Below are 72089 nucleotides of genomic sequence, written 5' to 3' on the forward strand. Positions count from 1 at the left end.
CAAAACCAGTTCTGATTATGAGGCACGCCGTAGTGGAGGGCTCCGGATTAATTTTGATCACCTGGGGTTCTTTAACATGCACTACAACGCAAGCATGCACACAGGCGTTTTCGAATTTCGCCTCCATCGAAATGCGGTCCCCGCGGCCGGGATTCGATCCCGCGAGCTCGTACTTAGCAGCGTAAACGCCTTAGCTGACTGAGCCACTTGCGCTCGCAGTCCGGCTTTGTCCCACTCGAAGATTACCCGGTTGCAGGTGCCTAGCAAAACCATCGTCGGCTGTTCAGCCGTTGGCTGCTCAAATTCAAGTGTTAAAGGTGAACACATTTAACTACTGCCTTGCAGCAACCCTTGCTGAGTCAGCTGTGCACAAGCATCAGAGGAATGGCTGCCACTTTCAAAACTTTAACAAGGCAGAGACCATCCGTGAGCAAAAAGAAAATGAACGTACAGTGTCACTTATCAGGCGATGATTAGCTTTGTAAGGGCCGACACGGAATGATTCCCCAAGTTATTTCTTTCTCTAACATTGACTCAGGCAACCAGAACTATTTCAGTACTCGCATGCACATATGGAGGTGTTATGAAACGAGGTTCTACAGGGCGTATTTAAGCGGGATACAGCGAGATACATACCTAATACTCGTAACCAACTAACCCTCCTCAGCTTCTTCAGCACAGATAGAGACAATGCGCAGCCGTAATTTGACGGCGATACGGCCATTGTCGACAAAAAAGCGAGAACGTCTAACTACGTACCACTTCAGATGAACCTAGAGTTTCGACCGAGAATTGCCGTTGACAGTGCGCAAAGTTATGATTTTCAGCGCTAGCTGCGCCGTTATACCGACGATATCGGGTTTTAGCTACGATCACAGAACAGCATGCACCGCTGTAGCCATCGCCTCAGCACCCGATTTCCTATGTAATGCTTCTATCACAGTTGTCCCCGATTCGTCGTCGGCGCGAAGTCGGTCGACGAGGTAGACAAGCTGGTTGGTCGTTCCGTACGCAAGCGAGCACAGTGAAAAGAGTCAGAGTCGGGAGTAAACAAAAACAAAAAAAAGAAAAGAAAAAAGAAAAAAAGGAAACAAGATATTTATCGGCTGATAAATATACACAAATTAATAAAATAGAATAAAAAAAGACACAAGACAGACTAACACACCTGACTGACCCGCAGGCAGATCAGTCAGTGAGGGTGCGTCCAAGCAACGGCAAATGTCGTAGAGCTGAACCTGGCAGAAACAAAAAAGGCTGCCGTAACGAAAATCAGAGTTCGTTTATGAATAAAAGCGCATCCTTGCCTTTCTTGGCTCGTCTTTGTCGCACCCAGAGTGATCTGAAACCTAGAAATCAGCTGCATGAATGGTACGACATTGGTGGTCGACAAAGCGGACGGAAAGTTTCGCTCGACTGACAGTTGAAACCGCGTAGAAAAACACGTGTGCCGGGCCTGCCGCCGCGTGGTCCGTCGAAGCAGAAGCTGCTAGCAGACGGCGCGCCCCACAATCCCCTGCGATTGCTCGTTTTACGGGTCACCTATTGTGCTCATCCTTGACCTCAAGCCAAAACGTTAACGCAGCGCAGCATGACAATATTGATTGCAGCACATCGATGTTCGAGCGCTGTCATTAAGAGCTGCATCAAGCGAGTAGCGCACGAGCTCGCGCTGCAGCGCGCGATTCGCACGTACGTTACTGCGAGCTCATATGCATTGCATCAGTTATTTATCAGTTGCTAAAGGGTCAGATGGCCGCCACTACACCGCAGGCATAACTACTTGTCTAGCGACATGCAGTCAACAAAGTTTGTAGGGAGGCCCGCCGTTTCGCGGCTTGCTGAAAGACCGCTGCCGTCGCGGCGCGTACCGTCTTGCGCTCGAAGAGTTCCGTACACATGATGTCTGCTTATCGCTGCGGTGAATTCATTTATAGCAAGCATTTCCTCGCGTTTGTGCGCCTGTATCTAGCAGCGTGCAAACCTTACCTGAAGTTCAACTTCGCACGCGACTCGCCTCACTTGAGATTGACACCGCGCTAAAATTCGCCGCTTATTTGTTTAACGGCGTACACGTATTCGACGTTGCATAATGTCCAGCTTTTACGCAGCGTGCCACCACTGAAAAAATCTTCAGCGCCCGATATTCGCTGCAGGCCGTGGTACAATACAACCGAAAGTGGCGAGTCTAGAGATGGGTCGCTCAGGAGCGAGCCGGATCTTGTGAGCGGCTCTTTTTTAAAGAGCGAGTGAGTCGTGGTTCAGTAAAAGTGAACGGCGGTTCTTTTGGAGAAAGGGAGCCGGTTCTCTCGCGTTCAGTGAGCCGTGCCGATGCGTTCCGTCAGAGTAACTTTAACTGAGATACATAGCGCTACAACGACACAAGGAAGAGGAAGAACACGGGACGAGCGCTACTTTCAACAATTGATTTATTGCAGCTGGTAAGCATATATATACCCACAGGGAAGGCACTGCAAAAGACGCACTGAAGGAAAGAAGAAAAGGAAAAACAGTCCTGTGGCTACTATGCCAAAAAGTTCAAGCTCTTTCTTGGATAAAAGAATTCCGTCATAGCCGGGTCTTCTGCTGCATGGGGTAAAGTCACTGGAACCTGGAAAGTACCGCAACCACCGGAGAGCGCGCAGGCAACACTGCGCTGTTGTTGCCAGATTTGGTCCAACGCATCTCTCGGGCGGCAGCAGCTCAGCTATGTAGTTTTGCTTTGAGCGGTTTATATTATCGCAAATCGACAGATTTCATCGCCCTTAACATTAAAAAATGAGATGGTGCATCTTCTATGCGTGCGAAGCAGTACAGATAAGTACGATCGGAAGGTTTTTTACGGGCGCCAAATTGCATGCAGCGAGACCAGCGAAAAGACGGGCGCTCGAGCGACCGGCCTTTCGTTTGTTCTCCTTCCCGATAAGTTTTGTGCTCGTTGGGAAGCTATCCAAGGCATATATTAAATTGCTTAATTGCATAATTAAGCAACATTACTGGGGTTTTAAGCATTTTATACGTCGCAGGCATACGTGACTGTCGGGTTTGTTTACATTGACTGTTTCATCCTCGTAGCTACCTCGAAACTATTTGACGCGCTGGAAAAAAAAAAAAAAGGAAAAACGCGAGCAGCTTTTCCTCGGGTTTTTTAGGCTTGCTATAGTGAAGACCGGCACGATAGTTGTCGCAGTGGGCTCTGCGAAATCCACAAGCAAAACCGTATTTTGCTTAGCTAGACGCGATATAAATTACATGTACTCGGAAATTGAAGCGTTCAACTGCACGCCCCCCGTTGTAAATGCAAAACGAACCCGATGCTCGTGTATCAAGAGGATATTTCAGGCTGACTAAAGGTATCAAGCGTTGCCACGCATCGCTTATAAGCGTGGATGTAATAGCTTTCGAACGTGGCTACACATTTACCGCGCTCGAAACGATTGATACAGATCCACTTCGACGAAGATAAACGGTGCCTGACTGCAGTACAAGGTAATATATGCTAAAACATGGTTGTTTAGTTCGCGTTACCGTTATTTTAAGCAGTAATAAACAGCAACACACGAGAAAATGTATATTTTAATATTCGACATTGAGAGGTCGATAGATATTTATTGCAGTGATTTTCTCACTACATTATGTTATTTTTTTACACAGCCGCTTGCATTCCGACGCTCTTCGAGTGGCATTTTGCTCGCTTCTGCATATTTCTGAGCATCTTCTCGCTTTTATTGCGCAAGGCAAACCGATGTCTACAAAGCGAGCGCGTCACGTCAAGAAGCGATAACATTATGGCATTTACGCAGTTCGATGATACCGCAATGTCTCTCAGCTTTGCGATATCATCAAGTTCACCTAGTGGGAGTGAAATGTGAAATCGTCGCGCATTATTCGGTGCAGCCAGATAGCGCGGCGCTTGCTCTCACTCTTTCCGCTTAATTGGTATCTTTCCGCTTAACTGGTAATTGGTACCTAGTGTGCATTGTTTCCAGTACAGTGGAGTAGCCGCCAGTAATCTCTTCGTTACTGAGATTTAATTAGGTAATTGTAATTAATTATCTAACTCGAGAAGTACTGTCCTAATTATCAAAGTGTCAATGAGAAAGTTGTAGAGCAACATGAAAAACTCCCGATACAGCTCTCTGTTGCTCAATACGGGCTACATAAATGTGTTTTTCCGAATGTGAAAGAAGCCCGCGAATACACGCAGAATTGCCGCGCGACTGGCCGCTCGAGGCACTTTGCGTGCATTTGCGGGCTTCTTTCACATTCGGAAAAACTCTCTTATTTAGCACAACAGAAAGCTGTATCGGTAGTTTTTCATGTTGCTCTACAACTTTCTCATTGACACTTTGGTAATTAGGACAGTACTTCTCGAGTTAGATAATTAATTACAATTACCTAATTAAATCTCAGTAACGAAGAAATTACTGGCGGCAACTCCACTGTACTGGAAACAATACACACTAGGTTTGCTTCGCGTAACACCGTTCCTCTTCTTTAAAATCGTGCTGCGTGACACCCTGGGACACCCTGTCTGTGTATTCGCGTGTGGCGCGCCGTGCATTTTTTGTGTAGATTAATATGAAAAAAAAAACGCGCCGGGCACAGGCAAAAAATAAATAAATACTGGTATGGAGAGGAGGTGCCGCGCGGCTGCTGTTCCTGTTGCCATGACGACGTACACAACCATGTGCGCTGTCATTTTGATAAAGTATCGCGGACCGTACTGAAGGGCGCCTTGGGGCCTCGGCACTAGACTAGGTCTAGTAACGTTGGCCCTGGGGCCTCGGCACTAGCGTCGAAAAGAGCGGCGGCATTTACTCGACCAATGAGAGCCGTGCGGTGATTAAACGGCGGTCTAGAACACGAGACAGGGTCTGGACCAATCAGGAACCCAGGCGCAAGATAGGACCATAAATGGGCACAACCGTCGCATGCGCGCACCTGCTAGCACCCGGCGCCAACTTGTCGCGTCGGCAGACGGGGAGAAGGGGTGAGCGTCCGTTTGAAAAGTAGGCGCCGCTGGTACACACACGCACGCACACACACAGCTCGCGTGACTTCCGACGGTCATGTCTCGCCGACTCGTCGGCGCCTCCCTAAAGCGGAGAGGCCTTACGTCTCCCGGCTCTTTGGCGCCGTCTGCATTCCTGATTTTGAATGACTCAGCGCTTTGCGCTTGCGCTAACGGTTGCCATACAGGCGAAGCTTACCATAAATAGAGTGTACCCATTCTAGTACACTCTACCATAAACCATGGTGAAAATGAGTGTACATGCTGAGCAGTTTCAGTGAACCATTTTTTTTTTAAAACCTGTGTCGGAATTTTGTTTCAATAATCTGATCGCATCATAGCACATTCTGTCGTATGTTTCGTGATTTCTATTTTTTACTCATACTAAGCTTATTGCTACTAATAATTTAATGTATTCTGCTTGTGTTTTGGTGTTTTTTAAAAAAAACGCAGTTATTCTGCTGAAATGCACTAAAATCACTTTCTTTCTGGCAGGTTAACAGCGCTCTCTAATTGTTTCTAAAAGTATTACACAATATAAAATACGGTGAAAACGCATGCGAAAACAGCAGAACGTATTATTTAATGTCTCAACTCGTGTAACTCTATGGGAGCGGCTCCAAGCTTCCCGAGCAAGCGCCGAAACTGGGTGATAGGGCTGGTAATATCGATTAATGATTAATCGATGAAATGTATCCAGCACAATGATTAATCTTCATCGATTTCCACCTTTCATTTAATCGGCCTAATCGATTAGACCTGTTCGATTAATCGTTTTCGATAGTTTGACAGGAATGGCGCGAAAATTTTGAAATCGTACTGGAATGGCGGCGCACGCGAGCAGTGACTGCGCGTCTGTGGTTCCGAGTCCCGAGTAATGCCGAGTGTCAAGTGACGAGACGGAAGCGGGGCCGCAAAGAGTTTAGGATGACAAGATATGTGTCTATGCTTAGTTTTTTCAGCCCTCAAGAAACTAGTGACTTGGAACATTTTGCAGATTTTATTTCAGTTTGCTACCAAAGCAGTTTTTGGGGAAATATCATAAACATGTTGAACAGCCCATAATTCCTGTAATCCTAGAATTTACACCAGTAGACACGTTCAACTGAGCATATTAAAATCCGCTGGCTATTGGCTTTTGTGTTTGTGATATCTTTTGATACTATTCTTGTGGTTCTGCGTTCGCCATTACATTTGAAAAGTAGCACTGCTAGGCTCGAGGGCACGGGTTTGATGGGGGCCGAATGCCAGAACCCCAGGTGCTCAAAGTTAATGTTCAAAGTGTCTACGTGCCTCTTGATCATATCATGCTTCATGGTTATGGTAAAACGCCGGAAATTATTATATTTGACACGTTTGCTGACTCATGTGTAATTCATGCACCATAAAGGCCAAAATTTAAGAATACTTCTGTAAGCGCGATTTTTTTAAAAATCACTCTGCTTAATTAAAGTAAGTACGTGGTCTCCAATTCTCCTGAAAAAACATTTCAGTATTTTATGACCTGAGCGTTCTGATTTCTTGAGCAGTGCAGAACCTAATTTACAGAGAAACACATATTAAAAATATCACCACACCACCAAGCACGGGCGTAACCAGAAATGTTTTTCTGGGGGGGGGGGGGGGGGGGGGTTCACCGGTAGTTTAAGCAGACTCTATACATGTATATCAAAGACATGGGACCGCCCATGGGGCGCCCCCCCCCCCCCCCCCCCCTCGCGTGTGCGTTTGCTTCTGAAGAAATTAAGTGAAACGTAAAGTAAGCTCAGTAAATACAGTAAGTACAACAGGTACAGTGGGCGTTTGGAGCAACGGTCTCTCATCGCGCCACTGAATGGACCAGTCTTCGAAAACGCATCATTGAGACGACCCATGTGATCGGAGAAGACATCATTAATTGTTAATTTCCGTAGATGGCGTCGTCCTCGTCGGGGCGAAGTGCGTTTCACAAGTCAAGGACGGCTATACGCATGAAAATGCACGTGTGACCAGGCTATACCTACTCCCATAGCAATAGCTTGTTCGCTGCGTCTTTGCGCTAGAAAACTTAAATACGCGCAAGAACGCGTAAGGCTTTTTTTTTTTTTTTTTTTCGAAGCTTTCGTCGCCCTGCTCCCTCATACGAGAGGGTTGCATTTCCTGCGGCAAGTGCATGGGCCGCTGTGTCTTCCGCTGTGTGCGAGCGTGCAGCCGTCATTTGCCTTTACGTCAACAGATTCATAATTGTACAGAATATTTCACCGCACAGCATAGATGTGGCATGTGTACGCATTTTAAGTAGTGCGTGCAACTCATTTCTGCTTCACTTACGCCGGTGAAAACAGGAAGCGGCCTTGTACTTCGCAGCATCTCGACTGATTGGTGTACTAGTGATGCAGGAATGAACTCCGGTCTTGTTCAGTACATAGTGCACATAATCAATTTCTCAGGACGCGTGAACTCCGACGAGAACTGTCAGCGCCTGCAACAAGAGTTTACTTACGCTGTACTGCGCACAGCAGTAATTCATGCTTGTTGGCTGTCTGTTTCGTGCATTCTGTTGCGAGTCGGTGGAATTTCACTGCTGTCATCAACCCCTTCGTGTGTACATTGCTGGTTTGGGATTCCACAACAAAACAGCAACTACCAGCCTTCCGTAATTGCTGGTTTGGGATTCAACACAACAGTAATTACCAGCCTTCCGTATGGGCGCAATCGCAAACAAGAGACGTTATCCTGCGCGAGCGCGGCCTAACCGGCACCTGAAGGGAAGCGGCGGAAATGTGTACGTACCGGAGATTTCGACCACCTGGGGTGTTTAACGTGCACCTAAACCTAAGTAAACGGGCCTCGAGCGTTTTCGCCATCATCTAAAATGCGGCTGCCGCATTTGTTGCGTCATTTGTTGCGCATTTGTTGCTTCAGAATGCGGCCGCCACATTCCCGCCCAAAACTTCACAGAGTGTCAAAGCTTTGACAAACACTGTGCCAGTTTTTTCCATATGCAGACATGATTCGCTGTAAATTACCAACCCAAACGGAAGCACCCAGGAATGAAATTGTGATAGTAGCACCGGTTTCATGAAGTATGTCAGCGCGAAGCGACGAGAACAAAAAGTGGGTAAGTGGGGGGGGGGGGGGGTGTTTGAACCCCCCCCCCCCCTGGCTACGCCCCTGGCACCAAGCGATGCTGCCCGGTGTCGGCTACGAGGCCCTTTTTTTTATAGCGCAATTGGGCATGTTTCACAAAAATGCCGAGGAAGAAGGCTGACGGTACTGTTGCCACGGGGTTGCTGCCGACGAAGCTGGTCATCCGAAGCATGCCTGTTCCCGACAAGCACAACTACAGTTATCAGTTTTGGGGTCCGCTTGCACTGCAACTGAACTCACGACTTAATGCCAGCCATTCCTTAAACAAAAAGCTGTTCTTTTACCTTCACTTCCGGAAAGATTCAATAACATCGTTTGGGTCAGAAGAGAATGCTATGTTGCGTCACAACAGCTTTGCAGTACCCGTCGAAGCTATATCATTGTGTTTGAGTCCTGCGCGCCATGACGCCGCTTTCCTACGCCCCGTGGGGCGGGGACCATCGTTTTTGTCGCTAAACGGGCGGTGAACAGAGAAAGAACCGCTGTTCCGGGTTTCCAGCGAATGTTTCCTATAGACACCAGAAGTGTTTGCCTGTCATCGCGCCTCTTGCATTGCAACTGCGATTCGCTGTGTTCCGACAATTCGAAATCTCGCCGCATCTGCCATCGAATCTGCTTTCGAAATGCTGCACTCCTAAACTGCCCTCGGGTAATGTTGGGGGTGTGTCGGAATGTGGTCTATATGAAGGGTATACTAGCTTCTTCATTTTAAAAAGTGACTCTGCCTCAGGCCCCTCTATAAATGCAGCCGGTTCCCCCCCTCGTCGGCTGGGCTGTTAGAGGTACAATATCCGTCGCTTCGGTGACGCTGTCTCAGCTCAATAACGTTACCTGGCCACAGCTACCCAGAAGCATGTCCTCGGGGTGAGAACATAGCCACGGGCAGTTGGAATGTAAGAGGCATGGTTATATGCGAACACCTATCGCTTCTAGTAAAACGCAGTTTCGCGCGAAAGGCGGAGCGCCGATTGGGATAGCAAAGTATTAAGCAACTGTACGAACTAAGGATAGTAGTTTTATCGGCCGTATAAACTTGTAACCATTCGCTCACTTACTAAATTAACAAGCACGGTGCATAGCCGTGCACAGGTAAACATAAACACATCTCGCTCGATGACCGCGGAAACTTGCTGTCAAAACGCTGGAATGAGGAGGCGCGGGCGCAGCAGCGAGCGAATTTGACCTTCGTGCAGTCTCTTGCTTCAACGCGAACTAAATCTCGAAAGCACAGGGCATACGATCGAAGCTGCCGGCACCAGTTGCACTTTCTCCACTTCGCAGATCGCTTTGAAGATGAGACCCGCGCGGGCGCGCACTCTTATAGCGATAGCTCTAATTCTCCAGGTACAAACCCAGAAAACGTCTGGTTCCGTAAATCTGACCGTCAAGCTAAGCCAAGGTCAAACTGGGACTACTCTGCCATTACCGGCGGCTGCTGCGTACGCCGCGTGGGCGCCCGTTTCTTGAAAACGATCTGCGATGTGTACAAAGTACGCCGACTGCTGCTAGCTTCGTTTGCCCTCTGCTTTCGACGCTTAGTTCCCGTTGAAGCGAGACGCAGCATGAAATTCGCTCGGTGCTGCTGCCGCGCCGAGGAGCGTCTGTGTGTTGTCTTGTGGTGCAATTGTAGATGCGGTAGTTGCTGACGGCACCGAGCAGCGTCTGTGTCCTTTCCCAAAGCAAGCAACACCATGCGATCGCTCGACAAAACTTGGTTTAACCGCCTTCAACGATACCCGCCGTGGTGGCTCAGTCAGCTTAACTGTTGCCCTGCTGAGCACGAGATCGCGAGATCGAATCCTGGCCGCGGCGGCCGCATTTCGATGGAGGCGAAATGCAAAAATGCCCGTGTGCTTGCGTTGTAGTGCACCTTAAAGAACTCCAAGTGGCCAAAATTAATCCGGAGCCCTCCACTACGGCGTGCCTCATAATCAGAACTGGGGCGCTATAACGTAAAATGATTCCAAATTGTTTTGATTCCAATTTCTGCAATCAGCCTCCAGGATTAGTCAAAACATTTGCGGGCCACTCCCAACTTCGCCTGTCTGTCACGCGACGTCACGAAAACCGCGATAGCTCCCCATCTTATAAAACGTGTACACACTGATTATGCATGATTAAACCGCTCAAAAGAAAAATAATCATTCCTGATTCAATGCTTTTCACCATTAGCCTTCTGCTATTGGTCCAATGTTTTCTGGCTACGCCCACTTCGCCTTTCTGTCACACGACCTCACAAACCCGCGAGAACTCACCACGTCATAGTGACGTGAACGCGAAAAAAATGCATTGATGTGCCGAACAAAACTGTAAAGTTTTCTGAATAGCCACAGACTTCCCCGTTCCGAAAGGAATAGAAGTTGGCTGCCCGCCGATCGCTCAGGCCCTCGCTACTCGCACTTGCCGGTGAGCATGTATTTATTTGCGCATGATAAACTTTTTTGCGTGCCAGTAAAACGTTATCGCGCCCTTTCGGCATGCATACGTCATCGCTCTGCCAACTCTTTCTTGCTGAGAATCCGTTTTAGCGGCATTATTATCCTTCCGTTGCACGCCGCCGCGATTTTCGACCAGCCACCGCAAGCTAAGTAAGGCGAAGCGGACCAATCGGAGAAGCCTGCACCACCCTCTTGATGCGGTTATCTATTTTCACTGTGCTGGCTCGGCCCCATCGAAACCCTCTCCTCTAGAGCGTGCTCCTCGCCTCTTGTCAGCCAATTAGACAAGAAAAACCGCTGAGTGTAGACAATGTTATTGGTTTTGGAAGCGAACAAAGGTGACCTCCTATAAACGAGGAGAGTGTTTGATTGGGTTGCTCAGGCAACGCTGCAGGTCACCGCCCGATGCTTGCGTCGGTGGTTATGTAAATTTGACATCAGGAGTTTGGAATCATTTTACGTTATAGCGCCCCTGGTTTTGGCACGTAAAACCCCAGAAAGACCTATGTTGATCTTTCCCTTTCATCCATGTCGCTCTTTCTGAGCCCGCCTCCTGAAAATTTCTTTTACGTGGGAAAGGGAAGAAGGGGTGGGGGGTCGTAAAAACATTCCGGGCAGGGGGGGTCGACCCCCCTCCCGTAGCTACGCCAATGAAGTAACCCAAGTCTGCTCAGGGCGGCAGTAGCCAGCGCATACTTATAGTGCCTCAGGCTATTAAACAACCAGAGTCATTGGCGTGTGAAAGAGGTTAGATGCATACCGTAAACTGCGTGAAGTTCCCAAAAAATGCGAATTCCATTAAAAGGGTTGCTACGCATTACGCTCCAAAATACATAAACAATGGGTCTGTTTAACAGGGTATCTGTAAGTATCTCGGTGTCATTTTTGTGCATAACATGTCATGTTCAAAACACGTTGAATACATATGTAAAAAAGCACTAAGAAAACTAGGTTATCTGCGTCGTACACTATCCAACTCTCCAAAAGATACTAAGGTAGTGTCCATCATCATCAGCCTATGTTTATGTCCACTGCAGGACGAAGCCCTCTCACTGTGATCTCCAATTACCCCCATCTTGCGCTAGCTGATTCCAACTTGCGCCTGCAAATTACCGAACTTCATCACCCCACCTAGTTTTCTGCCGTCCGCGACTGCGCTTCCCTTATCTTGCTGTCCTTTTTGTAACTCTAATAGTCCACCGGTTATCCATCCTATGCATTACATGGCCTGCCCAGCTCCATTTCTTCCGCTTAATGCCAACTAGAATATCGGCTATTCCCGTTTGTTCTCTAATCCACACCTCTCTCTTCCTGTCTCTTAACGTTAGGCCTAACATTTTTCGTTCCATCGCTCTTTTGCGGTCCTTAATTAACCTCCAAGTTTCTGCCTCATATGTTAGCACCGGTAGAATGCAATGATTGTACACTTTTCTTTTCAACGACAGTGGTAAGCGCCCAGTCAGAATTCGGCAATGACTGCCGTGTGCACACATGTGTAAATCGCTAATCCGTCCTGTTGGCTATGCATCTGTCGTTTGGAACCCTTATAAGCAGTGTGAGATTAACTGACTGGAAGCAATTCAGAAAAAAAAGCTGTAATATTTATATGTCACCGTTATGATCGCGACTCTTTACCCTCTTCTGCACTTCGTTCCTTCAATTTAACTTCGTTCTATTGGGACGACATTTTGCCATATGTCACATTCGGCTATAGCACTGCTGTACAGGAGACCACACAGTTTACACCGTTCAGGGGCGTAGCCAGAAATTTTTTTCGGGGGGGGGGGGGGTTCACCAGCCCAACCGGGGGGGGGGGGGGGGCAAGCTTCTGCTTTCCTCTAGGTCACGTGATCGATAATAAATAGCGGTAGTGTAAGCAGACTCTATGCAAGTATATCAAAGACATAGGACCGCCCCCCCCCCCCCCCCCCCCCCCCCCGCGTGTGCGTGTGCTTGTGAAGAAATTAAGCAAAAAGTAAAGTAAGCTCAGTAAATACAGTAAGTACGACAGGTACAGTGGGCGTTTGGAGCAACGGCCTCTCATCGCGCCACTGAATGGACCAGTCTTCGAAAACGCATCATTGGGACGACCCGTGCGATCGGAGAAGGCATCATTAATTGTTAATTTCCGTTAAACGTAGATGGCGTCGTCTTCGTCGGGGCGAAGTGCGTTTCACAAGTCAAGGACGGCTATACGCGTGAAAATGCACTCCCATAGCAATAGTTTGTTCGCTGCGTCTTCGGGCTAGAAAACTTAAATACGCGCAAAAACGCGTAAGGCGTTTTTTTTTCTTTTCTTTTTTTTCGAAGCTTTCGTCGCACTGCTCCCTCATACGAGAGGGTTGCATTTCCTGCGGCAAGTGCATGGGCCGCTGTGTCTTCCGCTGTGTGCGAGCGTGCAGCCGTCATTTGCCTTTACGTCAACAGATTCATAATTGTACAGAATATTTCACCGCACAGCATAGATATGGCATGTGTACGCATTTTAAGTAGTGCGTGCAACTCATTTCTGCTTCACTTACGCTGGTGCAAACAGGAAGCGGCCTTGTACCTCACAGAATCTCGACTGATTGGTGTACTAGTGATGCAGGAATGAACTCCGGTATTGTTCAGTGCATAGTGCACATAATCAATTTCTCAGGACGCGTGAACTACGACGAGAACTGTCAGCGCCTGCAACAAGAGTTTACTTACGCTGTACTGCGCACAGCAGTAATTCATGCTTGTTGGCTGTCTGTTTCGTGCATTCTATTGCGAGTCGGTGGAATTTCACTGCTGTCATCAACCCCTTCGTGTGTACATTGCTGATTTGGGATTCCACAACAAAACAGCAACTACCAGCCTTCCGTAATTGCTGGTTTGGGATTCAACAACACAACGGTAATTACCAGCCTTCCGTAGGGGCGCAATCGCAAACAAGAGACGTTTCTCGCGCAGACTAAAATCCTGCGCGAGCGCGGCCTAACCGGCAGCTGAAGGGAAGCGGCGGAAATGTATACCGCAGATTTCGACCACCTGGGGTCTTTAACGTGCAACCTAAATCTAAGTAAACGGGCGTCGAGCGTTTTCGCTATCATCTAAAATGCGGCTGCCGCATTTGTTGCTTCATTTGTTGCGCATTTGCTGCTTCAGAATGCGGCCGCCACATTCTCGCCCAAAACTTCACAGAGCGTGAAAGCCTTGACAAACACCGTGACAGTTTTTTCCATATGCAGACATGATTTGCTATAAATTACCAACCCAAACGGAAGCGCCCAGGAATTAAATTGTGATAGTAGCACCGGTTTCGTGATTTCTGTCAGCGCGAAGCGACGAAAACAAAGGGTGGGTAAGTAGGGGGGGGGGGGGGTTGCGGAAAAAATTTCGGGGGGGGGGGGGTTTGAACCCCCCCCCCCCCCCCTGGCTACGCCACTGACACCGTTTGAACTTGTATACGGCCGCCGCGCCACGTCAACACTTGACGCTATGCTACCTGTGGCTGATAATAGCCCGACCAACGAACACGTGGAAGAGTTGATCCAAAAAGCCGAAGCAGCACGCCAGCTTGCTCGGCATCGAATCCAGAGCCAACATCGTACCGACGCCCTTCGTTACAACCAGGGTCGACGCGACGTCCATTACAATACCGGCGACTGCGTGTGGGTCTGGACGCCCATCCGTCACCGTGGACTTTCGGAAACGTTGCTCCGCCGGTATTTTAGTAACCCTACAAGGTTACACGCCGCCTCAGTGACGTAACCTACGAAGTTGTCCCCTGCAGTTCTGACCCCGGTTCACTCCGTCGTCGTCCCCGCGCTGAAGTTGTTCATGTAGTGCGCATGAAACCATACTATGCGCGTACGTGAACGGCCAGATGCACCTCAGAAGCTCCATTTCTTGCCGTCGACTTCGCTGACAGGACTTTTTGACGCGGCCGAGACGGTCGCTTTTCGCATGGGGGGCAGTTGACACAGTGGTGGGGCTGCTGCACCGCGGGACAGCGCGCACTAAGGTCGGCGCCATTAAAGACGATGAAGCGCGTAACCTGGTCGTTCTTCTTCTGGCCCGCCATTAAAGTGACGCGTCTATTTTTCAAGCCTCCGTCTTCAGCCTACGTTACACTGTTCACGTCGCCGCAGCGCATCATTGGATTTCTTGCACAGCATCGTCACTCTCCGTTTAGACTTTCAAAAAACAACTTTACTAACCTTTGCCATAGTCATCGACGAGACATCACAACCTAAACTTGCTGCCGCACGTTGCACGCACTAACATGTTTAAATTCAGTTTTTTTTTTCTTCGTTCCATAGAAGAGTGTAATTTCTTACCTCGGTCTATTCGCTCATGCCTATCCCAAAGCTTTGTATCCGCCATCCAAGATGTATGGTCTTAGCACATCATCCTTATCGCTGCACGGTATTTTGTTGTGTATATTTCCCTCTGTTAACCCACTACTGCTATAGCGCTTATTGCGCTGCAGTATGTACAAATACGGTATACAGTATGTACAAATGCAGTATGTGCATACGGCAAGCATTACCAAATCCTGACCGGGAGATTACCACTGTCGTTGAAAAGAAAAGTGTACATTCATTGCATTCTACCGGTGCTAACATATGGGGCAGAAACATGAAGGTTAACAAAGAAGCTCGAGAACAAGTTAAGGACCGCGCAAAGAGCGATGGAATGAAAAAAATTATGGCCTAACGTTAAGAGACAGGAAGAGAGCAGTGTGGGCCACATAACAAATTGGGATATCCGATATTCTTATGTACATTAAGAGAAAAAATGGGAGCTGGACAGGCCCTGTAATGCGTAGGATAGATAACCGGTGGAACATCAGAGTTACAGAATGGATACCAAGATAAGGTAAGCGCAGTCGCGGACGGCAAAAAACTAGGTGGGGTGATGAAGTTAGGAAATTCGAAGATGCAAGTTGGATCAGCTATAGCGCAAGACAGGGGTAATTGGAGATCACAGGGAGAGGCCTTCGTCCTGCAGTAGACATAAATATAGGCTGCTGCTCCTGCTGATGATGATGTGTAAATAAATAAATAAATAAATAAATAAATAAATAAATAAATAAATAAATAAATAAATAAATAAATAAATAAAGCTTCAGTGTTAAATATATTCAAATGTATCTCACTAGAATTTCGCATGCATTTTATTTGCGCCATAAATGGAGTACTGAAGTGCTGTGGATAAAAGCGACTTATAAGAAAACGTAGCTTTGCATGTAAGCCGGCACTGAGCAACGGGAGGTACTGCCTTTTAATTCGAACTATGGTGGCCAAATTTCCAAATATAACTTTCCAACACTTCTTATTTATGCAGTTTATGGGGTGTTGATTTGCGTAACCACGCTTGCCGAGATTAAGTGCTGTGTAGTGCATAGTATGTATCTTGTGTATCAGGTTTTCCATTTTGTTTGGGTGTTATGTTTCCTTACTACGCAGCTGGTTTTTGCTTAGGATATATGTAGCATTTTCTAATTTACCCATTACTCAGCCCCATCGCAAATTTTTGTTCTACACTGGAAGGTGCCAGCTGCCGTTTGTGGAGTGTTCAGCGCAAGAATTCTTTTCAAAATATTTTTATATTACAGGAGATAAGAGAAATTAAAATGTCACGTTGCTCATTTAGGGTTGGAAGTGCTGCGTAAATTGCGGCACGTCGACAAACGACGTGCTTGCTTTCGTTAAACTTCTTAACCAGAAATATCGAATGGAAACCGTAATCGTCACTGAAATTTGGACTCCGGATACTCCGTTTCCTGCACGACGCAAAACGCAAGCTGAGGATGCAAAGTTCCGGTTTTAGTCCACGCCAGCAGCCAAATGGCAGTCGCAAAAGTTCGGAGAATGCGCAAACGACAGACATTGCGTTCGCGGCAACCACGTTAACGGGGCCAACTGTGCAAATTGAGTCCGAAAATTGTAATAAACCTTCATTCGGCGAATATTGATCGCCGTTCTACAGTGGCTTCATGGCCCCTGCCGCGGACTCGCGAATAAGCCCGAATAACCGAGCTCGTGCAAAATATTGGTCGACTACGTCGATCGGAAAGCCAGTATACAACCACATTTTTCTATTTTTATTTAGAGAAAACTTATTCCATTTTTTTTTTCGACAAGCAATGACCAGGGAAGTGACCACATTTACGTGTTCAGCCTAGCCCCGGGCACCAACAGCCATAACCGTTGGACAAATAAAGTTTATTCCTATCCTACCCTACCTATTCCGCGGTATTCTAATGTCCCGACTGAGAAAAGGAGGAATAAACTTTGGGTATTAAAATGAGCTGTCGGTGAAATCGTCCGTGGTGGGCGGCGTCCCTAGTCAAGGATGCCGTGGCTCTATAGTCTTGTCGACATTCAATCGAGCAGTGGGAGGCCTATCTGATTGTCTACAAGACATGAAAAATAGCAGACGGCATTACGCGAATGGTGTTCGCTGTATATTGGTGGTCGTTGTTCATGGCGGTCACTGAGTATTTCTTGTTCATTGTGCGCCTGCACGTTTAATTTTCGAGCATTATAACTTCCTTAACCAATGAGTTGTTAATCAAAAACTCGTGGACGTGGAGGACGTCGACAGACGGCCGATGAGGACATTTAAAGCGAACTGTAAGATTCGTGCAGAACTTTTTCTAGCGAAATAGATATCCATCAAATCAAAAAAAATCGTCTGTCCTTCTACTCCGTGAAGATCGTGAACCAGCGAAGCTGAAACGTGCGGCCCCAGTGTTTATCACTGGCTTAATTCCGAGGGTTCATTAAGTATTTCTCAATTATGATGTTACACAGTCACACACGTTCGGCTGCGGACGAGAGAACTACGTCACTGACCGGTATGCCCGCAGTTCCGCCGTTGTCTCTTGCGTTCGATGTCTCGAGTTTGATCGGCGGCGTGGGTTGCAGCATTCGTCCGCCATTGCCGCTCGCGATTCTTCGAAATTAAATTGCTTCAAAATTAAATCTCTCCGTTACGTAAGACAATGAATGGCTCATAGCCCCGTAAACTGGGCCTCCCCATTACGACGACAGAACAGAAGTGAAATTCTACGCTGGAATGATGAGCGGCAACGCAGCCAGCTGTGGTAATTTAACAGACGACGACGACGACGACGACGAACGCGGGAGCAGTGGCACGAGCGCGTGCCGAGCATGAGCGCAACCTGAGGTAAGCCGACGACCCAATTAACTGCGGAAGAAGACGACGCTCGAGCCTATGCTGATGATAATAGTTTTCTGTAGACAGGCGATTTTGCCCAGCCATACAGAATTTCTCCTAGACATAAAGCTTCGCTTTAAAAACGCTGTGCCCGTGACAACGTTTCCGCTTGCGATAGATATCATCAATCTTAACGCAAATGTCGTCATATATACTGGCACTGGGAACCAGAGGCCACGCACTGTTCACGAGAGAATCACGACGCGTCAGACACTTTTGACGCGCATCTTCGGTGATTATCAAACGCGAAGTAGCGCGATCTTGTAACGGTAAGCTAAGCTAACCGTTACCATACCTCGCCCCCGGTTTGCATGTGCTTAATATACACAATGTACTAGATGAAAATGCTTCCGTATGACAACGCTGATGTCACTGGTGCGGTGACGCAATGTCACGAGGACTCTTTTTTTTTTAAATTTCGTTGGCTTTTCTTCTCATTTTCAAACTTTTCCGGAAAAAATAAGTGTACACAGGACCTAGGTTGCTTTAAGGGCTGTTAATAGTCATCTCTCGACGTCCTGCACCAACGTTGCATTGAAACCTTATCCATTAAGTTAATAAATGTTAGCTAATTAAACTTAAATATTAGTTGCTTGTGCACACACACACACACACACACAAATAACACTTGGCGAGCATTAACAGAGGCCTATCAACATACAGTGGGTGCTGTTCGCGTGAGACCCTCAGTTATTTTTATTATTGACCACATTTAGTTGAGCGCTTCCGGTATGCAACTTCATTAATTGTGGATTCTGAGAAACCCATATAAGTTTCCTTTGTCGGGTTGATGACACTTGTTCCCTTTCATGAACTTTCCTCCAACTTGCGGGCTTCCGCAACTTGATAATGTTCGGCAAAAGTCAAATAAAGACCATCTTTTCTTGGTCTGCCTTTATTTCACTCATGTTCTGCTTTAATAAGCTGCTTCTAAACGCATATCTTCTCCATTACGGACCATATTTCCCTGATCCAAACCTGCTACAAAATGCCAAATTCGCTGCTCCTAGAGCTCCTCTAAGGCTCCCTTGGCCGCTTCCATCCCTGCCATGGGGCCAGGAGGCGATCTTCGCTACTATATCTAGGCACTCTCCCCTTTCCCTCCACTAGCGTCATCAAGCTACATTGCTTCTTTGCCTTCTCCGATAACATATCTGAGAGTCCTCGTCACGTTCACTACCACAAACTGCGCGTCCTGTGTTTTTTTTTTATTTATTTTTATTTTTTTTATTTTTATTTATTTATTTTTTTATTATTTTTTTTTTTTGCGGCACGCCGCACTTCCAGTGGCGGTACTGGCCACTCGCAGGAGACCCTGATCATGAGAAGGAAATCTACAGAAGAATAAAAAAGGGTTAGAATACGGCAGGCATTCCAAAACCCTGACCGAGAGCTTACAGTCTTAAAGGACCGCACAAAGATCGATGGAACGAAAAATGTTAGGTCTAACGTTAAGAGACAGGACGAGAGTGATGTGGATCAGAGAGCGAACGGGGACAGTCGATATTCTAGTTGACATTAAGAGGGAAAAAATGTAGCTGGACAGGCCATGTAATGCGCAGGATGGATAACCGGTAGAAGATTAGAGTTACAGAATGGATACCAAGAGAAGGGAAGCGCAGTCGAGGACGGCAGAAAACTAGGTGGGGTGATAAAATTAAGAAATTTGCAGGCGCAAGTCGGAATCAGCTAGCGCAAGACAGGAGTAATTGCAGACCGCAGCGAGAGGCCTTTGTTCTGCAGTGAACATAAAAAATAGGCTGCTGCTGTTGCTGCTTCCGCCGCCTGCACTGCTGCTGCTGCTGCTGCTGCTGCTGATGATGATGATGATGTACTCGCCGCGCTTGTTTGCGATGTCCAAACCTGGCGAGGTGCCCTTTAAGGATCCAGACCCGCCGTCACATCAAGATGTGAACTTAGGCTTAGGGCCATTCAAGCTGCCTCCGTGACATTTCTCCTCAGCCTTTGCCTGGCTTCATTGAAAGCATAGATAAAAAAGACGAAAATAAAATTTGGAAATACGCGCACCGATGTCCAAATGCCCACCGTTGTATATTAGCGAGTTTTTCATGACAGACATTCTGCCTTCTGAGTTCCGATGCAGACTTCCGGCTCTGATTAATTCGTTTTCTCTCTGGTATCTTTTCCAGAATACTGCTCGAGATGTAACACGTACACCAAGAGATGCATTCGCTGCTCTCCGCCTGCCCGCAAAGCCTCCCAGGAAGTTTCCACGCAGACAGAAAGTAACTGGGTAAGCCGTGCAGTTTTTCTAACGCTGCTTGAAAGCTGCATACTAATGGCAAGCGTTTAATCTAGCTCTAGAAACTCGTCACTTTAGGCTGTAGAAAGTTTTGGTAAGACAGGAAACTGCATAAACGTAGGGCACGATTGTCACCGCTAGCATAAAAATGCGGTACAGGAGATCATATGATGTAAAAGCCATATATGTCTCATCGTTCAGTTGACCTTCAATGTCCTTGAGCGAAAACCGTGTCGTCGACGCGAAGTCGTGCAGGAGAGTTAAAGGCAGTTAGAGCGCACCAAAGCGTGACTAGGCATGAGTGAACGACAAAGCGAGTTCAGAAGGATAACAAGCGAATTGAGAGCAATCAAAGCGAATTAATAGTAATCAAAGCGAAGTAAGATTGATGACTAAGTGAATTACGAGGAATTAAAGCGACTTATGACGAATTAAAGCGAGTTAAGGTGATTTATCAGCGTATTAATAGGCATGAATCAGCGAACTAAGGTAAAGACTCGGCGATTAAAGCTGATGGCTCAGCAAAAAATAATAAGTGGCTGAATCAGCGCAGTAAGCGGGATGACTCAGCGAGTTAAGGCGATGACCAGCGATTAAAGTGTTTGATGCAGGAAAATATAATAATTGAATCAATCAGCGAAATAAAGTAATGAATAAGCGATTAAATTGGATGACTCAGCAAAAAAAGTACGTCATGTGTATGTATTTAATGCATCGGCACTTGGGCTTTCGCCTTCAAGTCGTCTTAGGGATAACATAAGAGACCCTGTAATTTGTTTTTTAAGCCATTATCAGCCCCATGATGATGAAAACACTAATTGCGGTGCATTTAAATTTGGAAGAAACGCTGTTTGGTCGTTATGTTTTAGATCGCGTGACGGTGACATGCTTTAAATCACGTGCATTTTAAATAACGCGGCTCGATCACGTGACAGTGGCATGTCCTTCTGTCATGGCTAGTCAGACCGGAAGCCGCGGACAGTTTGTGGGCTGTTCGCACTTGCGGTAGCGTTTAGGACGGTGATCCTTCAGCCACAGGGATGAGTACGTTCAGGAATAGGAGCGAGAGAAAAATAAGTTTATTGTACGATATTTACGGTGGCTACAAATATGGAAGCCCACTCTATGTATGAGCACTTTGACTGTCTGACTCACTACATGTCTCAGCACGCATCAGAACACGCCAGGACGCACGACGACACTAAATGTGTCCGCTTATAAAGCAGTCGTGTTCCTTAGGTGACCAGACTAGAGAATCAGATCAATCACGGTGTCTTGGCCAGTCACAGTTGTCGGCAGTTCACAATATCCCTCCCATGACGTCGCACCGTTCCGCTGGCCTCCGCCTCCAATGTTGCACCCTTGCCTCCGCATTCGCCGCAACTGCGTGACCATGTGGGAGACCGAGATTGTCACCGTTCCCACGTAAATAATACCATAAGTTGGGCCCTCGTATCAATCAGTGGCATCTCCGTGACGGTCAGCTTGTCATGGTCGGTGTCGGGCACTCTCGCCGTCTGGATGGCGCTGATGGAAGGGGCTGCCTCGGGGGCAACACCCAAAGAAATCGCGTTGTTGTCTTGAGACGTAACAGGGTTTTCTAGGACTGCATAATCGAAGGAGCCCACTATCTATCTGCAGACTCCTCGAAACGCCTACCGCCTGCGCGTTCGTGAGCGTATCCTCAGTTGCGAGTGAATTCTGTTTTATTGCGATAGCAATTATATGGACACTTCAACTGGATTTTTGCCGTCGGCGTCGTCGTCGCCGTCGCCGTCAGGTTCCGTACAGATTCCAAGGGCGATAAAATCGTCGCCGCGCGCCGTACGAGTAAAAGCGCGCGGGGGACGCGCGCTATCACGGAGAGCCAACGCACGGCGGAAAGCAAACGCGATTGTCGCCCAAAAGGCCGTGGGGGTATGGGGGGAGGGAGGCGGGGCGACGCTGTGCTACGGCACCAAATGCTTATCTTGCAACCCAGCGCAAGGAGAACTGGCAACGCAATCTCCCACGCGAAAGCAAAAAAAAAAAAAAAAAAAAAAAAAAAAAAAAAAAAAAAAAAGCGGGGAGGCAGCGCGGGAGGGACGGGGGGAGCAGCTTCTACTCTGCCAACAAAAACGCTTGCACTGGCTGTGGTGCCGTCGCCCGCACCGTCTCTTTATCTCCACCACGGCCGGGCTCGACTGGCGCGCGCACTCGCTTCTTAAAGGGACACTAAAGAGAAACCGGAAGTTGAGCTTAAATGGTAGATTATCCTTTCACGATCACAGCCATACCATTCTTACTGCAAACAGATGTTTAATAAGCGAGAAAATAGCGAAAAACTGAAGAAAAGGTGCTGACGCCCCTTCGAAATTCCCGCACTACGTGATGTGACGTCGGAGATTACAAACGCAGGCCGGTCGCGATTGGTCGAGAGCGATTTATCGCTGTTAATAAAATGCAAAATGAAATACACCTTAAACATACATAAACAGCATTTGCCAACATTTTAAACCGTTTCAAGCGAGGAAGTACAAGTTTAGCACAAAATTAAATAAATAAGAAAAAATGGCATGGCGATACATGCGGCCGTGATAGTTTCGTAGTTTCGTTTTTGGTCAATGCATCGTCGCGCGCGCCTGTTCCGCTCTACGGTGTTTGGTTGCGTGTTGCGTGGCTCGAAAAACGTTGACTTCGCGGGAAACAGCCAGAAAATGCCTCGTGTGTATAGTATTGAGGGCTGTATAAATGGCCCAAGGCGCTTGATCAGGGGCAGCGGCAGTGTTGACTTGATTGTGTCCTTTCATGTGGCGTCGCTCGGAGAGCCCCGGCTCCCCGGCGTTCGCAATGGCTCAGTGCTCTGCCGATGATAAAACGGCAAAAGAGCCATAGAAACCGATGGTGTGCTCTCTGCATTTCTCGCCCTCGGATTATGTGTATAATCTTGCCCTCGGAAAGTATCTTTGCGTGCCCCAGAGGCCAGTCCTTGAGCAGCTGTTCGAGCAGTCTCGAGCAGCTGTTCCCTCAATGCGGCCTTCATCAAACCTCCTACCGGTTCCCCTGCAGCAGCAAACTGGCGGCTCGGTGAGTGCTGAATGTCATTAAATAAAGCCACGAAATAACCATACCGAGTACGTGCACAACTTTCTACGCTTGTTCTGTCGGGAACATCGTCGCCTGGCGGACCGGACGCTTCGCCTCCCGTCGACGAAAACGAAGCTCTGCATTCCGCCGGCGCGGCCGGCGGCTCACCGCCATCGCACGCGGAAACACCTACCGCTCGAGCACAGAGGATCATTTCGCGCTCTGTTTCACTGAATATCGCTGAGATGCAGTCCTGCTTTCCTGGCGAGCTCTTCGTTGCAAGGTTCAGCGGCAGCTACGGTATCCATCGCGGCGAACGCAAACGCAGCGACCATGCATGCAGCCATGATGCATCCAGCTCAGCGCCTCGGCCGTTTACGCAAGCGGTGACGTATCATGGCGCATTCTGATTCGCTGAGAGCAATGCAATCTGTGACGACACTGCTTCAGCGACAAATCTGGGGTGAGAGAAATTGAGGAAGAGATGTTTGGTCTTTGTTTACGAATTTCTCCGCTAATAACTCATATTTTTGCACCCAACAAAAACGGCATGCATTCCTGAAGGTCCCTCTTTCATTCCAGCTGAACTTCCTGTTTCTCTTTAGTGTCCCTTTAAGAAGCGAGCGAGCGCGCGCGCCAGTCGAGTCCAGCCGTGTCTCCACACGGCTCTGACCTTTATCCGCTGTCCATTCGCCGCTCAGTTTCCGTTGAAGCGATAGACCGAGCGATCCTTCGCCCGCTGCAGCGGCCGCGCCAGCGTTTTGACAGTCGTTGTCTGCGGTCATTCAGTGTGATCTATTCATGTTTGCTTGTGCGCGATGGCACCACGCTTGTCAATTCAGTCAGAAAGCGAATGTGTCCAAGTTTATGCGGCCGATAAAACTACTCTACTATCCCTACTCCGAATAGCTCTCTACCAGTTTGCTATCGCAATTCATGCTTCGCCTTTCGGGTGAAACTGCGACATTTTTTCCGGAAACCTTAAGATAGAAAATTTCCACTCCCGAAGGCAAGAAGAGCACACGCGGGGCACAATATGGTTATTTAAACGTTTTAACAACAACAACAACACACTGCGCTGTACAAGAGCCCGCGCAGCGTCTTCAACTGTCCATTGCGTTGCCTGACGGCACAACGTTTTTTCTTTATTTTTTTTTATTTTTTTAATAATTACCAGTTATTGCTAAATACGTTCACTTTACTTTCAAGCAATTTAAAGTTTGTTTACAATCTTTTCGTAAAGCTTGTAATAGAAATTACAGATATTTTTAGTTCTTCTTGCACGGCGTATGCACTCGTTCAAACGATAAACAAATAAAGCAGGGTGCCCCATCGTTTCACCAAGTGAGTCTGTCTTCGCTGACCGCCCATGACGTGACGTCGAACTGAGGTTAGCCAATAAAAATCGATGCTTGTTATGTTTTGTCCGACTAATGGGCACGGACTGAGCAAGTTTGAGAGGTCTTGAACTGCAGGTATGATCGGCTTTTGAGGAGTATGTACACCCGCGCTTGCGTAGACTCGGCAGACGCACGTAATCGGGGTTTCAACGCCCCTTGCAGTCGCCCCTTGCAGTCGCCCCTTGCCTGCTGCGCGGCTGCATCGCACCTGTACGCCTACACCAAGTCGGCACCGACAGTAGAGAGGGTGCAGCAAAATCGTGAACCAGCCCTACATCTTTCCTGCACCTTTTGAAACAAACGGCGGGGTTCAGAGGGTGCCATTGCTGCACCGCTGAAACGAATGGCAGGGTGCAGCACCTCGTGAACTGGTTCACGTCGTGGTGCAGGCGAATCGAACGTACCTGAAGAGGCCGTTTCTGTGTTAAAGGCTGCACGCTTTTTGGGCGCGATGACTCGTTTTAAAGTTCCTGCCAGGAGATTAATCCTTTGAGGATTTTAGCCTTGCATGTACGGCGCCGATTTTATGTTTGATATTTCGCGTGTATTCGACACTACTGCATGTCATGTTAACCAGTGTTGCGAAATCGGCGCCCCATTGCGTTCCGATTCCATTCCGGGGAATTAGAGCTTGCCGCAATTCCATTCCTTTCAATTCCTTGGAATGAAAAAACTTAGCCCATTCACACTCCGGGAATGGCCAGGCAGTTCAATTAATTCCTGTAATTCCTCAACCTCGGAAAGGCATCTTGATAGTTTATCGAGTTAAGGCCGTTTCACATGCTGCGACTGGAGCGAAAAAACTCTCTGCACTCGCACGCGTCGCAATGCCATTTTTTGAGGGCACATTCACATGACTGCGACTTGAACAATGCGACTGTTGCAACGCCCAGGGTTGCTTGCTGCAAGGTTTTGTCGCACACGCCGCATAATTCTTTTAATGCAATGAAAAAGACATGCGCGTTACAATATAAATGACCTCTCTTTATTAGGACCAAATAATACGTGCGTTTTGTAATTTAAAAACGCTTCAAAGTTTAATTTGTTTTGGAGTGCGCAACAGCGGTTTATGAAGTTCAACACGAGGAGACATGACGGATGTAAACAGCTGTTCGCAACTGGTCGTTCAGCGCTGTGTGCTGTCTCGTGTGTCTTTTATGCCCGTGTCGTTCTTCCTGCGACACAACATATTACAAGAGGACCTCTGAACAAGCCCCTATATCTGTTGTCATCGCATACGCAGTATTCGGAATTCGGCTGCAGCGAAGTCGTCATGTCAACGCAGAGACCCTCGCGCTACCCGTGATTAACGTCAGCTTCTGAAGCAAGGATGTGTGTATATTGCTCGTAATTGCGCATAAGCGGTTTCTGCTCCTAGCAATATTCTTGCACGAAACTTAGCAGCAAGCACCAACCCAAAAGCTCACGTCTGCCCCTGAAGGAAGCCGCAAGTGATCTGTGTGTAATTACTGAGCGTGCAATTGAATTTGTGGTGTGAACGTTAATCTTAACGCTAGCCTGGTTCGTCCGTCGAGGCGCGTGTGCTGTAATTATTCATACAAGTGCTCGCTGAATATTTCGAAAGGCGTAAAATCCGACACCACATTTTTTTAGTAGCTGCAGTCACTTGTGCACGTCATATCACATCATTCTGACAGACACGGGCGTCGTCTACTTTCTCACGCTGTTAGTGTGCTGTGAATCTGTATGAAGAAGCTTAAGTACGTAGCGCAGCTGCGTAGCCCCACGGCTAACATTAAAATACCTTGTTAGGAGTACGTTTGTTTGTTTAATAACGAAATCGAACGCTAAAATTATGTATTCATAGTGGCAAGTGTAAAGTAAGAAGCTATCGAAACTATCCGCTAATAGCATGCCTGTGCTTCTACCTGCTTGAGCACATTATCTTAAAGGTGAGGCTGAAATCCCCAGATCACCAAAAACATATGCAACTGGAGTAGGCGCTATCGTTAGTTTCCTGGAAATGAAAGCCAGCATCCCAATCTGTTAAGCCATAGCCTCCTATATATAGGAGGCTATGGTTAAGCTAGTCGTGTGCTTAACCTATATTAGACCAATGTTAGAGCATGCTAATTGGAGCCACTTCAAACTAATTTATTTGACCAAAATAAGAAAGTGCGAGGAAAGCGTCAAGGTACAATCTAATCTGGTATTCCCGAACCGATTGTATTAGCAAAACTTTATGCCTCCCTGAATTGCCTGCGTTAACCCAATGCTGAAAACAGGGGAAGCTGATTCCCTTTCTTGCTGTTGAAAAGCTGCTAGAATCTCAACAGACTACATATGTTGCGAGGGAAAGTGAGGGGCACTGACAATATCCCTAAGCTTTTGTATGAGCTTTCACCTTGAATGCGAATGGAATAAAAATATTTACATTTGCAAGCTACAGAATCCAAACATTTTCACATTTTTGAGGATACCACATAAATTTTTAAAGATATAGACAATAAAAAGTTTGCTTAAGTACAAGTACACACTTGAGTGGTTGCGTGGCCAGCTGCGAATGCAAAAGCGTCCATAGCTGCTACCTCGAGGTAACTGCTAGGTATCACGTGTGTTTTTTCTATAGCCCATGTACCTGGCAAGGGGAATGGTTGTACGTAGTCCCATTGTACCATTGTCCTGTGCATTTTTTTCTTTTTTTTTTGCAATAGGTGGTGGCCAACTGATTCCGTCTGTTTATATATTTAGCATTTGTGTGAATCTTATGTGCATGTGTTTGTATCATGTTCTGATTGTTGTACTTGCAGTGATGCAACCATGTTTTTTTTAATATATTGCACCACAGTCATTTACTAAACTTTGTGTTGAAATGTGCAAAATGTGGCCACCCAGTAATGGCCAGGATAGCCAGCAGGATTGGCCAAAAATATGATGCAAATCCAATGCACTTGCTTGAATCGACAGCACAGCGCATACGAAGCTACCAGCACTCGGCGCATGCACTTAGTCCCCATCGCAGATGAGGCCCGCGCGGGCGCGCACTTCGCGCACATCACATTCAAGATAGGGCATCCGCGCTGTGAGCAGCAGGCGACGGAGCAGAACGCACCCCTCTCCGTCGCCTCGCCTCCGTGCCTCGCGCGCGAAAGAAGAACGCGCCTGCCTTCCTCACTCGGGTGCGCTACATTGCATGAGCCGCGATTGCCGGCTCACCCTCGTACGCTTTCACTCGCACACACAGCGTACGGCGCGCCGCAATGATTTTATCGCCGTTTCACGTTATACGGAACCTCATGGCGCCGACGACGACGGCAGAAATGCACTTGGAGTGTCCATATAATTGCTATCGCGATAAAACAAAGAAGTGAAGGGTGGGTGACAGCAGGCGGCCGGGGCGAAGGCGCCGCCGAGGTAAAAAAAAATAACAAGGCGTAAGGGGGCGGGGGGTATGCCGCCGCCGTAGTTCCTCTCGACGGACACCAACGACATGATAAACTTCGGAGCTATCAGTCTGTACGGACAGAATTGTAGTAGGCGCGTTGCTCACAAATGTACCGCGCTTGTAATCAGCCAAGTCATTTTAAAAATACTGCTTTATTGTTAAATTCGAGGCTCTGACTTATATAATGTTTGAACGTGGGCTGATTGGTTCTTCGTCATATTTTGACAAAAAACAGCGCGTAGACGAAATAAAAGCGCTCTATTTTCGGAAAAAGACGTAATTCCATTCCCATTCCATTCCGGGTAAAAGGCGCTTAATTCCATTCCCTTCCTCCAAGCGTTGTCGCCATTCCATTGCCATTCCATTCCTGCGTTGGGAATATGTGGAGTGATTCCGGGGTCATTCCGATTCCGGAGTGGCAACTCCGCAACAGTGATGTTGACTGCTAGTGAAAGACGAAGACAAAGAAAAACACGAAACGACGACACGGGCGGTGTTTCGTGTGATCCTCTCGTGTTTTTCTTTCTATGTCTTCGTGTTTTATTTTCTTTCACATTGTGGTAGTGGCAATACTAGGGATGACGAGGTGGCAAGACGACGACTGAAATCGTCGATGTCAACAAAGGTCGTCGTCAGCGTAACAGATTGGTGGAGAGACTGACGGACAATGCCCACGCAATTTCGAGCACTTCACCGATGTCGCAGTAAAACTGACAAGCCAGCTGCATGTAGATGCAGGTGGTGTGATTCTGTGATTATAATAGTGTGCACCGACATCGGAACGACTCTTCCTTTGTGTGTGTGTGTGTGTGTGTGTGTGTGTGTGTGTGTGTGTGTGTGTGTGTGTGTGTGTGTGTGTGTGTGTGTGTGTGTGTGTGTGTGTGTGTGTGTGTGTGCTTGTCAGAACCCGTTTTGTTTAGCTTCGCTGAGCTGTCCTAACTTTCCAGTGAATAAATATAAATACTATTTCTGCAAGCTTATGCTAATGTGTCGCAGCGGTTGGCTTAAAATGAATTACAGATTGAAACACATTTTTTTTTAAATTATCTCGCTGTCCCCACAGAAGCTTCTTTCATTTCCACTAGGTCTGGGGAACATTTAGAGCAAAATTTCACAGTCGTATATTAAACAGATATTTTAAAAACATTTTATCGTAAGGAATCTAGCGCTGTCCTTGAGCGCACATTTGAACGAAGCTGACGGACTGCAAACCGATAGATGGCGCTTGACATTTTGAACATTATTTTGTGTATATCGAGATTTACAAGTACAGCAAGAAATGAGGAGATAAGTCTGTACGATAACACAAATGGCACTGCCTTGCTATTTGAGACCCGAGTTGGCAGCCTGAGGACGAAAACGCTACCGGAGTGATTATTCGCAACAGTGTGAGGCATGTGTCTGCTGCAGCAAAATTCCGGAAACGACCTGAACAAATCGCGCTGGAACGCCGAAATACCGCATTCGTATTCGCCCAGCAAGACCTGTAGGGAACCCGTTTTTTAGAAACACTGTGATTCAAAGCAATTAGGAGCATTAACTGCTCAGCGCTTGCTATAGTCCTTTTCACAAACCGACGTTTCAGTAGCGCCATTGCCCGGCACGGCCGACTTCTAGCGTCAAAACGTGTTATGCCGCCATTTTGGACTGGGAGCCTTGCGAGAGCAGGCCGGCCGCACTTCGGTTGTGTGATCTTCGCGGAACATTATTTCGATTGTTTTCCTCCGCTCCGCTTGCCTTGTTCCGCTTGGCTTGTTGCATGTTTCACCTGCTCGCCTGAGCGCTTAGTGTGAAGTGCAATGGCAACAGCAAGCCCAGCCAGTGGATGTGGCGTTTCGTCGTCGGCAGCGGCGGCAGCCGCGTCTGCTTCGTCGAGACCTGGCGTGCTAATCAGCGGTATTTTTCATTGTTATTGCGGGGCACATGTGACTTTATTCGTCGATAGAATCTGATCTCCATTACGTTTCGCGGTTGAGGGTTACCTCATTTAGCGAAAGCAGGCCCGCACGTAGCTGTCGAGCAGTGCTTAGAACCAGGCGCCGGCGGCCCGCCGACGCGTGTCAGCGGTTGGTAGATATGCGGTGCTAACTCCATACGCTTCCGACCCTACTCAACAGCTTAATCATGCAACATTTATTGAATCTGGTGCAGCGCAGGGTGCTTATCACCAAACGTCAAAGCAGAAGCGTGGCGCTCGAGCAGCGAGGTACCTGCAGGGAACCGACGCGCGACAGTGATGACAGATGCCAGCGCAACTGATACAGCCCAGGTTCTAGATTTCGAAATTAACTTTAAGTGCAGGGCCGCGCAGGGCGCGTGTGAACGTAGAGACAATGTTTTGGCGGAACATTGTCTCGGCGCATATACATCTTCCATAGGACACGACTTTTCCAGATCGTTGCGAAGTGTATTTACCGACTAGTTCTCTCGCGGGATGCTTCAATTTGTCTTATACCGGTGTCCCACGGCCACTTTTGATTGCGATCGAGCCCGATCTTCGGAATATTCGACCGCGATTGGCTCCTTTCCGCTGATTGAGCAAAGAAGCCAATCGTGACTGAGAAATTCGATCCAGATCGGGCTCGAGTACGATCAAAAGTGTGCATTGTGACCCCCGTATTAGGCACTGGAGTGAAGTCGTGTTTGAAAGAATAACAAATGTAGCCTGTGCCACTAAATACCAGAAAATATTGCATCGAAGAGCTGACATTTCTCGCAACCTATTGGGAAATGTGCCGTAAAGGGTTTACTAAAATCCATTATTTAACTGGTGTGTGCAGTGGTTCACATTAGACTGAAATGCCAATCCTCAGGTGATGCAGGAAACCGATGAACCGTGAACATACCACATCGGCAAGTGCTCTCGCGGAGTGCTGTGTTGTGGACACACTATACTCCCCAAAATCGTTCTTTCCCGCTGGTTGTTTATGCACCCATAAACTGCACATTGCTTTCCTGTAGACTTTTCATGAGTATATGCCATTATTTACGAGCGTAAGTCATTCGCGACAAAAATAAACGGAAACATCGAAGGAACGTTACCACTCCGCAGCGCAAGCGCAATGGCAAGCTCACAGTCTAGACCAAACAGGCAACACTGGCACATACTTTCGACGCCAGACCGTCGGAAGCGCCTTCGGGAAAACGTCTATAAGCAAGACACGTTTAGAGTATTGGTTGAACAAAAGCACTGGGGAAGAGATCGATAAACAGGCGTTGTAATAGGCATATATAGATAATATATAGACAATATATAGGTACAGGTTTTAACAGAAAAAAAGAGTGAGACTTGAAGTGGGAGTGGGTATTGTGATAAATAAAAAAAAATTGGTGTAGTAGAACCTGATTAGCTCAAGCAGGCTAGGGGACTGTGTCGCCGCCCCGATTCGAAGGTTATGTCAATAGAAATGACCATCATCACGAAACTCTAGTGAGTCTTATTTGCTTGTTGCTTTTTTTTTGCATTTCTGATCAGGACACTGCGGTGCTCAGATGATACAAAGGGGTAGGCCACAATCATCATGATTATCCCCTATTGTTTGTTTGAAACTAATTGACGTCACCTCATGTTTTGTTTACTCTGTTTTCTTGCAGTTTTCGTTATCCGAATCTCTCGAATCTGGCAACCTTGCCGATGTGGAGATCTCTGTCGAGTCCTGCTATTTCCCTGGCCAGTGTGCAACTTTCAGGGCGCACAAGATGATCCTGGCTTTACAGAATGACGTGTTCAGGGCCATGTTTTACAGCGACTTCGCCAAGGAGGACCGTATAATCATCACCGACTTACACCCGGAGGGCGTCCGAGGCCTCTTACGGTAAAGATTCCCTTTCGTCGCTGTGTACTCCGCCGCGTTTAGATAGTAATATTAGATCTTCTAATCACCGAAGTGCTTATTTGGATCAGTGTTACCAACTAGTTTTAATGCGTTACCATTCCTAGGGAAACTTCACACACTTTCCGGTGGCTAACTGTCTATCTATATCTATGTATGTCCAGGGCTTAAACTCTCCCTTCAGTGGAGGGAGGGCCCTCATGGAGTGGCGACCAGTATAGCACGCACAGACTCAATACGGCACTATGTATGTATGTATGTATGTATGTATGTATGTATGTATGTATGTATGTATGTATGTATGTATGTATGTATGTATGTATGTATGTATGTATGTATGTATGTATGCATGTATGTATATATACTGCAGGACGAAGGCCTCACCCTGCAATCTCCAATTGCCCCTGTCTGATCCCAACTTGGGCCTGCAGATTTCCTAACTTCATCACCCCACCTAGTTTTCTGCCGTCCTCGACGGCACTTCCCTTCTCTTGGCACCCATTCTGTAACTCTAATGGTCCACCGGTTATCTACCCTACGCATTACATGGCCTGCCCAGCTCCATTTCTTTCTGTCAATATCAGCTAGAGTATTGGCTATCCCCCTTTGTTCTATGTTCCACACCGCTCTCTTCCTGTCTCTTAAAGTTAGGCCTAACATTTTTCGTTCCATCGCTCCTTGGGCGGTCCTTAATTAGTAATCGAGCTTCTTTGTTACCCTCCATGTTTCGGCCCCATATGTTAGCACCGGTAGAATGCAATGATTGTACACTTTTATATTCAGCGACAGTGGTAAGCTACCAGGCAAGATTTGGCAATGCCTGCCGTATGCATTCCAACCATATATATATATATGTGTGTGTATATAGAAGCATGTATGCAAGAATAGCAGCACGCGGGAGGAAAAATACCAGGATGTTACTGACGTTTTGGCAGGGGACTAAGCTTCACACCGGACACATTAACCGATTATTCGCAATTAAAGCATTCATCGAAAAATTAGTAGAATTGCCTCGCTCAAAGCACCACTAGTAATAAGATCACCTCCAGTGCCTGTCAGTGATTGCCGCAGTACTGCAGTTCGCCTGCGAAGGGGGGGGGGGGGGGCAATCCCCTCCTTAAAAAATGGAGGGGGGGGGGCGGCCCCCCTGACTTAAGCACTGTGTATGTCAACGGTTTTCCCTCCTGTCAGGGCCACGGGTAATCCACGGTCGAATGGGTAGTGCGTCGGGCTGCTGTGCAGGCTGAAGGAACAGAGTTCGAAACCGACCGTCGGACCAACTTGAATGGCTGAGTATGTGGCAACGTGTACATATATGCCGCTGTTCAATGAACTTCTTTGACGCCGACATACATCACTGTAGGTGGCGGCATGGTAAGTAATACTGCTGTTCAATGAAACTCTTTGACGCCGACTTTGAGCACTGGATATGTGCCACTCGGTCTGTGACCACTGGTATTTAATGAACTTCTTTTATGCCAACTTGGGTCACTGGATATGTGCCAGTAGGTGTGTGCCGCTCTTCAATGGACGTCTTTGACGGGAAATTGGGGAACTAGGTATGTGCCGCTGTATAAATGACCAAGAAGATCCCTTAAATTCTTCCGATGCTGAGCGGAATCGAGCAAACGTCACAACGCATCCTCGAGGACAGCAACCCGACGCATTAGCAGGCTGCGCTAAAAATGCACTAGTTATATGCCGTTTTTCAATGAACGCCCTGAGGGTGAACGCTTGAGCAAGCTGCGCCATTATTGCACAGGGTATGTGCAATCTTACCGAGAAGACCGGCACATACCCAGTCAGCCATACCCGTCACCCAAGTTGGCCAAATGGTTGATTTAATGGCGAAACCCTATATGGTCGTCTCATCGCTCAGTCGACTTTCAAAGCCCTTGAGCGAAAACGCATTTGGTGTTAAGGCGAAGTTCAGGCACAGTTCAATAGTATAGAGTGAAGGCATTCGAGCTCATCACCTTTGGTGGGACTCGAACCAACGACTTTTGGTGTTAATTAGGACGAAGTTAATTAAGGTAGCGTCAATTAAGGCACTCGAATCCACGAACATTGGTGGGAGAAACGAGTAATAAGTAACAACGCATTCGAATGAGAATGTAAAGTAATTTAATGATTGTCTCGTTAGCGCGCAGGATTTAGCCTTCATCCTCTTTGGCGTATGCTAAAGCGACTGTCACTCTTTGAACCTGGTTCCCTCAGCACAGCAGTCCGATGATCTGCCTTTTAGACGATGGGCTAGCCATTGTCTCAAGGAGGAGGAAAAATGGTTTGAGGCACAGACAGACCTCGCATAGTGCCTGAAGTATTATAAGAATGCTAATCGCATTATAGAATTTTAGAAAATCAACAGTCAAATCGAAACCGAAAAGTTCCGCTAATTCAAAGGGTATTTCAGTACTGTAGGAAATTGAAAAGTGAAATTGCCGACGACGACGTGGTGATAGCGCGGAAGCCGTAGCGAATATTTTGCTGGCGCGTCGCAGTATCCATTCAGTGATCGATGAGGACGTAGTGATCTTGCCCAAGGCAATGGGTTTCAGGGGTCGTAAAGGGAGCCTTAATGAATCGGCGGTAAACAATAGACAGTTTTAGTTGAACGTTAGCGCCGCGTCATAGCGGGGTTAAGGGAAATAGCGTTTCGGTTTCGCAAACGAACTTAAGCGAGTTTTAGTATTGCGTGATAGCGTACTTGCCATGGGGGACGCTATTCGACTATGCTTTAAATTTCGCATACAAAGTACAGATAAGTGAATTTATTTATTCGCCAAGGCTTGCGTGTGCGTCCGAAAAGTGCGAGAGGCAGCGCAATGACAGCTTGGAACGCGTTGTATTAGTACTTTTCATTGTCTGCCGATCCTGCGGCGAAATCAGTGTCTATCGCCCATCGCCTCCGACATCTCCCGATCTCAGAGACCTTATGCTGTCGCACCTATCTCTAGCCTTGGCCGATAGGTGGCGCAGCCATCCCGGAAGTTTCTTTCGTTATGCATCGACGCGTACGTTCAAAACGACAAGCGATCTCGAAGAATCCGCGAGGTTATCGATAATGGTCTGTTGTGGAAGTGGCCTTCGAGTAAGCAAAAGCCGTTTACACGGTCATCTGCTACGAAGGAAGTGATTTCTACAAAAGCAGCGCCAAATTCATTTCGAAGCGCCCAGGCGGCCGGTACCGCCGCCATGTTTTTATGTAAACTATCTAAACCACGCTAAAACGGTAATGTTAAATCTACAAGTAAAAACATCGTGTGTTGTGATTCAACACGTTTTAATGCCGAATAAAGTACACCGGCGGCGGCTGAGCCCGGCCGCGCTGGCCCAGCCATGAAAGCGATCTACCGTCGGCACAGAGTCTATATTTGCGCCGAGGGCTGGTGGTGTTTGCGCTGTTTTATCGCCGCTTAGTTCTCGTTGAAGCAAGAGGCGGCACATAGGTCAATTCGCTCACTGCTGCTACCGCGCAGTGTCCGCGCAGTGTCCGCTACAGCGAGTGGTCATCGAGTAAGATGTGTTCATATTTTCCTGTGCGCGTGTGACACCATGCTTGCTAATTTAGTTAGTAAGCAAATGCTGAAAAGTTTATACGGCCGATAAAACTATTATCCTTACTTCCTATAGCTGTCTAATAATAATCGATGCTTCGCCATTCGGGCGAAACTGCGACTTTTTAACGGATTCTTTTATTTACTTTATTTTCTTTGATGTGTGTGTGTGTGCCGTTATTTCTATGGGGTTCTTGTTTTTCTATTTTCTGTCTGTCCTACCCATTTCGCTTTCCCGAATGCAGGCTAGCCAACCTGCGATATTCTCTGGGTAACTTTGCCGACTTATTTTTCTGTGCCTCTCTAAACAGTGCCTTCTGTGCCTCTCTCTTTCATTTCGCAGGTACTTCTACAGCGGCCGTTTGGAGGTACAAACCGTGCACCAGGCCGCCGCTACCCGTACTGCTGCGGCCAAGTACATCGTCCCACAGCTTGAGGAGAGATGCCTCGCGTTCATGAACGAACGCATGGTTACCGACGACGTGTGCGCTTTCCTGGACTACGTCCTGACCATGGGCGAAGAAGCCTTGGCGACCCCCGCCACGATCGTCATCGTCAAGGACAGTCTCGGGGTGCTCTCCTCCGCGACATTTATGACTTGCACCGAGGACACCGTGAGATATGTTCTCAAACACGCCACCAATGTGTCCGAGGCAGTAGTTCTAAAATCGGTGCGCGCGTGGGGCAAGCAGTGCCTTAAGCGCACTGAGCATACCATACGTTTACGCCGTAATGGGCGCGGGGTCAAAGGCGAACCGGTTGATTTTCGCGCCGTCATGCTCCCTCTACTCCCCGAGCTACGGTTCCTCGCACTGTCAGTGGAGGAGTTCGTCGTTGGTCCTAACACGTGGGGAATCCTCACAGACGCCGAAGCACGGGCAATTCTGAGCAACATCGTCAAAGAAGGCTCGATGGCGATGCCAAAAGGATTCTGCGAGATACGGACGGCTCGAGGGTAGCCTTTCAGACGACCTCAAGCTCTAGAAGATTCCACTTCACGTACCCGTAGTTTCGTTTTTCTAAGACTTACTCGGGGACAGCAGTGTTGGCGGTGGCACGTGCTGCTTCGAACCAGACTCCGGTAGATAACGCTTTCACTGGGTTAAATTTAAAGCAATATTTCTTTTATTATTATACTACATCACAGGCGATACCCGTATATCAGCAGATAATGTTACGAATCCTGCGTAGTTTCTCTCTGTGATCTCACAGAACGTAGCCAGTGCCTCTGTTGTTTCCGGCGGCCTCTCGTTTTGCCATAATGCGTTAGTTTAGCTTGTTAGACTTGTTGCGGCGCAACAAGTCGAACTAAAATTTTTGTTGTTCGATTTCCGGTCTACACCGAAATAACGCGACTGTATTTCGACTTGTATTCACACTAAAGCATAGCTTTTTAGTATACAGAGCTATCATATCGCCGTAGGACGTAACATTTGCCGCGTCGAGCTGTGCTTTAATAGCACCCGCTTTCTGTAGATCTTCTGAACATTTGCACTTTTGTAGAGGTTATGGTTATATTTTTTTCAGCGGGTGGAATCGTCAATCTTGGTGAAATTGCTGTCATTTGCTCTCTCTCGTTCTTAACTGAAGATTACATGCCTTTAATGCACACCTCTAGGAGAGATATAGTGTCCAGCGGTAATATTAGGACAAGAAGTCTCTATTTTTGTATTTGTACTTCCGAAAGGTTAACGTTTGCTTTCTCTTTTGAACTCTTGTTCTTTCTTTGGTTCACTATAGTTCACCTGCGTTTAACGTATCGCCTCTAAGTAGAGATACAACGTGCAGTACCTGCACCGCGGTAACATTAAGAGATCAAAAGGTCTCTTGATTTTATTGTAATTATTTTGCGCCGGAAACGACGTATAGGCTTTTAAAAGATGTTAGAAAAATATTCTTTATGTTTCGAGCCGATATTAAATGCTGCTAACCGAATCGCCTAGTAGGGCGCCTTGCACAGCGGTTAACGGGAGCATTATATCGAGCTTTGTTTCCTGCGCCCGGCTGGCACAGTGACGTGCTTCTCGGCACAACAACGCTTGGAAAACGTTCTTTAAATAAATACATGTTTTTCAACTTCTACGAAGGTGTACTGTGTACTGTGTTTTCTGGTTGCCACTATTCACGTACACGCATTATTATCCCATTATAAGTGATAACAATTGTGGATGGTAGGCACACATGTTAAATAAGATACACATAAAATACGCTGATTTATTTTAACGCTCGTGAGAGAACCAACGGCTGATGGACAAGATAACGCGACCTGTTCCTCAAACAGATAATTCCGGCTTAGCGAAGCTCGCCTGAACGACAGGTTAGTGAAGAAGGATTGCTCCACAGGAAGCCACATCTGACGTCTAAGACGTCGAGGATGCCTGATGCCAACGCCATCTTTGTCGCAGCTGTTCAAATAATTAACCCTCATCCAACGGGCGCCAATCTTTTGTCTTCAACTGGCAGTTGAGGTTTTTAAGTACTTCTATAGAAAAAAATGTGGACTCCCAGTAGCGGAAAAGCACAAGAAAACGAGGGTAAGTATACAGGCAACGGTGCAAGTAGTGGGACAAAAACACACACACACAAAAAACAACGTAAGGCTTAAAGTTAGACAGGCGGAGAGCGAGCATTGGTTGGATAACATGAAAAAAAAAATGTGGTTGATCCCTCTTATATAGGAATCGGTATAGAACACGAAAGTGAAACGTGTCTTCACAGAAGTAGTGTAATGTTTATTGCACATTGATATATAATGTCTATTGGTGTTTTGTGGCTAAAGCGCCCTTAGGCGTTGATGCACCCACGCTGACGCCTGGTGGCACGTCTCCTCCATCACGACTACCAACGTCGATGACCATGAGCAACCGTCGTGCATATGGAAGCTGCACTACGCTGCACACGCTAGCACAACGCGAAAGACGAAGCACGTAACTGACACACTAATACAACGCGCAAGACAAAGCACGTAACTGAATCGTCACCGAGTCAAATCAGCGCGTACAGCGCGTCGTAATTGCAGCCTCCGCGATCAACTTCAGAAAAATTTTCAGAGCTAATTGCGGAGGCCACGCTCCGCTGTGCTGAGTACGGTGAACGCCACCTAGTTGGTAGTGCTTCTTGATGCCAGCGTCCCTTCGAATGCTGGCATCGAGGCGTCGTAGTGCTGAGACCACCGAAGCGTTCACTGTCGGTGCGCGTTAGTGTCATAATGCAGTACTTCTCTTTTCTGCTCGTAGGCGGCGGCACCGCCCCGAGCAAGAGCGCGGGTACACGGAGGAGTGTTAGATATATAAGGCGCGTCTGTGTAGCTCTCTGCAAATGCGTTTGTGGCGCAATGGGTTAAACGCTCGGCGATCTATCGTCGCGGACCGAGAGGTCGTGGGTTCGATTTCCAAATTTTGCATGTTTGTGGAACTTTTTCTTCTGGTTTCTTTCTTTGTATTGTTCTATGACGTATTTCCGTGACGGAAATACGTCAGTGAAGTCTTGGTGGACCCCGGCATAAAACACTTTCGTGTTAAAATAATGAGCCATTCCACTCTGTAAAGGTGGATGACTAGCGAAGATTTTAGCACACGACTGAGAGCACACGACTTGCGTCGTCCTGCGTAGCGAGCCGCTTGCAGCTGGCCTCTCGGGAACGATTTTCATCCGTGTTTGCCGCCACCGGCTGCATTCTCGCATCTCTTCTCGGCGTCGCTCTTAGTAGGCGCGCTGCTCCTCGGCAATGCGCATTATGCGCGGCCTCCCCATTACGACGAGAGAAGTGAAATTCAAAATGGAGAATAGCAGGTTGTCTTGCCGATAATGCGTGACGGTGCCGCCGCCCCGGGAGAGCGGAAGGAAACTATGCCCGCACGAGCTTGGAACGACGACAAAGAGAGGGTGGTGTCAACTTAGACATGGTCCACGCGGGCCGCACAGTGGCAAATCTTTGAGAAACCTTTATTATCTACCAGGTATTCTACTGATCTTGAAGATAGTGCCTGTTGGTAACCTATTTACTCAAAAGGTATATCCAAGTGATGAGACGTATAAGGTTTTGCTTAGAACGAAGCGACTTTACATGATATTCGGGGCCTGAGTTTTTGCTTACGGAGTTGAAAAATCCACGGAGCCCTAGCCATTAACAGCTTCGCCGTAAAAACAAATCAAGCAAGTCCAACGCTTGTGCGTGGCGCCACAAACTCCGAACGAAAACTTAGGCTATCATTACACAGTTTTAGTTTAGCGGAATAGCGGGAACAAAATGCGCATGTGCAGAACGCTAGAGGACCAAAACCGTTTACCGTAAGCACACTATTTCTCAGATTTATGGTTACCGTGTTTGCTTGGTTTACGTATAGTTTATGTAAAACATGGCGGCGGTGCCGGCCGCCCGCTTCGAGCTGAATGTCGCGTTGTTTATGTTGAATTCACTTCATTTGTCGCAAATCACTGTAAACGGCTTTCGCTTATAGTCTCGTGCCGCTTCGACAACAGAGTATTTTGGATAACCTCGAGGAGTTTTCGAGATCGCTTCTCGTTTCCAACGCGTCTAAGCCTAACAATAGAAATGATGATGATGATGGTTTATTGGCATCCCCTTTGAAACGAGGCGGCGACAAATAATCACCTAGCCTGCTTGATTTAATCAGGTATACTATGCATGTGCTTTAACTAGCATTTTTGTATACCTCTCATTATTCTTTTTTTTTTCTTTTTCAAAAATTTACATTGTACCGCTACCTATGATTTTGAGAGATCAGGTCGTATCCATCTTTCCCCTGCTTTTTTTCCACCAGTACTCTAATCGTCTCTTGCTTATCTCTACGGCTGATCTGTTGATGTTTCCTTCCACTTTTAACACAAGCGCTTCTGGGAGTTGCACGTTACCTACGGTTCTCGCTGGGTGGATTCCGTCGCATTCCATCAGGATGTGCTGAGTGGTTTCTGGATCTTTACTGCAGCATACACATGCCTCATCTAGTTCCGAATATTTGCTCCGGTATGTTTTGGTCCTTAGGCAACCGGCTCTAGCCTCAAATAGCAAGGCACTGCCCTTTGTGTTATCGTACAGATTTTCCCTTCTAATTTCTTCTCATTCTTGTAAATCGCCATTGTCCTTTTTGTTTCCATTCTTTGCATCCAATTCACGGTCTCTATTTCTCTCACTTTCTTTCTGATGACTCCTGGTTGTCTATTTACAGTTTCGACTATCATGTACTTGGTTGCCAACTTCCGTGACCTCTTCCTCCATTCTGTGTCCACGCTTTTCATGTAGAGATACTTGTGCACTTTAGCCGCCCATTTATTTTCATCCATGTTCCTGAGCCTTTCTTCAAAACTAATTTTGCTCTGTCCTTCTCTGACTTTATAAGAGGCCCAACCCATGTCACCCTGCATTGCCTCATTTGTGGTATTACCGTGGGCTCCCAAAGCCAACCGGCCTACTGATCTTTGGTTAACTTACAAACCCGACAAGATATTCGATTTTAAGCATAGAATGGCATTTGCGAATGTTAGCGCTGGCACCATTACTCCTTTGCAGATTCCACGCACCACCTCATACTTATTGTGGCCCCATGATGATGATGAAGTGGTGCCTTTCCCTTTGAAACGGGCGGCTGTTACAATGACGGCCGGGCAAAATGAAGCAAAAATAAATAAATAAAATAAAAAAAAAACGGCAATAGGAAGCAAAAAAAAAAAAAAAAAAACTATAATCTGAGATGCCAGTGCCACCTGTCGGTGTAGTCGGGAGAAACGCGCGACGACACTATATGGCCTCTGAGATCGGCAGATTTCGAAGGCCATGGCAGACTGTGTACTGGTCGTTTCGCTGTAGATCGGCGGACAATTGGGAAGTACAAATACAGCGCGCGCTCTTCACCGTTGTACGGTAGTACCTTGAGAAAACCAGATGGCAAAATAAAAATAAACCCCTTTAGAAAGCATATCATGCCTCACTTGCGTATCGACGTTGTCCAATACACACACACACACACATGTATATATATATATATATATATATATATATATATATATATATATATATATATATATATATATATTCTTGCGTCGATTTCTTGCCGCAAGCGTTCAGAAAAGCTATCGGCGGGAAGCTTCGTCAATGGCACTTCCTCGCTTGGTTAAATTGTGAACCATTTCTCCATACAAACTAAGCGTGTGTGCTTTGAATGCGTAAAGAACATTCATCACTGTTTACCAACTTTCTGACGTGAAAGATAAGATAGGCGCTGCTTTGAGGTCGCACAGTGCATTACCTAACGCTTTGCCCTGTTCAATGGTGTCGCGGGCATTTATGAAGTGATGTTTGCCCCTTGGTGGATGTTATGAACGGCGAAGCCGTTCTCGCCCACAGGGATAAATGCGTCAGCACTCGCCCTTTGAGTTTATTTTGAGATCGCATTTAGAAGTAACGATGAATAAAGCCACGCGGGCATCCGCTATATGTGTTGTTTCCTGTTTTTGCAATAATAATTCTATAGTAAGCATTTTTTTTTCCTTTTCAGGGTGACTGAAAGTCCCCCTCGCGATATATTCACGGTCGCGTTATTTAAGTGCAGATAACTACTTTCTATTTTAATGCATACAAATACCGAGCTGGTTACACAAGGCTCCGGTTTACACAAGGCGCAGCAAGCTATGTGTTTAGCATCCTCAACAACTTGATAGTCACATGTTGATGCCAGAGCTTGCGTCATTAACTTCACTGTGGACGTTCTTCTATATTTCACGTGCTGAAAAAAATTAATGCCACTCATCCATCCCGTCTAGAACTTCTTGTAACAATACACACGACAACTGAAACAAAAGTCAGAAATGCTACACAGACAGGAACAGCAGGAAAACATTTAGAATTGACACCTGAACTTTTACAATGCATAATGGATCACTATGAAGCTAAGCTTGTAACTTAATTTCTGCATTCATGCATTTAGAAATATTACAATCTTCGAAGTAGTGTTTCCGCTTTTTCTTTGCAATTCGCTCGTTTAGTACCGTATTTTCGCGCATATAACCCGCCCTTATACATATAACCCGCACCCCTAACTTTGAACTCCACGAAAAAAAAAAAAAAAATAACCTCGCGTATAACCCGCACGCTTATCCGAAAAAATGAGGACTAGGAAGTTACAACTATGCGCAGCCATGATTTCGTTTTCAAAACAAATTTATTTCAAAACGACCGCCGCAACATTGTCAGCGCTGTCGTCCAATTCACTGCTGCCATCCGAGGCTTCGTCGCCGCTCTCGAAGACGTCTTCGGAACCATCTCGCAGCAGCTCTGTTGCCGATTTCTTCAGCAGCAGCTATGATCGTCAGTTTCTCTTTCACAGTGAAAGACTGTCGCCGAGACACATTCATGATGTCTAAGACTGGCCAACTGTGCAAACTGGGCGTACAAGAAACGGCACCTGACTCGTGCGAAAAGCGTGCGAAAAGCACAGAACACCCATACCGAAAAGCATTTTTCTTCCTCCATGCCGAAAAGCGTCTAACCAGACTATGAATCTGGATCAAGCAATTATTTGTGTTGGCCTCTTATTGGCTTAACACACGTCGATGTCGATAGGCATGCGGACAATGCGGACTCTGCACGGCAGGCCACGCGTTGCCGTGAAGCCGACCCCCACCCCCTCCCTTCGCGAATATTCGCAGATAACCCGCTCCCCCACTTTTTAAGCACTTTTCTTTTTTTTTCAATTTTTGGTGCCGGTTATATGCGAGAAAATACGGTATTCTTAGTAATGTGTTGTACCGAAAACCTTAGATATAGCACTCTGCAATGTTCTTGTAAAAGGGCTCACGTTCTTGTGTTCAAGCCCAGCTTTTACAGCAGAATTTCTTGCTCGCCTATATAGTTTGTGCAAATTATTGAATAGGAAACCCACGAAACACGATGATGCATATACGAAAGACAAGTGGTCAGAACGTGCACTGAACTTACAACTCTTCCCTTGTAAGTCCAGCGCTCGTCCTGTCCATGTGTTCTGCTGTGTATGTGTTTGTCTCGCTGCCCCCCCTCCCCCCCTCCCCTCAATTAATACACAGTCGCTGCGCGGAACGTACACGGCACAAACCAAACAGAGTATGTCGTCGTTCAAGCACACCGCACATGTGTTCGAGCACAACCCGAGACCGCTGCAAGCCAGTGGCGAAATCCCATCCTCTCCTTTTAACATATGCAGTACATGCCTGCGCTACATAAAACCCGCACACAGTGACGTGCCAACGAGTATTTATAGGACGCAAGCGTAAATTTTAATAATGACGTACGCGTATCTTACGAGCTCCTTCCCAACCGTTGCCAACTGAAGCAAACGCGCGCACAACGTACGACAGCCCTGAGCAGACGACGTGAGCTTATGTTGCGAGTGAAACATTACACCCGGCGTCATCATAACGAGACTGGTGCAGTTATGACCTATTGAGGTGTTGCACTGCCCTCGGAAAGCGTGCCACAATGAGTTAACCCTTGCTGCAACAGCGCGCCGCCAATAAACACGACGAACACACTCCGTGCTGTGCAACAACCGCTACGGCAGTTCGGGCTTGCCTCTAGCAAGATGGCGGCGGCCGACTTCACTTTTGGAGAGCCACCTCCACTCCAGAATATAAACTCCCTTCCTTCACGAAGAGTTAGCTTGCCAAGCATGGCTGCGGGACGTGATGATCCCTCCTGATTATAGCGAACTAGAATACCATCTAGTTCACTATACTCCTGATTTACTACCTTCATCCATGCATTTAAGGCAGATATAACAGTCACGTGACAAAAACTAGCCAATCTGTGGCACGGGGGTGAAGAGAAAAGTGTCGCGGTACTTTTCCTATTTCAGTGGTTTTGAAAAGCCGGCAGGGTAGCGCAGCGCCCCCCCCCCCCCCCCCCCCCCTCGCCGACCCGGGCTTTAACCAGTTTAACCTGCTGTAATTCCTGTTATTGCACGGCGCATTTGTACGTACTTCTTGAAAGAAGTGTGGCCGTACCTCGGCGATCGTTTGATCTCTGCACAACGCAATGGCGGGTAAGTATAGCCAATGGTGGTTTTCATTGAGTAATTTTTTGCCAGCGGTCGCCGGTACCGGTGCTGCTGCCGACCGGCAAGTTGCAGTTCCGCAAGGTAGCCGCGCCTTTGGTTCGTCTCTCCGCAGCCGCATGCACGAGCATGCAACCACACACAACGCAGAGCGCTGTCGCCCGTACGCCTTTATAATTAATCAGCAGCGGATTAACTGTAAGAGGTACGGACTTTTATTTGATTGTTAAGCACAGCGAAGTACACGGACTCGAAGGATCGACATCACTTTGTGACAATGCAACACGTGTGAATTAACCGTGTCTCCATACGTGCTGTTTCGTCGCGAATTTCAGTGCATAACCGTACTCCGGTGGTACCTCTGCGTCAGACGATAGGTGTCAGATCTCGCAACGCTTCCAAAGACGGTGCTTTGGATGCTGGCTCCGAAGCTTGTATTCTGGTCCGGACGCGTGGTTTGCCTGTGTTGGAAAATACATATCAGACTATTATATCGAAAGTGGTCCTGAACTGCTTTTACTCCGATAACAATTATATGGACACTCAAGTTGGAATTCCGCCGTCGCCGCCGCCGCCATGATTTTACGTCCAATTGCGATAACATCGCGGCCGCGCGCAGTATGCTGTGGGTGCGAGCGAAGGCTTGCGAGGATCAGCCGAGAAGGATGGTGGATTGATACGGCGGTGTTTTCTCCGTGCTCTCACTAGGGCTGTAGACGATAACGCTAGTCGTTTCCCTTCCTCACACACAGCTAAATTCCATTACAACTGTTTCAATTAGTTTCCAAATCATGCATTTACAGTAGTACAAAGTGACTTTGCCCAAATCAAAAACCTTCGTTAAATTTTGAAAACCTGTTGGGAAAACTTGGTCAACTGAGTCCGATTGGTTGTTATTCACTTCTCACGTTTCACCAGGGTTTGATAATTCCTACGGGTGGCAGGTGTCTGCTGTGTTCCCAAGCCCTACCTTGAAAACTGCGTACTGCGAGAATGAACAAGCGCCAGCCATCGGACGCAGACGACCTTATCACACGTATCGGCTAAGTATAAAAAGAAAGGTGCACCCTGACTCACAAACGGAACTGCCATTTGTTTTTATCCCTAAGACAAACTGACCAGGTAACTTCACAGTTTTTAGCCTCGTTCTATCAGTGAAGGATATCCGTATTTAGCTTCTGAAAGCACGACAGTCGTTACTGCCTATATACGTACTGTTAAACGTGATGCGTGATATACTACAACACGTAGGAGTCGCAGTGCGGAGTTGCCTGTGAAGGTCGAAAGCAGTCAAGTATCGTACCTGTACCATTGGAGCAACGGCCCGCTACGCACGAACACTTCCCTTTTCTTTAACTTTAACCGCCTGCTCGCTCTTTGTCTTTAAGGAAATCTGATGCAGCTCGCTTGGCAGGTCGGACGTTCGCGCGTACAGCGCAACCATTTCCGCGCTTTCGTCGCTGAAGTGCTTGACACCGATCTAAATAAGGTGGTCGGCAGCAAGGACCCTCTCGGCTTCTACAAAACATCTCGATTCGACGCCACAAACGAGAAATGTGAGCGTGGCACCAAGCGAAAGAGCCGCTGTGAACCTGGATGCCGTAGCCATCTCTGTTTATTTGGACAGTGTTGCCAGCACAAGTAATGGATTCTGGAGTGACAAATACATGATCATCACCTCAGAGCACGCGGCAGGAACAAGTAAGTGCGCATAGATTAAGAACTACCGGGAACCTAACGTAACACGTGCCCACGGTGGTAAAATAGGAGACGTGGCCAAACGGCGCCGCTCCGCCAATGCGCCGCACATCACGCTATGGCTCTCGAGTTGCCGGCGCTGTGCATAAGGTGGCAGCAGGGGTAGTCTGGGCTCACTTCTCCGCTCCGCCGTACTTGAAAGTATGTAGCTGGCGGGCGTCGCGAGCATTCAAACTGTATTTTTACGTCTCCGACTTTTGAGAAAGAGCTTCGCGTCATAGTGCCGTACACCAGGGAGGTCTTCAATACCTGTGAATAGTTAGCGTCGCTTAAAACAGACTTTTCGCGCAGATTTACGCATGCAGCGTGACTTCAGACGTGTCGTTTATTTCTTGTTTATTTGATTGTTTTATTTATTTATTTTGCCTCATGTAGATTGGTTCTGAGAACTGTACGGTGACTAATGCGTGATTGCCAAATGAATCACGCTTGAAACGAATATATTTTTTATATGTTCACGATCGAGTACATTTGTTTCTACTTCCTCATTACAATATTTATAAACACTCTTTGTTAGCATATACGACTGTGCAGAATCAGTATTTAATGTCTTACCAAAACTACTGTTGGTGTGCAAAACCAATATATATATATATATATATATATATATATATATATATATATATATATATATATACTGTCAAGATGAAGACATGCACTTGGGCTCGGGCGCTCGGACACCGGACGCTAGGGGGCGAACGAGGGGAAGAGGAGGTGGAAGCAGAATATAGAACAGCCGGCCCATTAACGGGTGCTGTCTCTGTGTTTCTCCTCATTACAATATATATTATTAATGAAAAACATTGAGTCGAGAAATCGTCAGTTTGCAAGCACGTCACTGAAATATAAAATCACTGGGTGGACCGGCTGATTCAAAAAGGAAAGTTCGTCGACGCAGCCACCATGATATTCCTTGTAGAGGCTTCAGCATGCGCGACCTGTCTGCAGTGTGCATCCCAAGTGAAGTCCACTGCGCCGCGTCTATAGCAACGGTCACCGCGACTTCACTTACTGCGTGTTTCACGCCGTTTTTGTTCGTTGTTGCTCAGAGTGGCCGGCCAAAGTCGACCGCGAACACAAAGGCACGGCGGCGCCGCTCTGTCTATATATAGATAGAACGGCGTCTACTCCCGCCGTCTGCAGTCTCCAGCATTTCGTAGGCGCGTGCACGTTTGCACTCGCCATATGAAGCTACTGGCGCAGGAGCCAGCTGAACAATAATTGAACATTGAACAATTGGTGACTGCGCAACAGAGTGAAAATTAGTTACACCCAGGCGATCATAAATCAACTACGCCCATAAGCCCAATGCTACCCACAATGGCGTGAAAAACAAATATTTTTTTACGCTGTGCACTCGCCGGTAAGAATTTTCACACTTACAGAAAATACACGCGCGTCCCTTGCTATCACAGCTCTGTATCAGCCTTGTCGAGATTAACCGCGCCGATTAGAAATATTTAAGCTCCATAGAGCCTAATACCCTCATTTTTGTGGGCAAGGCCGGCAGACAGCCTCTACAAGCTATTAAAAACAGACACAACGTTTTCAAGTCACACATTTGCGATAATAACTGACCTTTTGCAGCACAGCGAAAGCTTGCGATGCGCGCCTTTGAGCCCATAAAACCCCTGTCGCCCCCTGGCGACCGCTGTAGAAACTAGAGAGGTGCGGCGACGCGCTTGCGGTGCTCGTTTGGCCACCTCTCCTATTTCTACCACCGTGCACGTGCCCATACTTTGTGCCTCAGAGGTCGCTTGTTGTGCCGATACTGGTCTAATGTTCTCTACTAATTTCTAGATCTACTACATTAGATCTACTACGTTGATATAATGTTCTCTACTAGTTTATTTCCTTCATCCATGGTTGTGCCACAGGTGCAATTTCGGAGGCCGCATAAGAGCATACTTCCCGAGTGACTTCGCACGAGCGCCGCTAGAAGGCGCAGCGTGTTCAGCGTTAAGCTCGGGAGATTAATTATCAGCGTCAGCAGGCACCAATAATTAACGACAAGAGAAATTAAAGTGCGCGAAAAGACATCTTGCCGCAGCTGGAAGCCGAACTCGCATCTTGCGTATATATTACGCGTGAGGTGTTTTATTAATTAGGCCACTGCGGCGCCGTCCACTGCAAGGTTAGTCTGGGGAGCCTATGCCTGCCTGTGCCCGCCTCTTCCTCCCCAATGGCGCCTTCACCCTTGACCAAACTTTTTTCCCTCTTGCCCTACATCCCCTCCTCCTCTCTCCCAGCTGTTTTCGATTATACGCACGACGCCCGGCGCCCTTGAATGACCCGTATAATGCTATGACATGAAGGGAAATGTGTGAGGACTTTGATGCATGTTAGTTCTAAAGCAGAAAAATATAATCGCGTACGAATAGGTTATAATATTAAACCAAGCAAATCCATTATAAGATCTCCTTTCCCAGCATGCATATAAACTCCCCGCACCATGCTTACCATGCATATCACAAAACTGAATTTTGAGTGCCCTGTTTTTCTACTTTATTATATGAGTCATATCGTAAGAACGGCCTTTGCTGTAAATGTGTTTGACTGTTGCTTTTAATGACACTTCTGGCTGTTCTCACCTCTCATATCTTTTGGCAGGGAAACGCATAGCGCAACTTGTCGCACACTGTGTACAAGCCCTACAGTTGGGAGACTAGTCTCATAGCTCAAAAGAACTCTATAACAGCTTTGTGGACCTCGTATCAACTTGACACAATAGTATTACAGTGATCGTTTCGTACCCTTTGATCAATTCAGCATCGCATATGACCGATCATTATAGTTGGAGGCATGTCCTTTGCATTTTTTCAATTTTTTTTATGTTTTGCAACAGAGGGCTGCTTCAGTACCTTTATAATTGTAACTGTCACACGTTGTCTTGAAACGTACAGCATGGCCGAGAGTTGTCGAAGTAGGCACCCAGCCGTTCTTTCAGAAAATCTCGCAAACGACGCACGACATTAGAGCACAGAACAATGCGTATGCGTCCACGTTTTTTTGAAGTCGGGCCTCCGTCGGACAGGTCAACGATTGTGCGTTTCTCTTTCCTATTGTGCAGTTCAGTTCGTTCACCTTTCAAGAACATCTTGAAACACCTGAACTTGGCCGCAAATAAGGGTGAATCGTTTCTCTTGGAAGTGTTGAAAGAGGTTTCAGTAAATTCAGTCTTGAACAGTATATATATCGGCCAGTGGCGGCCAGTGGCGGACGGATGAAACGGAGGACTTCTTTATAATCCCTGGGATCGGAAGTCTAACCAAAGATTTAGGCAAGTGTCACAGAGGTGTTCTGGGGATACTGGCTGGAGATAATCTTGATGTCAGAATGCTCTCATGGCGCGAAATGGTGCTTGATAAGCTGCAGCCTGGGTGGGTGGCGGGGATTGGTGACAAGGTATGGTGTTAAGTCAACAAGCGAATGTACAGTAGAAGAGGCTCGCAGTGCACATATACACTGATAAGACAAGCATCATCATCATCATCATCAGCCTATTTTTATGTGCACTGCAGGACGAAGGCCTCTCCCAGAGATCTGCAATTACCCCTGTCTTGCGCTAGCCGATTCCAACTTGCGACTGCAAATTTCCTAACTGCATCACCCCATCTAAATTTCTGCAGTCCTCGATTGCGCTTCCCTTTCATTGGCACCCATTCTGTAACTCTGATGGTCAACCGGTCATCTGCCGTACGCAAGAAATGACGTGCTCAGCTCCATTTTTTTCTCTCTTAATGTCACCTAGAATCTCGGATACGTCGTCCACGCATATGCGCCGATGTTCACTTTGTTAAGGAATTCAGATGGAAGGTCAATCATACAAAAGTGAAAAGAACTGGACTCATTGGCCGCAAAGGAGACTCTTAGCATATCCGATGGCGAGAAGGCAACATGAGCCAGTGTGTCTATAGTATGGGACATAACAACCAGTTTATCAGCTACTCCGTTGCGTAATATACCGATATAGCTTGGAATCCACCTGAATTCATTCTTACTACAACAAATTGCTGCAAGAAGTAATGTTTTAATAATTTTATAAGATTGGGAATTCACACAGGAAACAATAATGCTCTCCTAGCTTAAGCAGGAGACTGCGTCAGGCTTTAAGAAACAAAACCACAGACAAGCTGTAAACATTAAAGTTAATAAACACATAAGAAAGAATATAAATGGCCAGGAATAATCAAAGAATGTAAAAACAAGCCAAAAAGAAGAAATTTTGATCCAGATGAATTAAAGATATGTTTCAAACGTTCAATAAATTCCGCTTGCGTGACCACTCTCTTCTGTGTGGGAAGTGATGATGGTATCTCTCTCACTTTCATTGCCTGTTTACCATTGTTTTTTCAGAACTTGCAGCCTCTTCAATCAAACCATTCACATCTCAAATCTTTACCTCCTTTCAATACTTGCAATCCAAACCTCACAACCTCCGATACTGTATAGTGATGCCCAGCTGCACGGGAACTACCTTGTACTTATAACATATATTGTCCCGTACTGTAGCTAAATGTAGCGTTGAAACTACTGTTCCATTACCTTCCTGCTGCAAAGCGAAACTTGTTTGAAGCACGCACCGCTCTCAGCGCCCAAAGTCACAGGATCACCGATTCATTCACTTCAGCGCTGAAAGCAAGCCAAATTAACGGCGTGTCAGAGCAATAATACTTCTTACACAATCTTATAAGAAAGCGTCATTTCTATGAAAAACTCCACTTGATTACCACTGGCATATTATATCCTCCACTGATTACCACTGGACATAGTTATATCATGGTAAAGCCGATGACTTACTTCTTTTTGTCTCTTCCTGGAGTGGCCCGAATACAGCCACAATAGATTAGTCCGGGCCTACAAGTACGCTTCTGTTAGCGACGCTGCTATGCAACTATGCTCTACCTCATCAATTGCGTGCAGTGCAACCAAAGCTAAGGGTCGCGTCGGTCAACCAGAAAAGAGAACTAGAACATGGGCTCTCCTAATGTCCACCCCTGATCGCCATCCCCACGGCGCCAACTAAATGGAAGCTTCGCGGAAAGATCACTGGCGCACAATTGGTGAGGCCTCCCTCTTGTGGAACACAGACCCGGCTCTGGTCACTGATTGGCTAATACGAACCCCAGCCTTCGCTGCACTGCGCGGAATTGGTGGTATGAATTACAGGTGGGCTGACTAAGGCTCAATTTGTAATTGAGCCTTAGTATAATTACATATATATGTAATTATATATGCACGTCAAACTGCTTGATCCTGGCGCAAAACTAAGTGAATATTTCAATATGGACCTTTTCCACCAGGGTGCCTGAATGCTCTTCCTCTCCACCGCTCAGTGCATGATGGGGACAACCTAGTCGTCTGCCACAGCGCCCGCCATTACTTCTCCCGCTCCCTATAAAAGCGCACAGCCAGTGCGTGGGCATAAAGCAAAGGTTTTTTGTAACTAAAGGCTTTTCGGCGCTCACTGATATTTTCGATGTTCACAATTTTATCTAGCTGTCGTACACTGAATCATTTTGTAGCGATTATTCTCAAAACATGGAAGTGGTGAGGTCAGTCTGCCGCTCCGTAGAACATTTCCTAGGTGGTAAAGGTTGCTTAAATTTTTGTTACTTCCTAGGGTACACCATCACCTGATCATAAATTTCGGTGACGAAATGAGGGGGTTTTCCTACTTTTTAAAGGCAATTATCACTATTTACTGATTAAAGTATATGTGCGGTGCCGAACTTCGTTCACTGTAAATGTATCTTGCGGTTTTCTATGCGACATTAAAATTAAGATAATTTTCAGAAGTTTTTAAGCGGTTGTAAATGGAACTGAGTTATAGAGGTGTTGCTAATATTTGGAGACATTACACACTTTAGCAATGCTTCTATACTTCTGTATAGGAACCATTTCAGAACCTTTTCAGCACACGATGTGTTAATATTACGACGGCCGCTTGATAAAAAAGGCACACAATCTGTATACTTATCGAAATGTGACGATGTAGTCTTCTTTTTCCTCAAAGGAGTCACACACCTGAAGGATTGACTTATGTTTGAACACTGACAGCGCGTAGCCAGGTTGACGAGTGAACGCGACCCGGCGGATCGTAACACGTGCTCCTTCATTCATGTGGGAACGCACTGCGGGCACACTATGATCATTGTCCCAGAGCTTTTCAGCACACGATGTGTTAATATTACGACGGCCGCTTGATAAAAGGCACACAATCTTGTATACTTATCGAAATGTGACGATGTAGTCTTCTTTTTCCTCAAAGGAGTCACACACTGAAGGATTGACTTATGTTTGAACACTGACAGCGCGTAGCCAGGTTGACGAGTGAACGCGACCCGGCGGATCGTAACACGTGCTCCTTCATTCATGTGGGAACGCACTGCGGGCACACTATGCTCATTGTCCCAGAGTGAGGAGGAGGCGGGAAGAGGTCAACGGCACAATTTTCGCCATAAGGAGCCACATGTCGCCCAGTTGACGCAACTTGGCTCGTATAATGGGCTCTGTGTGACGGCCGGCTTGGGCTGCTTGCTGCGGTTGTACGATCCCTTCTTAGCACTCCCTTTTGGAGGGGGCTTCTCGTCTCGTCGTCATGGTCTCGGGACCAACGGCTTGACAAACACGCAGGCCTCGGCGAGACAAATTCGACAATGACGGCGCCGACGAGTCGCTCGAGAAGTATCCGTCTCACCCGCTTTGCCTCTTTAGTTTGCCATCTCCCCCAGCGCCACCTATAGACTGGCGTTGGCTCTGCTCCCTCAGCCACGAAGACACGCCTTCTTGCAGGAATGCTTTACTGAGGCATTTCCATGTCGCCGGTGTCCGGTTGTAACATTGCCCCGACGATGACATTATTTGCAGCGGTCGCCAGAACGGGGAGCCGTTCGAGTTCATGGCGCTCGACAGCCACAGCGTCTTGAGGCTCTCGGTTTTCGCTGCTATTCTCCGGGCTATCATTCTGGTAAGTGCACGTCGTTTAAATTAGTGTTAACCTTCACCCCCCCCCCCCCCCTCGTACTTCTTCTTCCATACATTCACAACCGGTCTTGCTGATGGAAAACGCAATGATTCCCAAAACACAAGGCGAGCACACACGCGGTGCGCGCGCGCGTGTGTGTGTGTGCAAGCGCGCGTGCTTCTTATTTTGTGTTGTGTGAATCATTGCGATTTCCATCAACAAGTGTGCCAGCCCAGCTCGCGCAGTCTTCACCGTTAGCCTGTTTTACGAGTACATATTCTGCATTCATTTACAGCATTTTTCAGTGGAGTGATCATATATCGAGATCTATTTACCACTGGATCGTTGTTGTTGTTGTGGTTGTTTATATTACGGTTTTCACTTTAAGGACAACGAACCTGTACGCATCCCTCTTTGGTACCGATTTCGGAATAACATGTGCTACAGTGGCCTATCCTCACATTATTTCTTTACACAAGTACCATTGTCATCTTTTCGAAGCACAAGTTTGGCTTACTTTTGTCCGGAAATGACTTCAGGTGGCGCACGTTAATTAACCTTACGAGATCCAAATTATTTCAGTGCCCTCCACTACGGCGTTCCTAATTGTCCTTGTGCTACTTGGGACGTTGAATGGAAACCTCGTCAATCAATCAAATTCAAATGAGCATCATAGCGTGATATGCGTTACCCAGAACTGTGCACGACGCCACTTGATTTCAAGCTAAAGATCACTTTGTTTAACGTACGCTTGCCTACGTGACGTGAACGGGGAAAGAAAGAGGTATGATTCAAACACAACGAGTGTCTCATTGCTATTGCTTCCATAATGAAGAAAGGGGCCGATAGATATAGTAGTACACTGTAGTTTAGAAACTACATAAACAGGAAGAAAGTGCCTCAAAGGCTCGCCTACGTTTCGGTAGATGGACTTATATTTGTCAAAAATGGCCTTGTTATCGCTAATAGGTTCTCTATTCCTCTGAACTGCTTTTATTACATCCCCCTTTCGAAATAGTAACCGTCTGCGAATTGTTTCTGTCTCCGTGCATAGACGCAATCCGCGAATGCTACAGCGGGAGGCCTCGAGCGGAGGCCCGTGTACAACATCGCCCACATGACAAACACGATTGCCCAAGTGGACGAAGCCATGGAGCTTGGAGCCAACTCTATCGAATCTGACGTCGCCTTCACTTTTAATGGCACCGCGGCCTGGTTTTACCACGGTGTACCGTGTGACTGCTTTCGAAGGTGCCGTCGTCATCAAGACGTACCCGCTCTTCTGGACTACATCCGGAAGACGACGTCCACCAGTAAGGAAAGCGATCCTTTTGCAATTTCGAGAGACGACGCACAAACAGCCTTTGCTGCAAGTGGCTTGCAAGATTGTGTGTCAGGCCAAGATTCTTCTTCTTCTTTCTGGGGTTTTACGTGCCAAAACCAGTTCCGATTGTGAGGCGCGCCGCAGTGGAGGGCTCCAGATTAATTTTGACCCTCTGGGGTTCTTTAACGTGCACTACAACGCAAGCACACGGTTGTTGTTTGCATTTCGCCTCCATCGAAATCCGGCCGCGGCGGCCGGGATTCGATACCGCGACCTCGTGCTGAGCAGCGCGACGCCTTAGCTAACCGCGGTGGGTGTCATGCCAAAACTGTGTGCCGATACAGCTTTCTGTTGCTCAATAAGTGTTACATAAAAGTGCTTTTCCGAGCGTGAAAGAATCCCGTGAATACACGCGATGTGCCTCGAGCAACGAGACGTTCGGAAAAACTCTTATGTAGCACCATTGAGCAACAAAGAGCTGTATCGGGAGTTTTTCACGTTGCTCTACAATTTTCTCATTGACACTGATCTAATTATATTTCAGAAGTTCATTAATTAATTAAGACTTAATATGTAAGTAGGCTTAATGCAAAAATAATCGGAGTACCTTCAAGTGACGGCAGGCAACATTACCTTGGCTCTGTCCAGCTACGTGGCATTTGCTTATTTTTAAAGTTTGGCATAAGTTACGGGGGACACCCTGTATACTCATGTACGGCTCCGATGACAGCTGCTGCTCAAGTCAACATACGCCTATATACTCGCTGGCCGCCGACGGCACTTGGCACTTGATAATTTATTTGCATCTGGAAAAACATAAATTTAAATGTGCAGAAGGTGTGCAGTTCATGCGGAAAGGTCAATGTAACAGATGTGCAAACAGTTCGTCATGTAGAAAACTTGTTTTCGTCAGCGTGATTAACGTTTCTACAATTACGTCGTGCTTTATAAACCCAACGTGTTTTCGCAATGCAGTTGGGGCGAAGAGCAAACGTGTAAGCCATAGGATCCGCCTCGCTGAGACGGTCGTGTCAGGCCAAATGAGGGGGAAGGTGGCAGGCCGAGGGAAATTTGCGTGCTGAAGCAGTGTTTCAAAGCTTTCACAATCATTATCGATGGCTTCTATTTTGTTCACTTGAAGTGAAAGATGTGTTGAGCCCAGACTTGTACGCGTTTCAGAAAAAAAAGTAATTAACCAATTACAATAACTTCTTTCAAAAATGTAATTGATTACGGTTACCACTTGCTGCCCCAGAAACGTAATTGAGCAATTGCCTAAAATAATCAATTACTTTAACGTTACTTTCCTCTCTAGATTTATTACCATTGCGCAAATGGAGCGAGCTGGCCAGACACTTTCCATGCGTCCTCGGCACTCCTTCACACGTTATCTGCACAAAAATTGCTTTTTAAGCTTTATTGTTCAGTAATTTTCCCTCGTTTTCACGCGAAAACATTTGCAGTGGCCCTGAAAACTTGCACCCGCTGTGGTTGCTCAGTGACTTTGGCATTGCGCTGTTAAGCACGAGGTCGGGGGAGCAAATCCCGCCTGCGGCGGTCGCATTTCGATGGGGCCGAAATGCAAAAACGCCCGCGTACCAGGCATTGTGCGCACGTTAAGCAACCCCAGGCGGTCAAAATTAATCCTCAGTCCCCCCCCCCCCCCCCGCCTTATGGCGTACCTAATAATTGTATCGTGGCTTTGTCCGGTTATTTAAAGCTCACTCGATGCGCGCGCTGGAGAGAAGGGCTGTGTCGCAAAGTACAAACACCATGCTCTCAAGATTAGGGTTAATCACTGTCACGATTCTCGGGTCCGGGTTCTCGATGAAGCGCAGCACTTCATTGTTGCTGGGGCTAGCGGAAGACGCTCACGGTAGGGCCAATGAGAAACTGAAAAATCGTTTTAGGCGCGTTCCTGGCATCAACGTTGAAAGCAGCCACCACTATCGAGCCAGTTTCAATATTTCGGCCAACGTTTGGTGGACCTTCTCTCGGCGCCCTTCATTCGTTAGCCATTTAGACTTCAACGACTAATTGTAACGGACGCCAGCACGCGTTCGCGTTCCTTGAAAAGATGGCGAAGCCTGTAGTGAATAATAATATAAAGCTGCATATTATTTAGCCCTCACGTAATACCAAACAGATAGATACACGCGTTTGACGGCTAAAAAATTCTGTCCATATCAGAGAAGTCATAGACGGCACTAAGCAAAGAACGTATTCTAAAGAAATTTGCTATAAGAGAAAATCTCCGAGATCGGACCTAATTCCAACAGAATTATACTGATCTGCAATCCTGTCATGTTCAGGTGATCGAGGTGTAGCTGCAAAACACTAATTGTGGGAAGGAGGTAACCCATGTATGTACATGTCTTCACATCATTGGAATCTAGCTGCCGCCAAATTTAAGTGCTCAAAGCTGCGTCGCCTGTGGGCTTGTTTCATCAAGAATGTGACTGGTTACATGTAATTGGTTACTGAAAAAAGTAAGTGAAAGACAGTGAGCGTTATCAAAACAACCAAGTAATCTGGAAATTACAATATTACTAAGTACATTAATGATTAGAAGTAAATAATTGTATGTAATTCGTTACTTATAGGTCTTGGGGCGGAATTTGTCAGGGTTACTAGTTACCTTACGTATGTCCAGGTTCATGTTGTACTACGTTGCATAGGTCTTCCTGACAAATATACGTTCCAGAACCTCACTGCAGTTTTATTATTCCTTGCCCTTTGGCATGACTTATTTACTTGTCGGTTCATCTGTTTAATATACATCTTTAACTAGTGTGTTCTATCTGTTCTCTCTTTCTTTTTCACTTCGTCTCTTCCCTTTATTTATTATTTTTTTTGCCACCTTCACTTTGCAAACTTGTAGGCATGCAGAAGCAACACTTTGCTCAAACCTATATTAAAGCGTACGCCTGTCTAAATTACATACATCCCTTCAGTCATTGGAACAGCCGCCACCGTCCAAACTTAGATGAACAACCGATCTGCTCAAATTATCTGTGACGAAACGGACGGCGCCACAGTTTTTCTGGCACCAACGCGCCAGCTTACTCCCCCGGCTTAGCCCCCCCCCCCCCCCCCCCCCCGAAAAAAAAGAAGGTAAATACAACATTTTCGGAGAATCCTCCCCCCGTTCCACACCTACTGTCGATGACCGCCATGTGGAACACCAACAAGATTCTTTTCTTGTCTTCTGTGAAAGCGGCGAGGACGGCAGCGGCTTGAGGAGGCGAGTGGACGTATGGCTGCTTTTTTTCTTCCGCTGCTGTCTGCGCTGCCTCCAACAAGTAGGCAATTCGGCGAACGTACCGTTCTTTGTTCTCCCGCAGCGCTGTCCCTGCTCAACGCGCACTCCCTTGCTTCTCTCTCCTTCCTCCTTCACTGTCTCCCCACAACTGTGACACAGGGATCACCCCCTTCGTGCTCAAACGCGAAGTCATCTCTCTCTTATGCCCTTCTTGGTCTTATCAAAAAAGAATATATATTTTTTAACCTTTCCGAGTTCTCTCCCACAGGTCGCCGGCATGATAAACAACGTGACCGTCAACATACTAACACCATAAATTACTTCTGTTACACGGCAAATGTCATGTCATTTGGGTCGAGTGACATTTGCTTACTTTTACTCTATCTATATTGATTACTTTTAAACACACACGCAAACACACACGCCCTGATCTTAAAGAAGGCTGGGCTAGTTCGTGTTGATGCAGATGCTGTGACATAGTTACTCGCGCGAACAAGACTAACAGAAAAAAGGTTGGGACAGGACAGAGCGCTTAACTTCAACTGACAAGCTTTATTCCGAATAAAACATGCAAAGAGGGTGCCGTATGCTCAAGATCTTGCTGCCAACTGATGGGAAACCCGCGATACGCCGCCTTTATGCGATCGGACGACTTTTTCTAGCGACAAAAGATTGTGCATATGTACTACTGCGCCAATTTAATGTCATTTTTTCATGCGTGCTGTCACACGGTGAAAGCAAGTGTCACTTGAAAGTGATGACCGTGACCCTGGGGAAAAAAGAGAAGCTAACAAAACATACATTTAAGACTTGGATATATTTTAAATAAGGATTTTTAATAATAAAAGTAGCTTTAAAATAAATCTTTGGCCGTTTTAGACAATTTGTCACAGCTGCAGAAAAGAAAGAAGTCAAGTCAATCTAAGCCAAGTCGAACGAAAAGCAACATGACCAACGATAGAACGGGCTAACCTCCCTTTCTTTCCGTCTATTCCTCCTTCCTGGCCAACAAAATATGCCTCCTAAATTAATTTTATCAAAACGCACGTTTCTGCTTTGGTCCACCGCGCGCAACTTTTTGGCTCTGCGCAAGGGCCCCAACTGCCGGTATTAAACAACATGGCTGACACAGGTGTCCAGCCGCTGAAGTAAGAGCAGCTTGTTGTCAAAATATTGTGATGCACTTGTACGTCAATAAACTGACACGTACTCCAAAAACATGTGTTTAATTACAAATATAAGGAAAACATGAGTCATTAGCAATCTTTTAGGACGTCCCTGGCGTCGAGCCTACGCGTTCGATCTTGAATCGAATGCGATTGAGTTCCGTGAACTCATTCGCTTGAAGCTGTTGTTTGGAACGAATGTCATTACGTTTTCCCACCTATCGAAACTTTGGCCAGAAGACTGAGGCACATAACCTGATTTCGTTAGTTTCAACTTGCACTGCGGGTATCCATCTTTGGTTCACCTCCTGCCTGGCGTTGGTACACAAAACTTTGGTTCCATCTCCCCTCATTTTTAAAACTCTTCTCTGCATGCACGAGCTGCCTGTGGCATCGATGGGGCACTATGGTCTGAATGTAAGCTAGTTGGTAAGCTTTAATCAAGCTTTAATCAAGATGAGTAAAGCTTTAATCAAGCTTTACTCCTCTTTGAAGGAAACAGCGCGAAAGACGGCACACACACACACGCGCACACACTCACACGCACACACTGAGAGAGAGAGAGAGAGAGATCTGACTTCCAACGCATGGGGCAGCTGCGATCAACTTGGCGTAAACATCGCACAGCTTTTGCCCCGTCTAGCTTTCCAGGGTTATTCGTTGTCGCTGAAGTTTGGCGTACAATAATCTGAAGGAATCTAAGCGGTGAACAAGCGCACGAGAAACGGGCCCCATCTGACTCGGATGCCATTTTGATTTCGAGAAGTGCATGCGCAGAACGTTTGGTCTGGAGTGTGTTAGTACTGGAAAAACTTCAAGAAAAAGTTAATGAAGCAATAAAAAATGGTCATTCTGACTGGCGAATATTACGCTTCGTTTTTTTAGATACGAAGCAGCTTATGGCGGTGGCTTTGTCCGTCCCTCCTGCTGCGTCCCACAGCCCCCCCCTCTCTCTCCTTTCCTACGCTCCCCCCCCTTTCTCTCCTCTAGGAATCCTTTACTGTACGGAGCGGCGCCTGCGTGCCACACCCCCACAGCGCATGCGCGTCCCCTCACCCTCTCTTTCCTCTCCTACGCTCCCCCCTTTCTCTCCTCAAGGAATCCGGAGCGGCGCGCACGACAGGTGGCGCGACAGCTGCATACTCCGCTGGGGGCGCCACAGTAGTTCCGCGGTATGAAAATGACGGAGCGGGCGTGCCTCATCCTCTCCTGTGCAGCGCCGCGATGAGCGCTCGGGCCGCTGCCGCGAAACCATCTCCCGCTCAAGCTAACCATCTCCCCGCTGCTTCGCATCCACACATGGTTGCACATCAACTGTAATGCACAGGAAGGCAGATCTGTGCAGAGAACGAATAAAAAAAAAAACATCAAATCATGACAAGCCACTATGGTTCGCAGGCTCACTCAATAAATAGAGCGTTTCACTATAAAGTGCAGAGATCTTAAAAGCGCACTAACGCAATAATCACGGTGTTGGTATAATTGAAAAGCTTCACTGATCTCAAGCGCACGCTGGTCTGTATAGCGTCCTAAAAACGTTCCGTTTTGAAGAAATGTTTCACAACCACATTTCTTCACAATCTTCAGTAAAATAACTGGCAACTGAGACTATGAGCGAGCACGCATGCTCGCGCGTAGATGATCATTCATGCTTGAGCATAACGAGTGGCCTATGTTTTGCAGTTGATATGCAATAGACACTGGTTGTTAGTCATCGATTTGTCTGTCGTGTTCACTTCGCCCTGTCTGTATCGATTTCCTTTTGAAGCTGGAGAAATTGTTTCTTTTCAGATGGGGGCATATACAGCCAGCGTCTGGTTCTCCTCTTCTTGGATCTCAAGGTTAAGAAAGTGCATCCAATGTACATGCACAACGCGGGTGCTGACATCGCGGAGAAACTTGTGAAGCATCTGTGGAGTGGAGGTGAGTTCATTCTGGTGTACAACGGCGTCACAGAAAGTAAAAGTAAACAAAGAAGAGGGGAAGCACGCAGAATACAAGCGCCGACCCTCAACTCGGGAGGAGCAGGAGGAGGGGTGTTGCTTGCTTCAGGCGGACCTATAGCCTTGCAAAACTTGCCGGCAAATGCTCCGGCTGAACGACACCTATCAAACGCGATACGGTCTGAAACTCTCAACTCAACCTTTACTCACAGACTATAAAGGAGAAATTATACAGTAACACGTACGTGGTGACACGATGTGGATGTTATCCATTCGAAAACGGAAATTCCAGTTGAAGTAATGCAACTGATGGATGTCTGATGCATTTGCTTTTTTTTCTGTGTTTTCTCTACATCTGAAAAACTTCGTCACTCACTTTCGGGAGCTCAATGACAGATTGCTAATCGACATTCTCCCAGCAGGTTGAGAGACAACCGCCTGAAAATATGTGTCCATACAGAACTTTTAAGCTCTATGTTTTGTATAACTGCCCCATTCGGACGTTTAGTTCTTTCTGAATTTTTTTCCAACTTCCTGCAAAGTGTTATATTTCCATGCGGGTAGCTTTAATTGGCTTCTCGAAGCTATCAAGGTCATTTGCTTTGCGAGTTCCTGCACATAGCAGGGTTAAGATCACCAGCTTCCATTAACGCTTATCTTTCGCTTCTGTACCCTCGGACGCAGGGATTATTCACGAGACGTCACCGGCACCATATCGCCGTTCTATTAAAACTTTCCGCTACACATCTGGTGATGGGCGGCTCGAAATAACACGCTGTTTCTTCCGCGTTCGTTTCACAGCTTTCCATTGTATGGCGTCTGTGACGACGTCATTGAACACCCTCAAAGAGCAGGCTCACGCGACCTACGATATCTCGGAAAGAGCTGGTCGTTTATCTGTTTATCAAGGTTCGAATTTCCTCAGTTATCTACCTCTTATCAGTAGGTCACGCGATAGCAATCACGCGCCGTGAGACAAAAGGCTTTGTCAAAGTAAGTTGTAAAATAAAAAGAATTAAAATAAACTTGGAGAAAAAAAAAGCTTCGCCTTTAAGAGTGGAACGCGATAGTCTTGCGCATGCTGATTCTAACTTGAGCTTGCAATTTACCTCATGCCATCACCACATCTAACTTTCTGCCGTCCTCGACTGTGCTTCCTTTCCCTTGGCATCCATTCTGTAACTCTAATGGTCCACCGATTATCTGCCCTACGCATTGCATGGCCTGCCCGGCTCCATTTCTTTTTATAGCGCATCTTCTATGGCTAGGATGCGGGATTCAATTGTGGCGTAACGTCGACAGAAAAAAATGGTGGGCCGGTTCTAGCAGCAGTGCAATGCAGAGCAATGGCTCATAGTCCTGTAAGGCAGAGGCTACAAGCAGCGACTCATCGCAAGCAAAAAGGGGTTTGTGTGCGAGTTTCCACGTAAGAGAATTACGTTTTCTCGCAGCCGTAGTGGTATGGGTAAAACGTCTTGTGCGGTGCGGCTAAGGTTGTACGCGCGCTATAGGTACAAAAATGACTTAACCAAACACGCAAGTGTCATTTATTCGCGCGCAACAGAGTTTACACGCTCAGCTTATGATACAACCAGTGGAGGTCTTACGGTCTAACCTTGAAACCTTGCTCGCTCCCTACACACATCTCACTTGTGAGCAAACTCGTGGTCGATGAAGACGAGTTTGTCTTCACTGCGCTGTAGCCAACTCCCAGGGCCCGAGATACTCTGGCGCATGCGTAGTTTGTGCTGGCTGCGGTCGCATACACGGGCTGCCTGGTGTACCCTGGAGGGAGCATGGTCCTGGTGGATGCTGATTGCATGATCTCGTCATCCACCTCAATTGCAGTAGCAACCCGCTACCTCCCCCCCCCCCCCCCCCTCTTTGTGGTGGCGCACGAGGCTTTCCTGGCGGCGCGTGCTGTCTTTACAGGATGCGCCGCCTGATCTCGGAGGCGATGCGCTGATCAAACCCGCCACATTTGTAGATGGTTGGAATTCCTGTGCTTGTCCTCAATCTCTTGCTCTTGCACTCCATATAAAGACAGACACAAAAAGAAGCCCTCGAATACACGTAAAATTGGCCCACGACTGGTCGCTCGAGGCACACTGTCTGTATTCGCGGGCTTCTTTCACGCTTGAAAAAAAAAAAAAAACACTTTTATGTGGCGCGCATTGAGCAGAAAGCTGTATCGGATTTTTTCATGTTGCTGTACAATTTTCTCATTGACACTTTTAATCTGATTATAATATTTGAGAAATTGAAGAATTAATTAGGACTAATCGTTTAATTAGGCGGTATGCAAAAAGATATTTCAAGATCTCCAAGCACCGGCAAACACCATTACCTTGGTTCGGTCCAGCTGCGTATCATTTGCATGTTTTCTAAAGTTTGACTCAAGTAAAGTGAAACAACCTGTAGAAGCGCGCTCCGGATCAGCCGTGTGCATACAAAGGATTCCGCGTTTTCTGCCTAACCCCCCCCCCCCCCCACACACACACACATAAAAAGCGCGGGAAAGGTACCCTGAATGTTTCTTCGGAAATTGGATTTTACCTGAAAGTGTTCAGTGAAAGCAAATAAATTTACAAAACGGCGATGCGTGCTTCGATGCAAGGAACCGGGCGCGATGATGGTCATGCGTCAACATGCCGTCCACGCAATCTTTACTTTTTTTTTTTTTACAGCGCAGCTGTTAAGGGCTAGGTTCCCCAGGTTCGTGTCCGCGTGTAGAATAGACTATCATCATCAGCATTGGCTCGAGTGTCGTCGTCTTTTTCCGCAGCTGACTCGTTGGCGCCACTCGGTCTGCGCTCGTGTCGTTGGATGCCGTGCCGAACACGTGTTCGGCACGGCATCTAACGACACGTAGAACAACAACAACACGTAGAACAACAATTTCGGCTCCATGTGCGTGGCGGATTATCGCCAGTTGTCCATACAACTGGTGAAACTATGAATTCATAGCTTATCTTTCTTGTGGGCGAGCGCCACGGCTCGCCTATAATAGCACTAGAGCGCACTTTTCAACCTGATTATCGTGTTGCGCGATGTATATTAGTCCTAGTTAAATTATATTCCAAGACGCATTTACTTGGGAATACGATCAGACCATCGACTGTAACATGACGGCTCCTTTAACAAGGATGACTGCGTGCAGTATATAATAACAGTGTCCAAAATGACATCAGACGGCATATTCCAACACGCCAATTTCATGCACAGGAATGAATTTTATGCATGCGGCACTTTATTATAATAAAGGTCTCTTCAATGAGCACTTCGCAGTCACAATGAACATCGCATAGTGCGCTACTTATTTACGAAATCTGACCGCTTCGCTGCACTTTTAGTAGGGAGTATACTCTAGATTTGATCGCATGCCTGCGTTGGTTGGCGCAAACATTCAATTTTTTGTTCAGTGTGGTGATACGTTGCTGACCAAGGGGGTGTTCAGCTGCGCGAGTTATATGCGTATGAAAAAAAAAAAAACATGCAGTGAGGTCCCATATCAATTGCTAAGATGGCTTCGACGGCGAAAGCTTTAATGCGTTGACATTTCATTTCCAATTGGTTGCTTCTTTTGGTTAAGCAATTAATATACTATTAATTGGTCGTAATTTGATATAATTATTTTCTTACTTGCTGTTACGGAGTCTTGTATTGATCCTAATTAGTATGTACTACTCTTTGGAAGTCTTAATTAGTCTTAATTTCGCGTGACCATTCTTATCACGGAGTCTCTAATTAATGTTAAGTAGTCTCTATTACTGTTCGTAACCCCTCATTACTTTTAATTATTCGTAATTACTCTTAGTTACTTAGTAATTCACTTTAGCATGCTTTATTAAAGGTGTCGTATGATGTCCGTATATTGGTGGGGTTAATTACCCTAATTACTTTTAATAAGTCTTTGTGACTCTTGAATTACTGTTAAATACTTTTAGCTACTTGGTGATTAATGCACTTTTACATGCTTTATTGAACGGTAGAGCTGTAATACGCCGCTTTCTGATTTTTGCTGCCGCAAGTGTTGTCCAGGATGGTCACATTCCGCGACCAATGAGCCAGTTAAGCCTTTCGCTTTAAAAGGCGCCGATGCACATTAGCGCGCACGCACGAGCGCTTATGCTCCATCGCGTGCACACAGCGATTTAGAGACCGCATCCGCACAGCCCTCCTGTGACAACGCTAAGAGGCACCCAGCGCTATTCTTTTGGAGCAAGGCAACACTTTAGATGCACTGGGGAGCGAGGCGAGCTTGCTAGGGAGACCGCGCATGCGCAGACCCTGGCACTACTTTTTTCACCGGCGCGCTCCGCCGACGAGCGGCCACCGGTCCGGCGTTCCGAGTTATTTGTTGGCAGCTGTACACCCGACAACAAAAATTTAGGGACCACGGGATCTCAGAAAACGTTTAATTCCCGAGCAGCCTATAGCTGTAACCAGTAAAACTCTACACGACAATGTTGCTAGCATATTTTAGTCGAGGCCCGAAATGCGAATACCACGCTGCGTTGTGAGGATGGGGAGATATTCAGCTTTTTCTCAGACTTCATGGTCCGTAATATTTTGTTGCCGTATGTACTTTGTAGTCAGCATTATGAGGTACCATGCTCGTTCATGAATACAGTACATTGAATATGAAGTTCTGTCCTCATTGTTCTTTAACTCGATCGCAGTCGATCCCTGGAGAGCGATGAAAGTCCTGCTATCTTCCTAGCGACGGCGAAGTTGTCTGGGGAGCGGTGCTGACCATTTACCGGCTTATGCCGATCATGCTCCGTAACGTAGGTAAGCATCGCACACCACCTACTTTTGCTTGTCTGTGCCTTTTTCTACACGTGGTAATGCCGTACGTGGTTAACCGTGAAGAACCATTACAACATGAAGCCGTACATTTCAACGGTTAAATTCATATTCTCTTTTTTTCCTCACCCTTTCGCCGCGCAGCCGTTATCGCTGTGGTGACCAAAAAATAATTATGGGGTTTTACGTGCCAAAACCACGATCTGATTACGAGGCACGCCGTAGTACGGGACTCCGGAAATTTGGACCACCTGGGGTTCTTTAACGTGCACCTAAATCTAAGTACACGGGTGTTTTCGCATTTCGCCCCCATCGAAATGCGGCCGCCGTGGCCGGGATTAGATCGCGCGACCTCGTGCCCAACAGCCCAACACCATAGCCACTGAGCAACCACGGCGGGTCGATGTGGTGGCCACTCGGCTGCCACGCGTTGTCTAGCGGGCAGCTTGCGCGCGAGCCGCAGTGCTCGGCGCATATGCGGCCATTAGCCAGGCCACGAACAGTGCTCTGTTGAACAGCTGACTGAGGAGACGCCTTGGCCGCGAACCGCAATGCTCGCGATAAATGGTAGCACAGCAGGCCAAGCCACGCTCCGAGCTGCAGTACTCGTGCTGGCGAACGCCTTGGCCAAGGGCAACGGTCGGGCGGCAGCTTCAGGGACGGCCGCGTTCCCTGGTGCCTTGATCGACGGCGTCCGACTCTTCGGGCTGCTGTCTTCCGTCTCTCGCTGACTAGGTGCGTCTCTCGCCACGAAGCATTTCGTCACGTACTCGCCATATGTGGCCTAATCGTGGCACAACGCATCTTTGGAATAACACAGGGCTATCGCTGATTTGGTGAGATCACTCACATGCGTGGTCCAATGGCGAAGGAACCCGTGCACACTTCGTCGTCGTCGGCATCGTTTTCTTTCATTCATTACAACCAGTTTGTGGTACACTGAATGGGGCGGGAACCTTTAGCGAGAAACGGCAACGTAAAGCGTCGTGAACTCGACGCAGCAACCAGAGCAGAGTGAGGCGGCACATGAGGCTGCTTTGCTTTGTAGAGCACGTGACGTCTCGCACACGCGCACAAGATGGATCTCGAGTTCCAGAAGTGGTTACTATAGCGATTATGGTTCCCAGAACGTGACGTCACTCCATATGCACCTAGAACGAAGCAAAAGTGATGGACGTCACTATTGGCGTCAGTGCACCCCTGCTCCCTGAATGCGCGGCGCAATTCCGTGAATCGGATCGAGAAACTGTCAGAAATGGTACTTTGCGTGTCCTCCGAGATCGTGTGGCGTCCGAGATTGCACCGGTGGCGCGCAGGTGCATATGTGCCATGTACTTCTGCAGGGGCCCTCGGGTCTCGCGCTTCCCTGTGGACACGTTGCGCCACCTAGTGGCGCGCCTGTTAAGTCCGGGCGTTGTCTCCGATATGCGTGGCGCGCCAGCTTGTGCGAACACTCAGAGACTGCCAGATTTGTGTTGTGTTGTGGCCGCTCGAGGCAAAGTGCCCCGAGTGGCCAGCTGCACGGCAATTTTGCGTGTATTCGCGGGCTTCTTTCACACTCGGAAAAAGAAAAAAAAACTTTTATGTAGCACGTATTGAGCAACAGAAATCTGTATTGGGAATTTTTCATGTTGCACTACAATTTTCTCATTGACAATTTTCATCTAATTATAATATTTGAGAAGTTTATTAATAATTAAGACCAATTATGTAACTAGGTGGCATGCAAAAATAATCTGAATATCTCCAAGTGACCGCAAGCAACATTACCTTGGTTCTGTCCAGCTACGTGGCATTTGCATATTTTTAAGGTTTGGCTCAAATTACGTCGGTCACCAGGTATAAAATTAATTCTAAAGCTGTAGCAGCAATTTTAGCGACCTTGGAGCAAGATATAGCGAGAATTTAGCGGCACTACGGATCTGCATCTGTTCTATGTTTTGAGCGACACCTATGTTTTACTTAAGCTACTCTGTCAAAAAAAAGTTAGCAACACTAACACGAATTTACTTAACTTGGTCCTGGTTTCAAGTGGCTTGCTACTTTGTAAATTGCCCATTTTCATCAAAACTTTACATTATAAGTGCGACCATCCACAATTGTGTACGTGCCCAAATACTCATTGCCGTGTTGTGTTTAGAAAAGTATGATTTCTTGAAAATTTAGATTGAACGTAAGAAATAACCCCACAAGCACGAAGATTAGACAAACCTGTGTACTACCAATAGTTCCCATGGTAGTTTAGCGAACACAGCACCAGATGTCTGTCTAGTAATCTTAGTCAGAACCACTATGTAAGCTTTAAAACAAGCCAGGCGATAGGAGCTTTACCGTTTTTCATGTTGGCGCCGAAGCTGTGTTCCATATCTTTGTCGTCGTCGTCGTCGTCGTCGTCGTCGTCGTCGTCGTCGTCGTTGTTGTTGTTGTTGTTGTTGTTGTTGTTGTTGTTGTTTTGTTGTTGTTGTTGTTGTTGTTGTTGTTGTTGTTGTTGTTGTTTAAGGCGCTGTGCCCCAGTTGAAGTCCACTGCACACTCGCCGTCTACTTGACAGGTGTAGATATTAGCAAGAAGAACGAGCGTCTGGACGCTATACGGAACGTGTACCTGTCCCTCGGCATGCTGGGTCATCGGTGGCAAGGAGACGGCACCACGAACTGCATCTCGTTCATGCGGTCGGCTTCGAAGCTGCAAAAGATCATCAATAACCGCGAGTTGAACCACCACGTCGAGAAGGTTTACCAGTGGACCATCGACATTCCAACGAAACTCCGACGTTCGCTCAGGTGAGCACAAGCAGCGGTTGCACTTAAGGACGACGTTCAATTGTGCACCTCCCTAAGAACGATAGGAGCTCTGCCGAGTCCATTCTGTGGGAGCTCAAGCGAACTCCAACCGGTGGAGTATGTTCACTCTACCGGTATGCAAGCAGAGTGAACTTACTCCACCAGGGAGTAAAAACACTCACAAGCGAGTAAAATGCGGTATAATTAAGCACATGTTCTTGCAAAGGCAGTTGCCAGAGCTCCATTTGCTCTTCATGTAGATGAAACCTTCTCAAGGCCCGAAGTAAAGAAAAAAAAAAGACTAGGAAGAGCGTCACGTGACAATCTTGAACGCCAGTCATAGGATACAGAATGGGCTCATGGGAAATATGCTTTCACCACTTTACGCGAGCGGTAATTTCTAACCGTCAAGTACGCGAGGAGTACGTGAGATTAGAGAAGATGACGAGGGCCGATCGGGACGAAGGCGTCGCTAAAAGCTACCACGAACCAAACAGTGTGTTGAAAGGTCCGGTAACCATGTAGCGCCTATCTTCTCAAAAGTTAACGCGTACATAGCCCTTGGAGGGAGGGAAGGGCGGTGTCAGAAGAGGTTCGCTAGCCGAGGCAACTTGCCTGACGTCATGCTGCCTCCTGTTTGTGTTTTTTTTTCCTTCCCTCATGTCATGGTGGAACAGAGTGCTGCGAAGCAATACTATGGACAAGGAAGTGAAAAACTAAGAAATTAGGCACACATGATGCGCATGGTAAGGGCATCATGCGCATGATGCGCAGTTGCACATCATCTATGTCTAGTGCTCTAGTTCATCACGGACAGTGCCCTAGTAATATTAAAAGGGCACTGCAACAGTTTTTGAACACGGTAAGAAAATATTCGCGATCTGTGGACGAAAATGTCGTGAACATGCGATCTAAGCATTCATCCGTTGCATGTAGTAGGGAAGCCACAACTTCACATAAGAGATGTCTGGCTCTTTTCGTTGTTATCTTAGGATTCGGTGTCAGTGGCGTAGCCAGAAATACGTTCCGGGGGGGGGGGGGGTAACCCATGTTACCGGAGACTGGGAGGGGGAGAAAAGGGGGAGGGGCTGGGAATGTTGCATAAGAACAGACAAATGTCGGGAGGAGAGGGTTCTCGGTGTGTCACCCCCTGTTTACGCCACTATTCTGCGTAGGATGGTGCGCGCGCAGGACGCATGTCCGAGCTGCTCCTAGGCCATCACAGGCAGGCAGCATCTGCTGCGACCGTTGTGCACGAAGTTATCATTGCAAGTTTGTGGGGCGACGGCTATGAATTTTATGTTTCCTCTGGCGCCAGCACATTCAAGTATCATGATTACTTGTGTGGAAATGGGCAAGATTCAGTGGTGACTAGGCCCCTCATGGAAAATACCACGGCGGCATCGATAGTTACTTGTTGGAGATCTATCAAGAACTGTACATCTACGGGAACGCTTTTAAGCGAACTTCTCGTGAAGGTACAGACGCTTACATCTGAAGTGCGTGAGGTGAAGACTGAGAATTCAGTGCTTCAAAGTCATCTCGCTCACTGCACAGAGTTGATGCGCGCTTTTTTGGTGCGGAAAAATGACAAAGAGGCGTCTTCACCATCAGCGTCGCGTGCTTCGTATGCGGACGTGATTTCTGCGACTTGGCAAGCCAGGTCGTCACCCGTCATAAACTTAGTGTGTTTCAACTGGGCCAGTCGTGTACGGACGTAGAACGTGCGGTGCAGTCTGTAGCAGTTTCTGGAAACTTCGATAAACCAGGACGCTTTCGAGTGGTATGGTCAAATGATACCTTGCGTGACCGTGCTGCCCTTCAGGCATAAGGCTTCACAGTTTATCAACGTAAGAGACTCGTCCTTCCTGAAAATGGCGCAAGTTGCATCAGCAAACTGACGACGTCGGACGATGGCCCCCGTAAGCGTATGCAAGGCGCTTTTTTTTTTTTGTCTCGGTTGGGTCCTGAAACTACCCTAGAGGACATTATGACGGCGCTGAATCATCTTGTCCCGAGTGACTGAATGAATGAAACTGAATGATGTCAAGAATGGCCAAGAGAAGCGATCGTTCGGCCCGTTTTTGACGTACCGATGGCAAAGGAATCTAAGCAACCACTAGACTCGGGCAAATGATTTCTAGCGTTTGCTACCAAAATGTGTGTGGCCTTCGAACAAAAGCAAATGAATTCCTTTCAAATGTAGCCATTAAACATTATGACGTACGTTTCTTACTGAAACTTGACATAACGAACTTTTCAGTACAGTGAATACTTATCGCTAAACTATGCAGTTTTCCTCACAGATCAAATATACCCTACTTTGGAGGTAGCTTTTATGGGTGGCGTTCTGATTGTTGTGAGGTATAGCCTCAAAGAAAGGCGCCGATGCGACCTTTAAGTGTGTGCTGAAAGTATATGGATCTAACTACAGTCAAGCGAAAAACAGACTTATGGTTGCATGCTGCTGTTTCGCTCCTAGCATACCTTCTCACGTTATTGCTGACCAGCTGAATTCACTCGCAACGGTTTATGATAGGTTGAAACATAGACTGCTATATCCTGGTGATTTTAACGTCCCTGATGGTAATTACAATAATATATATACTTTGTCTGCATATAAACACGTTGATTCTAATTTGTTTCTTTTTGGTCCCTAATGCAAATAAACAACTTTGTTAATTCATCTGGCAACATTTTAGACCTTGTTCTTGTTAATTTTGATACTGATGCCGTCGATCCGATTAGTGATCTTGTTAAACAGGACGTGTGGCATCCGACATTCCAGGTCTTCTTTTGTGCATCCTGTACCACGACCGAGGATTGTAATGGCATGTTATACTTGTTTTCAATTGGTGACTACTTTGGTATGTTTAAACATGTTAAAGATTGTGAATGGTTTCCAATTTACAATGCCACCGATCACATTTAAATGTCGCTTCGGAAGTTTTAATTTTGCGGTAAGGAATGTCATTGATCTGTATATTTTAAAATTGGCGAAGGAAAAACAACCATATCCTTTCGGTTTTACAAGTGAATTGTGGCGCATTCTCCGTAAAAAAGTGAAGTTCCATCGTCGTGAAAAATGATCAAGTGACCAGGAATTGTACAAGCAGTTCAGTCAGCTTAGAGCGCAGTGCAAATGGTATTTCCATCGGTGTAAAGAACAAGAATTAGAATACGCGTAATTACAGTGGTCAAGAAGACCAGAAGAATTTTGAAGTATGCGAAAGCTTATAAATCAGCCCAATGTGCTTATTGGTGACGTTGCGAGATCCGGTGATTGGTCTGCCTCCCCTCACTCTATTGCTCAAGCATTTGTCGATTATTTTTGTTCTGGCTATTCGTTACCAACACCAGACGTGACGGACATGTGCGAAGATATCTTTTGTCGGTGAACTTTTAGTCATCAATATGGTGATGTCATTGGGGGGGGGGGGGGGGGGGGAGGATGGCTGCTATATGGTCACTAACGCCGAAAACTTTAGCATTTGATGGCGTCCCAGATTTACCCTTGAAGGGATGTGCAAGTCTGTTTATCGGTGCCTCTTGTATACATTTTTACTTTATTTTTTGAGTGAGAATTGTTTCCAGAACTATGCAAAACCTTGGTTGTCGTTCTAGCACATAAATCTGGCGACAGTGGGAAAGTAGAGAACTACAAACCAGTGTCGCTGCTTTCTTCTTACATCAAAGTACTTGAAGTTGTTTCA

At 46.9% G+C, this 72089-nt stretch overlaps 3 protein-coding genes across 3 annotated transcripts in view; all 3 read left to right on the forward strand.

Annotated features, from left to right (window-relative positions):
- The first annotated feature begins 19960 nt into the window (after positions 1–19960).
- Positions 19961–36456, forward strand: LOC125945383 (BTB/POZ domain-containing protein 6-B-like). The gene is made up of 3 exons (XM_049667134.1): positions 19961–20050; positions 31526–31746; positions 35665–36456. The coding sequence occupies exons 2-3, from the start codon at positions 31631–31633 to the stop codon at positions 36278–36280; spliced, it is 732 nt and encodes a 243-aa protein (XP_049523091.1). The 5' UTR covers positions 19961–20050; positions 31526–31630; the 3' UTR covers positions 36281–36456.
- A 16540-nt stretch (positions 36457–52996) lies between these two features.
- The window catches only part of LOC119454168 (dermonecrotic toxin SPH), a 57176-nt gene continuing 38083 nt past the window's right edge, over positions 52997–72089 (forward strand). The window contains exon 1 of the mRNA XM_049667963.1: positions 52997–53093. Within this exon, the coding sequence (XP_049523920.1) occupies positions 53025–53093 (69 nt within the window). The 5' untranslated portion in view covers positions 52997–53024. The remainder of the gene's footprint in view (positions 53094–72089) is intronic.
- LOC125945850 (dermonecrotic toxin SPH-like) overlaps positions 65485–72089 on the forward strand; it is a 9470-nt gene continuing 2865 nt past the window's right edge. The window contains exons 1-2 of the mRNA XM_049668179.1: positions 65485–65579; positions 68145–68376. Coding sequence (XP_049524136.1) covers positions 65555–65579; positions 68145–68376 — 257 coding nt within the window. The 5' untranslated portion in view covers positions 65485–65554. The remainder of the gene's footprint in view (positions 65580–68144; positions 68377–72089) is intronic.

The sequence above is a fragment of the Dermacentor silvarum genome, chromosome 5 (genome assembly GCF_013339745.2).
Source record: "Dermacentor silvarum isolate Dsil-2018 chromosome 5, BIME_Dsil_1.4, whole genome shotgun sequence".
Classification (NCBI taxonomy): domain Eukaryota; kingdom Metazoa; phylum Arthropoda; class Arachnida; order Ixodida; family Ixodidae; genus Dermacentor; species Dermacentor silvarum.

What these genes read in the sequence shown, in the direction of transcription:
- LOC125945383 (XM_049667134.1), top strand. Translation starts at nt 31,631, where the DNA reads ATGATCCTGGCTTTACAGAATGACGTGTTCAGGGCCATGTTTTACAGC. An exon ending in GGCGTCCGAGGCCTCTTACG is followed by an intron (nt 31,747 to 35,664) that starts GTAAAGATTCCC and finishes TTCATTTCGCAG; the next exon opens with GTACTTCTACAGCGGCCGTT.